Source organism: Erinaceus europaeus, chromosome 16 (assembly GCF_950295315.1).
Source record: "Erinaceus europaeus chromosome 16, mEriEur2.1, whole genome shotgun sequence".
NCBI classification, from domain to species: Eukaryota; Metazoa; Chordata; class Mammalia; order Eulipotyphla; family Erinaceidae; genus Erinaceus; species Erinaceus europaeus.
In genome coordinates, this window is record NC_080177.1 from 77,616,715 (window position 1) to 77,687,915 (window position 71,201).

Genomic DNA, 71,201 nt, shown 5'->3' on the forward strand with positions numbered 1-71,201 from the left:
CTTCTCTCTCTCAAATTTTAAAATCAGCTCAGGGAGGCTGCTCATGCATGTGTGAGACCCTGTGTTTACTGTGTGCTGCTGAGGGGGAAAGGTAGTCGTATATCTTGAGACTAGAGATTAGCTGTCATAATGGTGCCGGGTTCTGTGAAAATCAAAAGTATTTCCGGAGGTCCGGGAGGTGGCGCAGTGGATAAAGCATCGGACTCTCAAGCATGAGGTCCAGAGTTCAACCCCTGGCAGCACATGTACCAGTGATGTCTGGTTCTTTCTCTCTCTCCTATCTTTCTAATTAATAAATAAATGAAATCTTAAAAAATATATATTTCTGAGGCCACATATATAGACCATAAGACAGAGAAGATCCAACCTGAGGACGACTAAGGAGGTAGTTCACAGCTTCCTCAAAGTACTCCAGGTCGAGGGTCTCCATGCTCTTGGGGAGATCGTCATAGTTATAGTAAGCTAAAGCCATCACAGCAAAGCCCTTCCCAGCCAGCAGGCTAGCTCGGTACTCCGGAAGGCCACCTCCAGCTCCAAAAATGTCCACAATCCCAGGAAAGGGGCCAGGTCCTTTGGAAGAAACAAAGCAAAGACGTTAAGCCGTTCTTGATACTCTTCACAGTGCTTTGCACGGTCTGCGCTTAATCCGCTGTGCTACTGCCCGGCGCCCAAGAATGAGTGTTTTTGTTTTTATTTCTTTTTGAGTAAATATCTAGGAGGCTAACTTTATTTTTTAACTTAATGTCATTTTATTAATGATTGCATAATGGCTCACAAGTTTTATTTTTTGTTTTCCTACTAGAGCACCTCTGGCCTATAGTGGTACTGTGGGTTGAACCTGGGAGCTCAGAGCCTCAGGTGTGGTAGTCTCCCCAGATTTGTTTACAGAATTCTAAGACTGAGGGTCCTGGTGGCACACACTTTTTCTTTGAGACCAGAACATTGCTCAGCTCTGGTTTATGGTGGTGCTAGAGATTAAACCTGGGACTTTGGAGATTCAGGCAGGAGAGTCATTTGCATAACCATTATGCTATCTCCCCAGCCCAAGCACACACATTATCATGCCCAATGACCTTGATCCCCACCTGCTGTGGGAAAGCTTCAGGAGCAGTGAAAAAGCGTTACAGGTGTCTCTCATTCCCTCTCCCTCTCTACCGCCTTTTTCCCTCTTGATTTCTGTCCAATAAAATAAAATAAATAATTTTATTTACTTCAATTAAAAACTTTCTAAAAGATTATAAAATTACATCATTGGGTTTCTTTACAGTATTACCACTACTATATGTACTTAATATTTTTATGCTAATTTATTTTTTATTCATTATTGCATTTATTTTTGCCAGAGCTCTACTAAACTCTGACTTCTGGTGGTACTGGGGTCTGAACCTGGAACCGTTGGTGCCACAGGCATGCAGATCTTTCTGCATAACCACTATGCTATCTCGCCAGTCTTATCCTGTCAATTTTTTAAAATTTTATATAAATTGAATGTCAGACTTGTTTCACTCACCACGTTTTAGACAAGTGCATCCTTGTTACTCTTACAGTTTTAATCATTTTTGCATCTGTAAACATATATTGGCCTATCCATTAATTCTGTTGGTGGATATTTGGGCTTTTAACAGTGGTTTTTACTCATATAAAAATAGTGGTGCATAGGTACCAGGAGTAGAAGAATTACATAGTCAGGGGGTTGGCATAGCACAGCGGGCTAAGCGTAGGTGGTGCAAAGTGCAAGGACCGGTGTAAGGATCCCGGTTCCAGCCCTGGCTCCCCACCTGCAGGGGAGTCGCTTCACAGGTAGTGAAGCAGGTCTGCAGGTGTCTTTCTCTCTCCCTCTCTGTCTTCCCCTCCTCTCTCCATTTCTCTCTGTCCTATCCAACAACAACCGACATCAATAACTACAACAACAATAAAAACAAGGGCAACAAAAGGGGGGTAGCAATTTTTTTTAAAAGTTCCAGCTTAAAAAAAAAAGTAATAGCAAATTAGTTTCAGGAATAGATGAATAACTGTACTGCTTTTAGTCGCTTATGTGAGTCCCTTTTCTTCCACATGTTTATCAACAGCGGGCAACGATAGGCTTCTAATTTTGAGGGTGTGAAATGTGTGCTTTTACTCTGGATTGACCTGATTTCTGATGAGGACACACATTTAAAATACATGGACTTTGGCCAGTTTCTCCTTATGCAACAATGAAACCGTGGACAGGACAGGGTTCCCTGAGGTGGCACTAAATGGGTCTGGCGTGAACTCTTGCTTTGCAGTAGCAGTGTATGTGCTACAGAAGGAGTTTATGCGTAGCTGGTTTTGCGGAGAAAATATAAGGAGCAGAGATTCACACAGCTTTTTCTTACCTGATGACTCCATCCTATTTGCCTTGATATTCACCATCACCACTTTTTTTTATGCCCAAGAAATAGACAAGGTAGAACTTTCTAGTTCTTCCCGCTGCCTGTATAAATAGTCCCAGGAACAAAAGGATGGGAAGGCAGATTTTAGCAGCATTCCTGCATCCATCCCATTCAAGTTGTACTACAGTCTTTCCCTTTCTTTTCTTTTCCTTTTCTCTTTCTTTCTTTCTTTCTTTTTTTTTTTTTTTTTTGAGTCTTTCCCTTTCTGTAAATGCTGATGTGACAGTATGACAGTGTCTAGCTTGCTATGACACACAGAGGTACATGTTGGGTCTCAGTGGTAAAAGTCATTCAGTAATTTCAGATTTCTAGTTACTAGTAAGAGGACTTCCATTTACATTTTTTCAAAGAAACGTGTTTATTAATATATGGATATGTTCATGTGAGCTAGAGAAGCCAAAGGACTCCCATACACGTGACCCCTGCATGTAGCCGGTAACCTCAGACATGGAAGCCACCCAGAACTATGCCAATTTTCTTTTCTATTAAGGTTGATTTTATCTATTTCATGAGATAAAGTGAGAAAGAGGTTAAAGGAACATCTGACGTCTGACAGATTCAGAGGGGCCTCTTGTTTGCAAGTCTAATGTCCATCACTATGCCATTTCCCTGGTTCTGATGCTAATTTTCTTAAACCTTGACAATCAGGAAACGTTAGAAATTAAGAGACAACAAAAATACATATGCGACTCATTTCCTTCATGAAGTCTTTTAACTGACTACTCAAGTTGTGGAGCAAGAGTCACCTCCCCCAAGCAGCCTTAAAGTGCACTCAGGTCTCTTGACACTGGAAAAGGACAGTTAGGGACGCAGGCGGCTCACCTGGCGGCAGGAAGAGCGTGGCGCGCACCCGGCCGGCCCGCACCGGCTCCCGCCGCACCCCGGGCCCCAGGAAGTGGCGCTCGTGCACCGCGCGGCCCAGCAGCCGCCCGCGCTCGGGGTCGTGGCCGTCCAGCACCTCCAGCTCCAGGGCGAAGGGCGTCCGCACGTCCCGCTTGACCAGCCGCTGCAAGGGCTGGTCGGGCTGCAGCGCCCAGAGCAGCCCCATGGGCTCGAGCCCCGCGAAGCTGCCGCCCAGCGCGGGCGCGCGCTCCAGGTCCAGCCGGCCGGCGGGGTCGGCGAGGTAGCGCGCGTGGGCGCGGAAGAGCGCGCCCTTCTCGTCGCGCAGGGCCGCGCGCAGAGTGACCGGCTGCCGGGGGGCCAGGCCGCCCACCGAGATGCGCAGCGGCTCGTCCCACAGGCTGCGGCCCGCAGGCTCCAGCCTCAGCGTCGCCGCGGTCCGAGTAGGGAGCGAAGAGACTGCGCTTCTCGCCCTCAGCTTTGGAGACCTAAGCAGGGGCATCCAGTTCTTTGGGCCCCACTGGCCGCATCCGGACACTCGGAGGACAGCAGGAGACATTTTGTTTCTTAACTCCAACTCTACGAGGTTGGAGGCAAAGTTGGAAACTCAGTAGTTAGAGGTCCCCTAGCGTTCGCCGATCTATTTGCAGGCTACCCGCCCAAGTTTGATGGAACATCTTGGTGGATTGAGCTTGGTGGGCCAGCGCCCTGCAGATCACAGGTCTTTTTTTTTTTTTTTTCAGTTTTAAAATTATTTTTTAAATTTATTTGAAAAAGGAGACATTAACAAAACCATAGGATAAGAGGGTTACAGCTCCACACAATTCCCACCACCAGATCTCGGTATCCCCTCCCCCCCAGCTTTCCTATTCTTTTTTTTTTTTTTTTTTTCTTCTTTTTAAAGAGGAATGGGGCGGTAGTGCAGCGGGTTAAGCGCACAAGGCGCAAAGCTCAAGGACCGGCTTAAGGATCCCGGTTCGAACCCCCGGCTTCCCACTTGCTGGAGAGTCGCTTCACAGGCGGTGAAGCAGGTCTGCAGGTGTCTTTCTCCCTCTCTGTCTTCCCCTCCTCTCTCCATTTCTCTCTGTCCTATCCAACAACAACCGACATCAATAACAACAACAACAACAATAAAAACAAGGGCAACAAAAGGGGGGTAGCAAATTTTTTTAAAAGTTCCAGCTTAAAAAAAAAAAGAATTGCACACTCAGCTTCATAAGTAATAGCAAATTAGTTTCAGGAATAGATGAATAACTGTACTGCTTTTAGTCGCTTATGTGAGTCCCTTTTCTTCCACATGTTTATCAACAGCGGGCAACGATAGGCTTCTAATTTTGAGGGTGTGAAATGTGTGCTTTTACTCTGGATTGACCTGATTTCTGATGAGGACACACATTTAAAATACATGGACTTTGGCCAGTTTCTCCTTATGCAACAATGAAGCCGTGGACAGGACAGGGTTCCCTGAGGTGGCACTAAATGGGTCTGGCGTGAACTCTTGCTTTGCAGGAGCAGTGTATGTGCTACAGAAGGAGTTTATGCGTAGCTGGTTTTGCGGAGAAAATATAAGGAGCAGAGATTCACACAGCTTTTTCTTACCTGATGACTCCATCCTATTTGCCTTGATATTCACCATCACCACTTTTTTTTATGCCCAAGAAATAGACAAGGTAGAACTTTTCTAGTTCTTCCCGCTGCCTGTATAAATAGTCCCAGGAACAAAAGGATGGGAAGGCAGATTTTAGCAACATCCCTGCATCCATCCCATTCAAGTTGTACTACAGTCTTTCCCTTTCTTTTCTTTTCTTTTTCTTCTTTCTTTCTTTCTTTTTTTTTTTGAGTCTTCCCCTTTCTGTAAATGCTGATGTGACAGTATGACAGTGTCTAGCTTGCTATGACACACAGAGGTACATGTTGGGTCTCAGTGGTAAAAGTCATTCAGTAATTTCAGATTTCTAGTTAATAGTAAGAGGACTTCCATTTACATTTTTTTCAAAGAAACGTGTTTATTAATATATGGATATGTTCATGTGAGCTAGAGAAGCCAAAGGACTCCCATACACATGACCCCCAGCATGTAGCCGGTAACCTCAGACATGGAAGCCACCCAGAACTATGCCAATATCTACAACAATAAAACAACAAGGGCAACAAAAGGGAATAAATAAATAAATAAATATTTAAAAAATTTTAAAAAGGAGACATTAATAAAACCATAGGATAAGAGGGGTACAACTCCACACAATTCCCACCACCACATCTCCGTATCCCATCCCCTCCCCTGATAGCTTTCCTGTTCTTTATCCCTCTGGGAGGATGGACCCAAGGTTATTCTGGGATGCAGAAGGTGGAAGGTCTGGCTTCTGTAACTGCTTCCCCACTGAACATGGGTGTTGACTGGTCGATCCATACTCCCAGCCTGTCTCTCTCTTTCCCTAGTAGGGTGGGGCTCTGCTGAACAGATACTCATGAACTTGTGTTAAGTCTTCCGCATTGAAAAACCACCATATTATGTCCAGGGATGAATTTGCTTGAAACCTGGCACCTCACATAATTCCAGTTGCTAAATTATATATTTATGTGTGTATACATATACATAACATATGCATATACACATACATATACGTGACAGAGAGAGTGAAAGAGGCCACAGCACCAAAGCTTACAGTGCAGTGGGGGCCAAGCTGGAACCTAGGTGGCTCCACATGGCAAAGCAATATGTTCAAGTGAACTATTTCATCCGCCTTCCAGTTGCTAAACAGTTTTGTTGTTGTCTACTTGAGCAATCTTTATCAATAAGCATGAGAGTGTTTTTAGTTTTTTATTATAATGAATACTTTGTCCAAGATTTTAATAAGCTATTCTATTAGTGGGGCAGAAGATTCCTGATACAATACTCCTTACAGTACAAGACACGACCTTATAGAAATATTATGTATAGAGTTCACCATCCAAAGATTGATTTTTCCTTAAACATGTTCAAACTTTCTAATGACAAAACACACACATTTAGTAAATCATAAAAATAATAAGCATATGACATGATGACTTTCCACAAAGTGAAACCATCCAAATCAGGAAACTGAATATCTATGTCTCAAAGCCTCTGATACTCCCACTCTACATGACCTTCTCCACAAAGGTCACTTTTACCCTTGTTGTTCTGTCCTGATTCTGAACTTAGTAGGAATGTAATCATACTCTCTCTCTCCCCCGACTTATCTCACTCAACATAGTGTTTATACTATTGTGCAACTGCTAAACACTTAAAGGCAAAGAGGAGTACAAAAATTGGAATTCAGGGGAGTCAGGTGGTAGCACAGAGGGTTAAGCACACGTGGCACCAAGCACAAGGACTGGAGTAAGAATCCTGGTTCGAGCCCCTGACTCCCCACCTGCAGGGGAGTTGCTTCACAAGGCGGTGAAGCAGGTCTGCAGGTGTCTATCTTTCTCTCCCCCTCTGTCTTCCCCTCCTCTCTCCGTTTCTCTCTGTCCTATCCAACAATGACGACAACAACAATAATAACTACAACAATGAAACAACAAGGGCAACAAAAGGGAATAAATAAATAAAATAAAATATAAAAAAAAAAGAAATGCTTTAACAATTTAAGCCCAGTGTCCAAATTCATTCAGTGTACAAATTTGAAACATTGAATGCTTAAACTAAAAAAAAATATATACTCAGAACTGAAATCTATGCATTTAAAGAACTCGAGACATTCAATCTATTCCCCCGGACATATTGGATACTGATTTTTGTTGCTGAGGAGTTATTCTGATGCAGTCTCCGCCCCCAGGTTTTTCTATGCCCCGCTAAATCCTAGAGTGCCCCCTTACAACCAATCCTGGCTCCGCCCCCAGGTTTTTCTATGCCCCGCTAAATCCTAGAGTGCCCCCTTTCAACCAATCCTGGCCCTACACGGCACCCCTGGTTGTCGCCCAATAAAAAGCCCCCTCACCCCTCCCCTCTCTCTCTCTGGGCTCTCGGCTCTCCCTCTCTGAGGTCTCGCTCCCTGCTCTCCCCCGTGGTCGGCCATTGCCGGCTGGCTCCACGTGGTCCGAACCAAACCCCCCCTATCCTATAATAAAGATCTGTGTACCCCTTTGCTCTGGACGTCCGCTCTCTTCTCCACGGTGCAGCCCGACACCAGACCACCACAACAACAGATTTTTAAGACTATAAATTAATAGGAGTATAGGTTAACACCATTCCTTTTTTTTATTTATTTATTTATTTTTTATTAAAGAAAGGATTAATTAACAAAACCATAGGTTAGGAGGGGTACAACTCCACACAATTCCCACCGCCCAATCTCCATATCCCACCCCCTCCCCCGATAGTTTTCCCATTCTCTATCCCTCTGGGAGCATGGACCCAGGGTCATTGAGGGTTGCAGAAGGTAGAAGGTCTGGCTTCTGTAATTGCTTCCTCGCTGAACATGGGCGTTGACTGGTCGGTCCATACTCCCAGTCTGCCTCTCTCTTTCCCTAGTAGGATGGGTCTCTGGGGAAGCTGAGCTCCAGGACACATTGGTGGTGTCTTCAATCCAGGGAAGTCTGGCCGGCATCCTGATGACACCTGGAACCTGGGGTTAACACCATTCCTACCACCAAAGGTCTGTGTCCCTACCCCCAACCCCTACAAGGACCTGAAAATCTACCCTCCCCCCACACCCACCAAAGTCTTTTACTTTGGTGCAATACTCCAAACTCAGTCCAGATTCTGCTTTGTGTTTCCCTTTTGTTTTTCTTTCTCAATTTCTGTTTATGAGTGGGATCATTCCATACTCATCTCTCTCTCTCAGGTTTATCTCACTTAACATACTTCCTTCAAGCTCCATCCAAGGTGGATTGAAGAAGGTGGGCTCATTATTCTTAATAGCTGAGTAATATTCTATTGTGTATACAAACCACAACTTGCTCAACCACTTACCTGTTGTTGGACACTTGCGTTGTTTCCAAGTTATGGCTATTACAAATTGTGCTGCTATGAACATAGGTGTACAGAGATCTTTTTTGGATGGGTGTGTTTGACTCCTTAGGTTATATCCCTAGCAGAGGAATTACTGGGCCATAAGGAAGGTCCGTTTCTAGCCTTGTAAGGGTTTTCCAGACTGCTCTCCTTAGGGGTGGGACCAAGTTACATTCCCACCAGCAGTGCAGGAGGGTTCCTTTGTCCCCACAACCTCTCCAGCATTGTTGCTGTCTCTTCTTTTTCTTTTTCTTTTCTTTTTTTCTTGCCTCCAGGGTTATTGCTGGGGCTTGTTGCTATCACTACGAATCCACTGCTCCTGGAGGCCATTTTTTCCCTTTTTGTTTATCATTGTTGTTGTTGTTATTATTGTTGTCATTGCTGTTGGATAGGACAGAGAGAAATGGAGAGGGGAGGGAAAGACAGAGGGGGGAGAGAAAGACAGACACCTACAGACCTGCTTCACCGCCTGTGAAGCGACTCCCCTGCAGTTGGGGAGCCGAGGGGCTTGAACCGGGATCCTTGCATGAGTCCTTGTGTTTTGCACCATGTACACTTAACCCGCTGCACTACTGCCCCGCCCCCATTGCTATCTTTTCTGATGTCTGACATTCTTACAGGAGTGAAGTGGTATCTCATTGTTGTCTTTATTTGCATTTCTCTGACAATTGACTTGGAGCATTTGTTTTTTCTTCACAGAAATCAGTCCCGTTCATTACAGCAATAAGATCAATAAAATATCTAGGAATAAACCTAGTCAAAGAAGTGAAAGACTTGCACTGAAAACTATGAGTCACTATTCAAGGAAATAGAAAATAATACAGTGGTCCGGGAGGTGGCACAATGGATAAAGCACTGGACTCTCAGGCATTAGGTTCTGAGTTCAATCCCTGGCAGCACATGTACCAGAATGATGTCTGGTTCTTTCTCTCTTTCCTATATTTCACATAAATAAATAAAATATTTTTAAAAAAGAAAATAATACAAAGAAATGGAAAGATATTCCATGCTCAGGGATTGGAAAAATTAACATCATCAAAATGAATATTATACCCAGAAGCATATACAAATTTAAAACAATACCATCAAGGTCCCACCATTTTTTTAAGAAAATAGAAAAATTACAAATATTTATCTGAAATCAGAAAGCACCTAGAATTGCCAAAACAATCTTGAGAGAGAGAGAAAGAAAGAAAGAAAGAAAGAAAGAAAGAAAGAAAAAAACAGAACTGGAGGCATCACACTTCCAAATCTCAAACTATATTACAGGGCCATTGTAATCAAAGCTGCCTGGTACTGGAACAAAAAGAGACACACTGGCCAGTGGAACAGAATTTAGAGCCCAGAAATGACTCCCACACCAACGAACAGCTAATTTTTGACAAGGGAACCCAAACTATCAAATAGAGAAAGGAAAATCTCTTCAATAAACAGCGTTGTGTTGAAATGTGCAAAAGAGGGGGCCGGGCACACATGATGCAAAGCACAAGGACTAGCACAAAGATCCTAGTTTAAGACCCCAGCTCCTCACCTGCAGGGAGGGGTCACTTCACAGGTGATAGAGCAGGTCTCCAAGTATCTGTCTTTCTCTCCTCCTCTCTGTCTTCCCCTCCTCTCTCGATTTCTCTCTGTCCTATCCAACAACAATGACAACAGTAATGACAACAATAAAAATAACAAAGAGGGCAACAAAATGGAGAAAATGGCCTCCAGGGGCAGTGGATTCGTAGTGCAGGCACCAAGCCCCAGCGATAACACTGGACACCAAAAAAAAGTGACTAAAAAAAGAAAAAGAAATGTGCAAAAGAATGAAACTATTACATCTCACCAGGAGCAAAAGAAAACTCCAAGTGGAGAAAGGACCTGGGTGTCAGACCAGAAACTATCAAATACTTAGAGGAAAATACTGGTGGAACTCTTTTCCATCCAAATTTCATAGGCATCTTTAATGATACAGACCCAATTGCAAGGAAGACTAAAGCAAAAATAAACTAATGGGTGGTCTGGGAGGTGGCACAGTGGATAAGACTTTGGACTCTTAGGCATGAGGTCCTGAGTTCAGTCCCCAGCAGCACATGTACCAGGGTGATGTCTGGTTCTTTCTCTCTCTTCTATCATTTCTCATGGATAAATAAATAAAATCTTAAAATAAATAAATAAATAAATAAATAAATAAACAAACTAATGGGCTACATCAACTTGGAAAGCTTTTTCATAGCAAAAGAAACCATCACCCAAACAAAAGAGACTTCTCACAAAATGGAAGATATTTATATGCCATATATCAGACAAAAGGCTCTTTCAAGTGTTACTTTCTGCTCTATTTCCAGATTTCTGGCTCTATTCTCAACCCTGACACCACCCTCCCAGACAATATTTCTTTCATTTATTTATTTTTACCAATGCACTGCTAAACTCTGGCTTATGGTGGCATGGGGGATTGAACCTGGGACCTAGGAGCCTTAGGCGTGAGAGCCAGACAATATTTCTAGTCCCTAAAATAGAAAAAAAGATTATATATATATATAAAACTGTTCTGATCCAGGGCCCAGATATATTCATATTTATCACAGGAGCCTGTATAACCTCTGAGTCCCTGTCAGTCTGAGCTAGGAATCTGTTTTAGGTATGTTTCTAGGGGCCTGTAACTTTAGTAATTTTTGCTTGAGCTTAATAGTTACCATAAAAATGAACTAAAAATATTGTTTGGGAAAATGTAGTCAGATTTGAGAACAGAACTAGAAAGCTGGATTAGGCCAGAGAGGAGCTCCCAAACTTGAAGAAAATATATAAACACAATTAACTGTTTACCATATCAGTTTGACACATGGTCCATGTATATTCATACTTAGAGGTCTAGGCCCATGGTATCTGAAGGGGGATTCAAGAATTCCCTAACGAGGACCCCAAGTAATGTGGATATTGGCAGAAAAGATCATTAGTGAGCCAGTCTCTTGCCCTATTCCAGTTTTGGTAGTCCCTTCTTTATCTGACAAGCTTAGACTTTTTCCCAGTTGCTAAGGTCTTGAATGTCATTTGTTGTCTACAAGCTAGTATTAGGTTTGTGGGGTCAATTTCATTCTTTATAAATGTAAAAATAGCCAAATGAAGTAATAGGTATTATTTTGTTATACCAGATTTTCATGTTGCCCCTTTAGGTGAACATTATCTCCCTTTCACCCTGGATATCTCATCTTTTCTTTTGTACTAATTAAAAATACAGTGTAATTTCTAAAAATTATATATTCAGAGAAATAAAGTTATTATGAAATAGTTAAGTATATCCTTGATCAAAAACTGCAGGTTCTGTGAGTGTAGTCATAGAATTCTAAAGAGGTGGTTGCCTAGTAGCCAAAATAAACATACTTGAAAGCCAAGAAATCCAGGGAGGTCGATCACTGGAAAGGTAACTTTTAAACTTTAAAAACACTTCTGAAAGGCATTTATTGGACTCGGCTGAATGATGACAGATAGTCTGAAGTAACTGTGTAGAAAATTGGACTAAGTGTCTCTCTGGACCTCAGCTTTGAAATCTGTAAGATAAAAGTTGAAGCAGGAAGAGGGAGGGAGTTTGCCCAGTAGACTGAACTCTTCACCGCATGAGCAGACAAGTTGAGGACAACCCCCACACACCATATGCCACGTGGGGTCTCATGTATGGCACCAGGGGGAGTTTTATGAACAGATAGACTAGCGCTATGGTCTTTTCTCCCTCTCTGCCTCTCCTTATCTGTCACTATCTGAAATTTCCAACAACAAAATAGAACTAGAGTCTGCAGGAAGTGGGGGAATCAGACAAGCAGGAAGCCCTGAAAGTAGGGCCAGGAGGTGGTACACCAGATTGAGCAAACAGCACAAACCACAAGGACCTGCACAAGGATCCCAGTCCGAGCCCCCAGCTCTCCACCTGCAAGGGGGTCACTTCACAAGCAGTGAAGCAGGTCTGCAGGCAGCAACAATAATAACAGTAACAACAACAATGGGGGAAAATGGCCACCAGGAGCAGTGGATTCATAGTGCAGGCTCTGAGCCCCAGCGATAACCCTGGAGGCAAAAAATATATATAGTAACCCATTATTAATCACAAGAAAATTGGAAAAAATGTGTATCTATCAATTTGGGTTTAGTGACATCTATTGGGTTGTCGAAAAAGTCAGATTTTCCTGACAACTCTATAGATAAAAACTGGCTTTTAACAAAAAGAAACATACCAAGAAATTGGGTTTAATATGCAAAAAACAATGGAGTAAATCATGATATAAAGAGAGAAGAGGCTATGTTGCGTGTTATGGAGGAAAGAGAAACAAGTGAGATAATAAAAAATACAGGGATGGGAGTCAGGCGGTACACACACAGCGGTGAAGCAGGTCTGCAGGTGTCTGTCTTTCTCTCCCCCCTCTGTCTTCCCCTTCTCTCTCCATTTCTCTCTGTCCTATCCAACAGCAACAACATCAATAACAACAATAATAATAACTACGACAATAAAACAAGGGCAACAAAAGGAAATAAATAAGTATTTTAAAAATCTATAAAAAATTAGAATAAAAAACACAGGGGCAGGGTGGTGGTGTACCTGGTTAAGTGCACACATTGCTAAGTGCAAGGACCTAGGTTTGAGTCCCAGCTCCCCATCTGCAGGGGATACACTTCACAAGACGTGAAGCACATCTGCAGGTATCTATCTTTCTCTCTCCCTCTCTACCCACCCCCCAATTTCTCTTTGCCCTAATAAAATAGAAAGGGGGGAAAATGGTCACAGGAGCAGTGGATTCACAGCACTGGCATTGAGTCCCAGTGAAAACCCTGGTGAAAATAAAAAATATATTTGGGGGGGGGCTGGAGTAGATAGCATAATGGTTATTCAAACAGACTCTCATGCCTGAGGCTCCAAAGTCCCAGGTTCAATCCCCTGTACCACTAAAAGCCGGAGCTGAGCAGTGCTCTGGTAGAAATAATAAACAAACAAACAGACTTGTGCAGAGCAGGAAAAGCAGGCAGTTGGTAAGAATAATGGTGTCACCTTAACTATCTTGGGACTGGCAAGGTCAACACAGTGAATGGCAAGAAGTTGAGCTTAAGCCAAAGCCAGAATGGCACAGAGGTTAAATGTTCCAGTGCTGAAATCAGGCAGCTGAGTTGGAAGCTTGACTCCTCTGCTGTGGTTCACGTGTTCTGAAGCACTTTACTTATCTCTAAGGCTTTGGATCGACCTTCTCGTGGTGCATCCCGTGAGTACCCATTTATTGGGGAAACTGATGATCCTTCCTAGCCGACTGAATCCACATGGATTCACACACTCACACACACACACACACACACACACACACACATACACACTCACACACACACACACACACACTCACACACACACACACACTCTCACACACACACACTCACATACACACACACACACACACACACACACACACACACACGGGATGCTACACTGCTTCTTTTGTCTTTCTAATTCACATGCCCCACTACACTCAGAATCTGTCTTCTGTTTCTGTACTGCTGTAGGCCACCACTCTCTGCAGGGCTCTCACTACTTTCTCTTATCTTCTTAATAGATGCCTTCTCACTCCGGCAGTCCTGGTATCTGGACCAGGTAGCGTGAACAGAAGCACTTGCTGGGAAGCAATGATGAATCCTCAACAGAAGAAGACCTTTTCCTCTCTCCGATTCCGTCAGCACCTCCCCCCACGGCTAGGATGGGGCATGATTTTCCCCCGCTTAAAACCAGGAAGCCGGAAAGCCTGTGCCTCTGTCTCCAATGTACCTCCTGTCTTCCCCTTCAGCCCACAGCACTGTGTACAGCTCAAGAACCTATATTTTCAAAATGCCTCTACAAACTTGACCTTCTCTCAGGAGGTCGTGTGGCAGCGAGGGCTGCCCAGTATCCCTTACAGCCAGTACAATTTTGACTATCTGTACAACACAGACGACATCATCCAGCAACACCAGACCAGGAGGACCCGGCCTGAGAAGCCTGTCAAAGTCAAGTTTTTGGAGCCCTCGGTTGCCTCCCAGGAGGTCAAGAGAGAAACCTCTGTCAATTTGAAGCTGAAGAAATCCAAGCCGGAAAACACAGCCCAGAAGAAAATTTGCCATCCTATTCCGCATCCCAGTGAGAACTCAGACCTGCTGGACCTCTCTGTTTCTCCAGATATAAACCTGGAGAAGAGAGAGACCTGGCTCCCCCCCGCTGAGAAGGAGGCCAGAGCCTGGGAAGACATTGTTCTGGAGAAGCTGGACAAGCGCACTGCCCGATGGATTCAGAGCAAGCGTCCGCTGAGGCCTGGGTTTTCCCCCAACAAGTGGCAGAGCTTCTTACGCCAGCAGTACGACTGGAGCCACATCCGAGATGAACTCACGTCCTCCAGTGACCTGGACCTCTTGAATCGGCTGGAGGCAGAAGAATCAGCAGAATTTGAGGATCAACCTGTCACTCTACCCAGCCTGGAAAAAAAGTCAGAGATGCTGCTTCCTGTTTATTACAGGTAGATAACAGGGGGCTCCGGTACAACGTGAAGCATCCCTGGCTCCCCTTCAAGGCCACACTCCTTATTTCAGAACATACTTGACAACAAGCTCTAGTGTTCTCCACGCCAACGAGCTCTCTAAGAAATCTCATTAAACTGAGATTTCTCAGTCTGGGTGCTACACATTGTAGAATGCCCAGTAGTAACCCACTGGACAAAGAGGTCTCCAGACACTGACACAGGCTCCTTTGAAGGACAAATTCATTTATAGTTGGGAACCACTGCCTATAAATCGGTAAGTCCTTAGCTTTCTCCAACAGACTGAGCAAGTCTGCAGATCCAGTGACGAGCCAAGTTCTCCCAGAAATGTGCCCATGGTGAGAGTAAAGAAGGCAGAGGCCTAATTATTTTGAGATTTGATCTGCCTCAGTGTGTGTGTGTGTGTGTGTGTGTGTGTGTGTGTGTGTGTGTGTGTTTTTACCAGACCACTGCTCAGCTCTGGTGTATCGTGGTGCTGCTGGGGGTTGAACCTGGACCTTTAGTACCTCAAGCATGAAAGTCTTCTTTGCATAACCATTCTGCTATCTCTCCAGTTCCTTGCCTAACTTTGAATAAAAGAGTCAGTATGTCACTGATTCAAAAATTGACAGGCAGGGGTTTTGGTGGGGATGTGCTAGGTTGAATACACATATTGCTATGCGCAAGGACCCCGATTCAAGCCTCCAGCCCCCACCTGCAGGGAGGAAGTTTTGTGACCTATGAAACAGTGCTAAAGGTGTCTCTCTCTCTCTCTCCCTCCCTCTCTACCTCCTCCTTCCCTCTTGATTTCTGTCTCTCTTCAAAAAGTAAACAAATAAAATAAAACACAACAACCAACAGGCAGTAGGACAGAGAAAAAAACACCTTTGTGGGGGCCGAGCAGTAGTGCAGAGGGTTAAGCGCACATGGTGCAAAGCACAAGAACCAGTGTAAGGATCCTGGTTTGAGCCCCCAGCTCCCCACCTGCAAGGGGGGGTCACTTCACAAGTGGTGAAGCAGGTCTGCAGGTGTCTATCTTTCTCTCCCCCTTCTGTCTTCCCCTCCCCTCTCAATTTCTCTCTGTCCTATCCAACAACAATGACAGCAGTAACAAAAATAATAACAACTATAAGCAACAAGGGCAACAAAAGGGGAAAAATGGCCTCCAGGAGCAGTGGATTCGTAGTGCAGGCCCCAAGCCTCAGCGATAACCCTGGAGGCAAAAAAACAAAGACAAACAAAAAACGCCTTTGAGAAGATTACTGTACAGTTCTCAGTTTCCTCCCTTCTCATTTATTATCCCAAATTTCCAGACATACGTGAAAAATAAGTGGAAATTCATTTGTTCATTTACTGGACCAATAGAAATGTCCAATCCCATTACTTTCTAGACACTATGTAAAGTGATGAACATCAAATGTACATGGAAAAGCAATGGATCCATCCTTTATGGAACTTGCAGTCTGTCCACTGGGATGGGCTGACATTAAACAACCACACACAGGACAGGAAAAGTGAAGCCATGTAGGCAGTGGGCTCCCTCTCAAAGTCTGTGCAACCTCAAAAGACACCAATGTTTTTTTTAAAAAATGTGTGTATGTGTGTATGTGTGTGTGTGGTGGGGGTAACACAGGGCCAAGGATGTAGTTCAGTGGCAGAATGCATACCACCCATGAGGTTGTGGGTTCAATTTTCAGCAGCACAAAAAATGGGGAGAGGTGTGTGGTCCTGGGAGCATGATCGCCCCAGTGCAGCCCTCTGTGCTGCAGGAGTGGCTCCAGGGCAGGCAGCTGCAGATAGGCTCTTCTGGCAGGTCCATACTCACTGAACCAGGATGACAAGTGAACGTGTGTGTGCCCGTGTGTGCGCGTGCGCGTGTGCGTGTGCGTGTGTAAGCTGAGCTTAAAGAGGAATGGGAATGTATTGTGAATCTGATGGAGAAAAAGGAAGTCCATTCTCTGTCTTTCCTTCTCTCACCCCTGCCAAGGTTGCCCAATTACGTGCCCCAAGTGCACACAGTTGACACCATGACTGGCAGCAATAAGACCACTGAGGATATTAAGATAAAGAGGAGCAACACCAGGTCCTTAGAGCTGAGCTACTGCTCACAGGATGACCAGCACACTGGAAAGTTTGTGTACTACTTAGAAGACGCCTTTGAGAGGGAGATTTACTTCGGTAACAGAGACGGGGCACTGCGGTGGGGGCTAAGGTGGGTGTCGGGCAGGGAGGAGGAAGGTAGCCAGGGATGAAACAGTCATGAGTATGGAGGCCTAGATGACTGTGTTCAGGCAACGTCTCCTGATGACCAGTGCTGTAACTTTAGAGGGAGGACAAATATTCAGTATTTGGTGGGGAGGAAATTTTTCTCTTCTTCCCATTTCCCATCCCTCTGTCTTACTAAAGTAGTGGAGGACAGGGTTGTAAAAAAGGCAAGATTTGTCTTAGGAACAACTTACCTCTTCTCTATCCACCCTTCTACCTTCTCTCACTGAGATAGTCTCCCACTGAGATGCTCAACAGGAAAAAATAATCATGGATTTTGGAGTCAAGGAGATCTGGATTTTTTTTTTTTCCTTATTAACCTTCTGCAAATGATGTAATCCCTCTGACCCTCAAGTGCTTTTGTTTGTTTGTTTGTTTGTTTGTGGTTGGTTTTCCACTACAGCCCTGCTCAATTCTGGCTTATGTTGGTGCTGGGGATTGAACCTGGGCCCTTGGGTACCTTGGTCATGAAAGTTATTTGTAGGGGGGAGGTTGACATACCAGATAGAGTAGAAATGTTACTATTTGCAAGGACCTGGGTTCAAGTTCTGGTCTCCACATGAAGGGGGTAAACTTCACAAGCAGTGAAGCAGGGCTGCAGGTGTCTCTGTTTCTCTCTCCCTCTTCCCTACTAATTTCTCTATATATCCAATAAATGACAACAAAAAAATTTAAGTTGTTTTCATAACCATTTTGCTATCTCCCCAGCCTAACCCTTAAGTAACTTGTCTGTAATACAGTATTAACAAAAATGCACTTCAGGTAAAGAATGCATAGGAGAGCACCTATAATTCTCCTTACCCAAGAGTGGATATGTGTCCACTCCCTTTCTTCCGTCTTACTCTTCATGCCTAAACTTCACAGTATGTTGGTTCCAAGTTGTTTGTACTTTGATCCTATACCATTGTCAACTAAAGGTCTTCTTAAGATGTAGGTAGCATAATGGTTATGCAAAAAGACTTTCATGCCTGAGGCTCCAAAGTCCCAGGTTCAATCCCCCACACCACCATAAACCAGAGCTGAACAGTGTTCTGGTAAAAAAAAAAAAAAAAAAGTTTAACATGGGGAGTCGGGTGGTAGCGCAGCAGGTTAAGCAAAAGGACTGGCATAAGGATCCCATTTCGAGCCCCTGACTTCCCACCTTCAGGGGAGTCACTGCATAGGCGGTGAAGCAGGTTTGCAGTTGTCTATCTTTCTCTCCACCTCTCTGTCTTCCCCTTTTCTCTCCATTTTTCTCTGTCCCATTCAACAATGATGACAATAATAATAACTACAACAATAAAACAAGGGCAACAAAAGAGAATAAAATAAATATTTTTTTAAAAAGATGTTTAACATGGGGGCCAGGCAGTAGTGCGGTAGATTAAGCGCACATGGTACGAAGCGCATGGACTGGCAGTTCGAGCCCCCGGCTCCCCATCTGCAGTGAAGCAGGTCTGCAGGTGTCTGTCTTTCTCTCTCCCCTCTGCCTTCCCCTCCTCTCTCGATTTCTCTCTGTCCTATCCAACAACGGTAACAGCCGTAACAACAAGGGCAACAAGAGCAACAAAAATGGCCTCCCAGGAGCAGTGGATTCATAACACAGGCTCCAAGCTCCATTGATAACCCTGGAGGCAAAAATAATAATAATTTTTTTCAACAAATTTTTCAGACAGTAGTATTTATGACCAACATAAGGTGAATTAGCATCTTAGCATAGAGAAAAATGCCTCCAGACAGGTTATGCCTTGACTTCCAGGCTCTATGCAGCCCCCAACTCATAGTAGTCGTGAGTCCTAGAGGCTTCAAGTAGAGCAAAAATAATATTGGGGAGAAAGGGAGAAGGAAGGTTGTGGGAACTCATTCTTTTTATCTGCTCACAGATAAAGTCCAGATCACCCACCAAACTGGTGCAAAAAGAGGCCAAATATGCCTAGAAAATCTCACTTGCTACAACAAGCAACTATCTAAGGTCTTCCCTGAACCCCCAGAAAAGTGGACTTCCCAGCCAGGTCCTGAAAAATGTGAGTAAGACATAGATAACTTGGGGAATAGTAGTAATGTGGCTATTTCTGATTTTTAATTATGAGAACGATAGGAGGAGAGAGAAAGAACCAGACATCACTCTGGTACATGTGCTGCTGGATCTCAAACAGGACCTCATGTGCTGCAGGATAAACAGGACCTCTTGCTTGAGAGTCCAATGCTTTATCCACTGTGCCAACTCCCAGACCATGCAATGCGGCTGTTTATTTTTTTTATTTTTGAGAGTGATGCAGAGAGAGACACACACAGAGAGAAACAGTGGCTATTTCTTTAAGGTGTCTCTGTGTGTCTATTTGTCTGTTTGTTCTACCAGAGTACTGCTCAGCTCTGGTTTATGGTGGTGCCTGGGATTGAACCTGGGACTTTTGGTGCCTCAGGCATGAAAGTCTCCTCGCATAACCACTATGTTATCTCCCTCGCCCAAGGTGTCTGTTCTATGGCTGGGGCACCTAGAGCATCTAGGGGAGTCCCTTCTTAAAACGCCTTGTACAATTATAAAGCACGTTATAACTAGGAAGAGGCCTTGTGGAATACCCACTCTGCTGAAATTAGGCAAACCTTAGGCATGGGACTTGTGCATGACAGATTCCAAGTTCAATCCCTTGCACCACCAATAAGTAGAGTAAGTAATGCTCTGGTCAAACAAACAAAAACAGATAAAGCTTAGGCATAACCAGGTGCTTTAGGACCAATAATTGTCAGTAAGAGACTCCATTCTAATATATATACATATAATTATATATAACTGCATATACAATTATATACACAATATATCTCCCAGAAGGTGACTTAGCATGGAGTCTACATGAGAGACCCTTGGTGTAATTTCTGGCACTGCATAAAAAAAAAAAAAAAAGGAGGAGGGGCAGAGAAGATAACAACAGTTATGCAAAAAGACTTCCATGGCTAAGGCTCTCAAGTTCTCAGGCTCAGTCCCCAGTATCACCAGAAGTCAGAGCTGTACTGCTCTGGTTAAAAAGAAAAAAAAAAAAAAAGGGAGTCTGGTGGTAGTGCAGTGGGTTAAGTGCAGGTGGCACAAAGCACAAGGACCCGTGGAAGGATCCCAGTTAGAGTCCCCGGCTCCCCACCTGCAGGGGAGTTGAGTCACTTCACAAGCGGTGAAGCAGGTCTGCAGGTGTCTCTCTTTCTCTTCCCCCTCTCTGTCTTCCCCTCCTCTCTCCAACAACGATGACATCAAAAACTACAACAATAAAACAAGGGCAACAAAAGGGAATAAATAAATAAGAAAAAAAGAAAAATAAAGGAAAGAAAAGAAAGGAGGGGCTGGGTGATAGTGCACCTGGCTGAGGTTACAATGCACAAGGACCCAGGTTTGAGTCCATAGCCCCCCACCTGTGGGGGAAAGCTTCAGAAGTGGTGAAGCAGTGCTGTACGTGTCTCAGTATCTCTCTTTCTCTCTCAATTTCTGGCTGTCTCTATCAAATAAATAAAGATAATTTTAAAAATTAAAGTAGAGGGAGTTGGGCTGTAGCTCAGCGGGTTAAGCGCAGGTGGCGCAAAGCACAAGGTCAGCATAAGGATCCCGGTTCGAGCCCCCGGCTCCCCACCTGCAGGGGAGTCGCTTCACAAGCGGTGAAGTAGGTCTGCAGGTGTCTATCTTTCTCTCCCCCTCTCTGTCTTCCCCTCCTCTCCCCATTTCTCTCTGTCCTATCTAACAACGACAACATCAATAACAATAACTACAACAACAACAAAAAACAAGGACAACAAAAGAGAAAATAAATAAATAAAAATAAAAATAAATTAAAGTAGAGAGAGAGAAAGGAAAAGGGAAGGCCAGGCCAGGACATAGCCTAGAGATCAAATATGGGGCCCAGGCAGTAGTGCACCTGACTAAGCACATTTAGTAGTAAGTGCAAGGAGCAGATGCATATCTATTAAAGAGGCTGAGGTATCTGCTGTTCGATTTATTGATTTTGTCAGTGGTGCACCCAGTTAAGCACATGTAGTACTAAGCTCAAGGATCCGGGTTGAAGCCCATCAGCTCCCCACCTGCAAGGGGGATGCTTCACAAGTGGTGAAGCAGATCTGCAGGTGTCTCTCTCTCCCCTTCCCTTTTTAATTTCTCTCTGTCCTATTGAGTAAAATAGGGGGAAAATGGCCACTGGGAGCAGTAGATTCCCAACAATTACCTTGGAGGAGAAAAAAAAAAAGTGATAGGATTTGCAAGTTCAACCCCAGGCACTGCATGTGCCAGAGTGATGCTCTGTTTGCTTCTTTCTTACTGATAAATAAATCTTAAAATCAAGAAGAAAACAATTAAGAATGGCCAATTACATTCTTTTTTAAAAACATTTTTTGACATTTATTTTCTAGTATTTATTTATTCCCTTTTGTTGCCCTTGTTTTTGATTGTTGTAGTTATTATTGATGTTATTGTTGGATAGGACAGAGAGAAATAGAGAGAGGAGGGGAAGACGGAGAGGGAGAGAGAAAGGCAGACACCTGCAGACCTGCTTCACCGCCTGTGAAGCGACTCCCTTGCAGGTGGGGAGCCGGAGTCTCAAACTGGAATCCTTACTCTGGTCCTTGGCTTTGCGCCACGTGTGCTTAACCCGCTGCACTACACCCGACTCCCATTTTTTTTTAAAGAATTTGTTTGTTTATTTATTTATTTATGAGACAGATAGGAGGAAAGAGAGAAAGAACCAGACATCACTCTGGTACATGTGCTGCCGGGGGTTGAACTCAGGACCTCATGCTTGAGAGTCTAGTGCCTTAGCCACTGTGCCACCTCCCAGAACACATGGCCAATTACATTCTACTTTTAAAATTTTATTTATTTTAATGAGTGTGTGCACATTCTACTTTCAATCATAATATATCAAATATTTAATTATATAAATAAATATATATAATATATATTTATGTTGCATATAAACGTACTTGTATTCCTAAATATTTATTAAGCTTATAAAAGTATTTTTATATATTTCAACAGTGCCCCCCACCCACCCACACACACACAAAACGTCTCTCTTGCTACCATGGCTTTACCATATTCTCTGGGCTTTTTGTAATTCCCCCGGACTTACACAGTCCCCTGCATATTCACGAGTTTGCTCTGGAGAGTTTTGTTTGGTGCGGATGTTAGGAATAGGACACGATCCCAGCTGGGAAGGCAGTGTCTACAGCAGTGGGATGAGACCTCACCCTGTCATGCTGCATAGCTTATAGGCGTGTGAAAGGAGCCCTGCGCTGGACCGGTTTGCCTGTCCCAGCCAAGGACCTGCTTCTGCAGGTGGATGAGGGGGACAAACCCACGAAGACCAGGAGAATGAAGAAGCAGGTCCACTCACTGGAGGAGAATGTGTCCTGGGAGGTTGTAGTCCTACGGAAGATGCTGCAGGAATGGAAGACTGCCTGGGCTCTGAGTGAGTGAACTGGGGTGTCATTATTTTTGTGCTTGAGTGAGCTTTACTCTAAAAAATTTGTAGAAACTTACTACACTGAAAACTCTTCACACTCAGGGTCTCTTACTGACTGCGGAAACTATGAAACTCAGTAAATGATATACAAGGGACAGACAAAATATGATGCCCAAGCAATGGAAAAGAAAAACATTCCTTGCAGGCCGGGCTGTAGCACACCCAGTTAAACGCACAGAGTACTAAGCACAAGGACCCGTGCAAGGATCCAGGTTTGAGCCCCAGCTCCCCAGCTACAGGGGGGACATTTCACAAGCATTAAGGCAGATCTGCAGGTGTCTTTTTTTCTCCTTCTCTACTTCTCCCTCCTCTCTCAATTTCTCTCTATATTATCCAATAAAAATAGAAAAAGTGGCCACTAGGAGCAGTGGATTTGTAGTACTGACAACAAATTCCAACACAGCCTGGAGGCATTAAAAAATAAAAAGAAGGGAGTCGGGCGGTAGCGCAACAGGTGAAGCAGGGATGGCGCAAAGTGCAAGGATCCCAGTTCGAGCTCCCAACTCCCCACCTGCAGGGGAGTCGCTTCACAGGCAGTGAAGCAGGTCTGCCGGTGTCTCTCTTTCTCTCTCCCTCTCTGTCTCCCCCTCCTCTCTGTAATGCCCAGAGGTTCGAGTCCCAATCTCATGCAAAGAAGACCAAAATCACATGCAAAAGCAAGAGCCTTTATTAGCAAGCTTAAGCTTGGGCTGCCGACACCCTTCCACACAAGGGGAGAGTCTGCGACCCGATCATTTTTCATCCCACCTTTTTATAGTTAGCACGGGGTGGGTACAGGTGGAAATATTTATGCAGAACAAGGAGCAGTTGGTTTCGGGTTAACGGCTGTTCTTATTTACCTCTTCACTCTCTCCAATTATCTCTGTCCTGTCCAACAACAACGGCATCAATAACAACAACAGTAATAACTATAACAATAAAACAGTACGGACGACAAAAGGAAATAAATATTTTTTTAAATTAATTAATTAATTAATTAAAAGAAAAAGAAAAGTTGATCTGGTGTACCTAGGAAGAGTCACATTTGCTGTGATCACCATCAAGCTCTTTTGACCATCCAAAACAGCTTTTTGCTTTCTAAACCATCTTCTTCTAGCGTTTGCCCTTCTTCCGTAGCCAGTCAGCAGCGTCAGGTGGAGCCTGATGTCAAGTTTCGAGACCTCCTTTGAATCTGGAGAGGTGGCAGTCGTTGACTATGTGGGTCATAGTCTGTCTGGAGCCGCAGGGGCAGTTCGGGTCATCTCTGGCTCCCCAGCGATGGAACATAGCGGCGCACCGGCCATGGCCTGTTCGATAGCGATTGAGGAGGGCCCGATCATAACGTGCTAGGTCAGAGCCGGGTTGACGCTCGCAGGGGTCTGTGATGAGGTGTTTGTTCTTGACCTCAGCTGACTGCCAACTCTGTTTCCAAGAGTCTGGAACAGAGAAGTTCAGTGTAGGCGTAGGGGACCAGATTGGGTGACGAGACGTCAAGCGTTGGACAGGGTGGGCGAAGGTCTCCGCGTATATTGGCAGGTCCTGTCGAGCGTAGACGTGGGAAATGAACTTAGATGATGCCGCATCCCGACGAATATCTGGCGGGGCGATGTTGCTAAGAACTGGCAGCCATGGAACCGGGGTGGAACGGATGGTTCCAGAAATTATCCTCATGGAGGAATATAATTTGGAATCGACCAAGTGGACATGGGGGCTACGGAACCATCCTGGGCACAGTGTTCTGCAGTGGAATAGCATAATGCCAGAGATGATGATCGTAGTGTGGAAGCGCTCGCGCCCCATGAGGAGCTGGCCAGTCTTGCAATGATGTGATTCCTCGCGCCCACCTTTGCTGCAGTTTTTATGAGATGTTCGTGAAATGACAGAGTGTGATCGAGAGTAACGCCAAGCTAGACTGGCTGGGCTTCATGCCGGATTCTCCTATCGCCAAGCTGCACATTAAGCTCACGTGAGGCCAAGGCATGGTGTAGATGGAAAACAGATGATACCGTTTTTGCAGTGCTAGGGATTAGTCGCCATTTTTTACAGTAATCAGATATCAGAGACATGTCTTTCGTGAGTGCTTCCTCGAGGATGTCGAACTTGGATGCCTGAGTTGCACAGCAGATGTCATCGGCGTAGATGAACTTCCTTGAAGAGGTTTCTGGGAGGTCATTGATGTAAATATTAAATAGCGTAGGAGCCAGAACAGAGCCCTGGGGGAGGCCACTTGAGACAGGTCTCCATCTGCTAGACTTGTCAGTCACCCAGATGCACCCGGAATCTTCTGTTTTGGAGAAGAAACGATATAGTGTTGGCCACCCATGGAGGCAGGCATCTTGAGATCTTGACTAGGAGACCACGGTGCCAGACCGTGTCACAGGCTGCTGTGAGATCAACAAAGACAGCACCCGTCTTTAAATTCTTCTGGAATCCATTTTCAATGTAAGTTGAGAGGGCCAGGGCTTGTTCGCAGGTAGATCTTCCTGGGCGGAAACCAGCTTGGGCGGGTGATAGGAATTTCTCTGTAAGATGAGAAATACGTGACAGAAGCAGCCTCTCAAGGAGTTTGTCACACACGGAGAGGAGAGAAATTCGTCTATAGCTGGCGGCCAGTGTTGGGTCTTTCTTTGGTTTCAAAACATGCTATTTCTAAACCATGAACTTAAGCAACTCTGCAGGGATAGACAGCATAATGGTTATGCAGAGACTCTCATGCCTGAGGCTCCAAAGTCCCAGGTTCAATCCCCTGCACCACCATAAGCCAGAACTGAGCAGTGCTCTGGTAAAATAAATAATTAAAAAATAAAGAAACTGATATCTCACTACTTTATTTTTGGTTAGTGCATTAGTGATTTAATAATGCATTGCTTTTTTTTAAATTAACCAGAATCATGCTCAGCTCTTGTATGATGGTCCTGGGGATTAAGGCTGGGACTGGAGCCTCAGAGACTAAAGGTTTTTCGCATAACCATTATGTTATCTCCCCAGCCCCTCACTTAATTCTTTCTTTCTATCTTTCTTCCTTTCTCTCTTCCTTCTTTGCTTTCTTTTCTTTCTTTCTTTCTTTCTTTCTTTCTTTCTTTCTTTCTTTCTTTCTTTTTTTTGCCTCCAGGGTTATTGTTGGAGCTCGGTGCCTGCACTACCTACGGATCCACTGCTCCTGGAGGCCAACTTTTCCCTTCTGTTGCCCTTGTTTATCGTTGTTGTTGTTATTATTATGGTTGTTGTCATATAGGACAGAGAGAAATCGAGAGAGGAGGGGAAGACAGAGAGGGGGAGAGAGAGACACCTGCAGACCTGCTTCACTGCCTGTGAAGCAACCCCCCCTATAATTGGAGAGCTGGGGGCTCGAACCCAGATCCTTACGATGGTCCTTGCAATTCACACCATGCGCCTAACCCGCTGCGCTACCACCCAACTCCTGAGAAGGGGATTTCTTGTTACCTGCCTGTAGCACAGCTGTTACACAGATTCTCCTCTTGTGTTTTTTTCTCTTTGCAGTTATTGAGTGGCACCATGAGACGATAGAGGGCCTGCTGCGGAGTTTGGTGGGCATACATGATGACATTCGGATCCAAGCCATCGTCACATGTGCCACAGCTGCCTTAGAACGACCCCGAGTTACCATCAGCCAGGGAAGCTCAGGTGAGAGCGCCAGAACAGCACTGCTTGAAAATACAGGCGCCGCCTGGGGGCCGGGCGGTGGCGCGCCTGTTTAAGCGCACATAGTATGATGCTCAAGGACCCATGCGAGGACTCGGGTTCAGGCCCCCCCCCACCCTCAGTGGGAAGAAACCTCACAAGCAGTGAAGCAGACCTACAGGCTTCTCTCTTCCCCCTCCTCTCTCAATTTCTCTCTGTCCTACGCAATGAAATGGAAAAAATCACCCCCAGAAGCAGTGTAGTGCCAGCATGGAGCCCCAGAGATAACCCTGGAGGCAAAAGGGGAAGAAACGTGAGCAACTCATGGAGACACAGCATATCTGAACTGGTGGGAACTTTGAATCTTCTCTATGGTCATTTGCCAGGGCAGAAACCAGGATTGAGAGACTGGCCAGAATGTATACAGCTTATCAGCAACAGAGAAGTGATTAACTTTTTTTTTTTTTGGTGTTTTCTGTACTACATTTCATCACTTTTAGTGTTGCACCAGGAGAATGGAGCCAAGGATTCACACATGTGCAATACCAGTGAGCAACCTTCCTGGTCTCATTTCTCATTTTTCTTCTCTCTCTGTTTTTGATCATCAGTGGGTTTTCAGCAGCTGACTTTTTCAGATAGAAAAACAGCAGCAAAGACAGAGCACTTCCTTCAGTGTGTTGGAGGCCAGACTTCAATTTGGGTTGTACACATAACTCTTGGGCTTGTGGGGACACACACCAAAGTGCCACTGCACCATGCCAACTTCACCTGTCCTTAGCGCTCCCTTGTGGCTCCAGGGCTCCATATACAGAAGGCACGCATTCGGGAGTTGGGCGGTGGCGCAGTGGATTAAGCACACATAGTGCAAAGCGCAGGACTGGCTTAAGAATCCTGGTTCAAGCCCCCAGCTCCCCACCTGCAGGGGAGTCACTTCACAGGCAGTTAAACAGGTCTGCAGGTGTCTATCTTTCTCTCCCCCTCTCTGTATTCCCCTCCTCTCTCCATTTCTCTCTGTTCTATCAAACAACTCCCTCCCCCCTCTCTCTTTTAATATTTATTTACTAGAGACACAAATTAAGAGGAGAGGGGAAGACAGAGAGAAAAAGAGACAAAGACACCTGCAGCCTTGCTTCACCACTCATGAAGCTTTTCCTCTGAGGCAGGGACCAGGGGCTTGAACCTGAGTCCTTGTGCACTGTAACACTTGTACTCAACCAGGCACCACACTGCCTGTCGCTTTCTCTGCCTCTCTATACCCTTTTCCTCTCAATTTATCTCTGTTCTATAAAATTGAATTGAATTAAATTAATTATATTAAATTAAATTAAATATATATCAAATTTCTTTAAAAAATATAAATGTTTAGTTATACTTACAAATTTTTAGACTGAGTAGGAGAGAGGGAAGTGAGCTGTCAGTCCAGAGGCTATCTTCTGTGTAGGGAGAACAGGTCACCATTCCGGGCTCTCTTTTTTGTTTTTTTACCCCACTGTGGCAGGTAATAGTGTGGACCACTGGGCTGTAGCTCAGTGCTAGGCTCTTGTGGGCCTTGGAATAATACCTGCCATGCTTATTTCAATGCAAGTTGGGAGACTGAATGAGATAATCAATTAAAAGGCACCATATAGGGAGTCGGCTGGTAGCGCAGCGGGTTAAGCGCAGGTGGCACAGAGAGCAAGGACTGGTGTAAGGATCCCTGTTCGAGCCTCCGGCTCCCCACAGGCAGTGAAGCAGGTCTGCAGGTGTCTGTCTTTCTCTCCCCCTCTGTCTTCCCCTTCTCTCTCCATTTCTCTCTGTCCTATCCAACAACAACGACAACAATAATAACTACAACAATAAAACAACAAGGGCAACAAAAGAAAATAAATAATAAATATATTTTTTAAAAGACACCGTATAAGTGGCAAAACACTACTAAATTAATCATTAATAATTATTAATCATTAACAATACAAGAACATGCTGGCCTTTATCATGAAGGCTAACGGCAAAGGTCACAACAACCTGGCTGGAAACATTCTTTTTTGACATGAATGTCATCCTTTGGAGGCCAGATAGTGAGCGACTGGAGACTGGCACACCCAGAACAGGAGTGAGTGTAATGCCCAGTCGGTTGCAGCGGCTCATCTGGCCTCTAGACTGAGCAGTGAGCTCTGAGGCTGGGATGGCCACCTGGTGGCTGTGGAAGGAAGCTGTGTTTCAGAGGGAAACACAGGGTTGGGCTTGGTCGTCTTAACCTGGCTGTCTTGTGATTACAGACGAGGAGGATGCCATGATAACCCCATCGATTCAGGATTTACCAGAAGTTCTGCAGCCCGCTCTGGAGGCTGCTCTTTGTGACAAGAATAACAATGTGCGGATGGCCGCAGCTATATGCCAGTATGTTGTACAATCACACAACCCCCTCGCCCGGGAGATCTTGCACACTGCCCTTTTGAAGGGTGAGTGGCTCTCTTGCACTGTTGTTGTTTTTTTTTTTCTTCCAGGGTTATCACTGGGGCTCGGTGCCTACACTATGAATCCACTGCTTCTGGAGGCCATTTTTTTCTCTTTTGTTGCCCTTGTTGTTTATCATTGCTGTTGTTAGTATTGTTGTTGTTATTGCTGCTGCTGTTGTTGGATAGGACGGAGAGAAATGGAGAGAGGAGGGGAAGACAGAGGGTGAGAGAAAGACAGACACCTGCAGACCTGCTTCACCATTTGTAAAGCGACTCCCCTACATGTGGGGAGCCGGGGGCTCGAGCCGAGATCTTTATGCCTTATGCAGGTCCTTGTGCCTTGTGCCGTCTGTGCTTAACCCTGTGCACTATCACCCGCCCCCCCCACCTTTTTAAAAAATAATTTATTTGTTGGCCCAGGCAGTAGCACACTCGGTAGACCATTAAGGGTCACCGAGCACGAAGACTGAGCTCAATCCCGGCAGCATGTGCGCCAGAGTGATGTCTGGTTCTTTCTCTCCGCCTAGCCTTCTCATTAACAAATAAAATATTGGGGTCGGGCAGTAGCGCAGTGGGTTAAGCATACGTGGAGCAAAGCGCAAGGACTGGCGCAAGGATCCTGGTTCGAGCCCCCGGCTCCCCACCTGCAAGGGAGTCGCTTCACAGACGGTGAAACAGGTCTGCAGGTGTCTGTCTTTCTCTCCCCCTCTCTGTCTTCCCCTCCTCTCTACATTTCTCTCTGTCCTATCCAACAACAACGACATCAATGACAATGATAATAATAACCACAACAATGGTAAAAGAACCAGGGTAACAAAAGGGAAAAAATGGCCTCCAGGAGCAGTGGATTCATGGTGTAGGTATTGAGCCCTGGCAATAACCTTGGAGGCAATAAATAAATAAATAAAATATTAAAAAGAGAGAGGGGAGAAAGAGAGAGAGAGAGAGAGACCTGTGATACTGCTTCACCACTTGCAAAACTTTCACCCCTGCAAGTGGGGACTGGGGGCTTGAACCTGGGTCCTCAAACATTGTAACATGTGTGCTCAACTAGGTGCTCCACCACCCACCACCCACTCCCCCTTTATGTCTTTATCTGAAACAGTCATCCTGAAGCACTGAAGACCCAGTGATGGCAACAACAATAACATTAGTCTATATTTAAAACCTCGAGACAATCATTTAAATGTGGTCTAGATGTGAGACTGAACTTTTACACTGAGTAGGATACAGGGAAGAGGGATATCAGATGCTTGGGTATCATCTGTGTAGGGAGAACAGGTCACCGTTCTGGACTTGTGTTTTTTTCACCCCACTGTGACAGGTAATAGTGTGGACAGCTGGGCTGCCGCTCAGTGTTTGGCTCTGGAAGGTGCTACCACTTACCCAGTGATCAAGAGGATCCTCCGTCAGCTGTTTAGCAAGAGGAACGAGGACACTGAGAAGCAGTCTTGTATGCTCCTGCGCCACCTCAGCAGGAAGACAGTATGTGTTCATTATGACAGCGTCAAGGAAAAACAAGCTTGGAGTCTTTGAGATCAGTGCATATAAAAAAAAAAAATGAGGGCTGGGAGACAGCATAATGGTTATGCAAAAACTTTCATGCTTGAGGCTCTGAGGTGCCAGCTTCAATCCCCAGCACCATCATAAGCCAGAACTGAGCAGAGCCCTGGCCTGTCTTTAGCTCTGTCTCTTTCTGTCTCTCTTTCATTAAAAACAAAAACAAGCAAACAAACAAAAAACGCAGTCATTTGGGTAGGGTGATATCAAGCATAGGTAAATCTAGACTCAAAATGGGTGAGCTGGTTTGTAAAGTGGATTGTGGGGCCGGACAGCGGTGGGTGCACCTGGTTAAGTGCACTTTACCATGCACAAGGACCCAGGTTCAAGCCCCCAGTCCCTACCTGTAGGGAGAAAACTTCACAAGCAGTGAAGCAGGTCTGCAGGTATCTCTCTGCTTCTCTCTCTTTCCCCCTCCCCTCTCAATTCTTCTCCATCCTATTAAATTAGTTTTAAAAGGTCTTTACAAGTGGGTTGCATGTGAGTTTGTTTGTTTGTTTGTTTGTTTTGTTTTGTACCAAGGGTTAAACCCAGGGCTTCACACACATGAAGCACTTGCTTCATTATTAAGCTATATCCCTAGAGAGAGAGGCCTTCTTGTCTTTTTAGCTGAGTATGGAAAAAAGTTATAATGTGATGAAACTGCTTCTGCTAGAATTTTACCACTGAAAACTGCACAGGCCTACAGTGGTGTTTACCTTCAGTAGAAGTATGAAAGTTGAGGCATAGACAAATCATTTCTGGGATAGAGAAGGTTCTAGGCAGTGGCACACCTGGTTAAGTGCACACATATACAATGCTAAAGGAGGCAGGTTCAAGCCCCTGGTACCCACCTGCATGGGGAATGTTTCACGAATGGTAAAACAGTGCTATAGGTGTCTTTCTGTCTCTCTCACTCTCTATCTCCTCCCCCCCCCCAACTTCTCTGTCTATATCCAATAATATAAATAAATAAATGAATAAACAAGAGAGAGGAGGTTCCAGGAACTTTCTTTGCTTTGTTTGTTTGTTTGTTTTACAACATTTATCAGGAGATGGGGGGGTGGAGTAGAAGTGTGGAAGAGAGGGAACCAGAGCTTCATTCTGGCACATGGAATGTTAGAGATCAACTTGGGACCCCACATGCGAGTTCAGTACATCATTCACTGGGCCCCTTCCCCTTCCCCACATGCGAGTTCAGTACATCATTCACTGGGCCCCTTCCCCTTCCCCACATGCGAGTTCAGTACATCATTCACTGGGCCCCTTCCCCTTCCCCACATGCGAGTTCAGTACATCATTCACTGGGCCCCTTCCCCTTCCCCACATGCGAGTTCAGTACATCATTCACTGGGCCCCTTCCCCTTCCCCACATGTGAGTTCAGTACATCATTCACTGGGCCCCTTACTCACCTTTTGTTTGCTCAGTTACCTAAAGAAACATCCCAATTCTCCACTCTTATTATTATTAAGCTAGTATTTTGTTCCCTGATTTATGAGCCCATAAATCAGTTGGCTCTGATGGAATAGTGTCTAGGTCTGGCAACCCCGCTGTCTGCTAGACATAGGCATTTGTGCACTGTGAAACTAACCTGGATGTCATGTTAGGTGTAACCCCTTTGAGGTGCCTGTGTTACTAAAAACAATCATGAAATCATGAAGTTCCATACATCACATGGAAATCCCACTTACTCAGACCCTGATAAAGACCATGCTTGCTGTGGAGTTGAACAGCCGCCAGTGGAAGGACAGGATTATGGCTTGCCGGGCTCTCTCCTGGATTAATGCAAGTGTCAGTTTGGTAAGCTTTCTTGTTCTGTTTCCAAAACTAAATGTCTAAACAAAGCTGGGATTTTAAAATTTTTATTTATTTACTTATTTATTTGCTGCTATCTAAAACAACGGCATTCTTACCTAAAAGACCTCTGTCCCCACCCTGCTACCTCTTACTCCTGATAACAGAGCACTGAAGCTTCTTCCCCCATTGCAGTGGGGGCTGGGATGAGCACATAACAAAGCAGGCACCCTCCCAAGTGAGCTGTCTTTCTGGTCCCAAGTGGGATTTTTTTTTTCTTTTTTGCCTCCATGGTTATCACAGGGGCTCAGTGCTGGCACTATGAATCCACTGCTCCTGATGGCCATTTTTTCCTCTTCCCCCTCCTTCCATTTTATTCTATAGGACAGAGAGAAATTGAGGAGGGGGTATAGAGAGGAAGATAGATACCTGAAGACTTGATTCACCACTTGTGAAGAGTTCCTGCTGCAGGTGGGAAGCAGGGGCTTGAACCCAGATCCTTGCTCTGGTCCTTGTGCATAGTACTCTGTGCCTTTAATTGTGTGCACCATTGCCCAGCCTCCTCCCCCACCCCTGCTTTTTTTTTTTTTTTTTAACTTTTCAGAGACTAGAACACTGCCCAACTCTGACATATGACAGTGCTGTGGATTTAACCTAAGGACCAGCAGGGCATGCAAGTCCCCTGTGCTATCTCCCACACTCTCAATTCAGACTTTACCTTTCTCCCTAGGTGCCACTGTATTTTTTTTTCTTTACTGGGGGTGGGGGGGTTAGTGGTTTACAGCCAACAGTAAAATACAGTAGTTTGTTTTACATACATGATGTTTCGCAGTTTTCCACATAGCAATTCAACCCCCACTAGGTCCTCCTCTGCCATCATGTTTTAGGATCGGAAACCTCCCCCCACCTCAGAGTCTTTTACTTTGGTGCAATACACCAAACCCAGTCCAAGTTCTGCTCTTTTCTCTTATTTTTCAATTTTTTAATTAGTGATTTAATAATAGTCGGCAATGGGGGACAGAAGGGTACAATTCATACAGTTTCCACCACCAGAGTTCCGTATCCCATTCCCCCTCCATTGGGAACTTCCCTATTTCTCTATCCCTCTGGGAATATGGACCAAAGATCACTATGGGGTGCAGAAGTTCAGAGGTCTGGCTTCTATAGTCACTTCTCCGCTAGACATGGGTGTTAACAGGTCGATCCATACCCCCAACCTTTCCCTAGTGGGGTGTGCTACTGTAGCTTTTCCTTCTACACTGCACACCTCCAGAATGGCCCGTGAGAAGTAAGCACTGTTTATTCTTTGCATATGCTGGAGAGACACGCACTCTCCCTCTAATCATGTTTGTCTCTATCTGGGATTAAAAGGAAAAAAAAGTTACTGTGGTTCAACACAAAAATGCAGGTTCTGATTGAGTCGTCCTGGGGTGAGACTTTGCACATTCAGTAAGTGGTAGACAGTAAATCTACCTACTTATATAGGATATGAAGCATAAGCTGGTTGAGCTGATGTGGAGTGACTGGAATAAGGATGTGAGACAAGCAGCTGCTCAAACCCTGGGGAAAATGAACCTTGGGAAGGAGGTGCATGACATAATCAGGTAAGAACTAGGCAGCATGAAGAGAGGAACTTTTCCACTTGTGAAAGTGTTCAGGGAAACTAAAAACACATATGACGGTTAGGTGGGAAATTAAAAACACATATGACGGTGAGGTGGAAAACTAAAAACACATTACGGTGAGGTGGGAAACTAAAAACACATTACGGTGAGGTGGGAAACTAAAAACACATATGACTGTGAGCTACAAGTGTCCAGGGGACCTGGAATCTGGTCAGCCAGCATTTGTTAAACTGCTCTTATTTTTTTTTATTTTGTTTTATCTTTATTTATTTACTGGATAGACAACCAGAAATCAAGAGGGTGATAAAAGGAGAGAGACAGAGAGACACCTGCAACATTGCTTCACCACTTGCAAAGGTTTCCCCCTGCAGATGGGGACTAGGGGCTCAAACCTGGGTCCTTGCACATTGTAATGTGTCCTCAACCAGGTGCACCACCACCCAGGCCCTTTAAGCCGTTCACTATGTTTCTTACCAAAATCCCGCTGCAAAATATTTCAAAATAAAATGAAAAGTTTACACTTCCTACAAACACTAACAATGTGGCTAAGAATTATTAGTTGTGAAGTAGTTTTGGATATTGGAGGGATTTCAAAAGTCTGACGTGATTCTGACTATACAGGAAAGACAGACACACACACACACTATGGTCAAGTTTCATAAAGATAAATCAGAATATCTAGGGAAGATAGTCCAGGCTAGGGGTCACATATAGAAATGAGCATGGCCCACGAGGGAAGTGGAGATTCGTAACAAGAGGCGCACGAGTTTCCCTTCTTCATTCATCATAGTTTAGTGCCTCGCTCATATATGTGAGATAATTGGCATTCATGAGATCTCTACCCAGTGAAACTCTCCTCAGTGAGCACTACAGCTGACTAGCAAAGGGTGGAGGTAGATAATGGAGAGCAGAAGTTGGACTGTATTCTGGGAAACACGTCTGGCAGAGGGGATATGGGAGAAACCAAAAGTTTATGAAGGGAACGCAAAACACCTGTGGTTTACAGAATGAAGCTGGGCCAAGGAAATTCCCAGGAGCGTGTGGAAGCCCTCACCCTGATTGGTGAGCTGAAGCTCATGACTGCCAAGCTTCTCCCAAACTTCCTGAACTGCTTCTCTGATAACTTCACGGCAGTTCGGCAGGCAGCCTGCGTGGCAGCAGGTGCCCTGCAGATCTGTGACAAGATGGTGAGTTAAGGAAGACATTCCTGTCTTACCTGGTGAACCCAAGAGGGCAGTACCTTCAGTTTCACTTATTCATCATTCTTTGGAGACACATACTGAGAGATGAGAACCAGGGAGGTAAGAGGGCATACAAGTGTCATCAGTCAAGGCCGCCCACACTGCACTCGAGAGCACATTCCTGAATCCTGAACCTCACTTCAGTCAGCTAGTTTCTCACTGCATGAGTAAGATGGGGCTTTAGAATCCGCTCCAATGAGTCAAGTTATAACCCCCCACTTATAACTTGGGCTCCAGTAAGCTATAAGGCTGTGTTAGATTTATGGCTCTATAAACTGAGCAATCAGTCTACAAATGAGAAAATTCAGTCAACATGCTATGTCTGTAGGCTAATATTTTAGACTTCAGTTTATTCATCAACAAATTGATGGGTCACTTTCCATTTAAAGCACATTTTGGACACAAGAGCAGTCCCATCCTATCTTTGGTTCATTTTGGCGCTGGACATCTATCTCCCTTCAACACTGCCTTTTATCTATCCCAGGTCACTGAATGCCTTCTGAATCTGCTACAGAAAGATCCATCCTGGAAAATCAAGGCCTTTGCCATTCGAGGTATAATACTTTCCCTTTTACTAGTTTAACTGATCCCTAAAATCTCTCCAGGAATGGGGTGGAGTGTAGCGGGATGGCCGTAACTCCTTGTTCCTTGTCTGGGAAATTAAGTTATTTTCTCCTTCTCCTCCTCCTTTTACTCCTCCTCCTTATTCTAAGATTTATTTTTAGGGGCCGGGCAGTAATGCATCGGGTTAAGCGCACATGATGCAAAGCGCAAGGACTAGTGTCAGAATCTTGGTTCAAGCCCATGAATCCCCACCTGCATGGAGGTCACTTGACAGGCGGTGAAGCAGGTCTGCAGGTGCCTATCTTTCTCTCTCCCTCTCTATCTTCCCCTCATGATTTCTCTCTGTCCTATCCAACAACAACAAAAAAACCCCAGCAATAACATTAACAATAATAACAATAACAAGGGCAACAAAAATGAGAAAAAACAATGGATTCATAGTCCAGGCACCAAGCCCCAGCCATAACCCTGGAGGCAAATATATATATATATATATATATATATATATATATATATATATATATATATATGATATATGATATAAGGAGAGAAAAAGAGACCAGTGGGAGTGGGTGATGCACCCTATAAAGCATACATCACCGTGTGTGATGACTAGGGTTCAAGTCCCTGTCCCCCACATGGAGTGGGGAGCTTCATGAATGGTGAAGCAGTGCTGCAGGCCTGCCTCTTTCTCTCTCTCTCTCTCACCCTTTTACCCTCCCTCAACTTCTAAAGAAAAAAAAATGCCACTAGGAGCAGTGGCTTTGACATGTAGGCATTGTGCTCCAGCAACAATACTGGTGGCATGAAAATCCTGTTCTCTGGCAAGTTGAACCCAAGATTATCCTTTTTCTTAATTTTCTTTTTTTAAAGAGGTTTTAGTTATTTATTAATGAGAAAGACAGGAAGAGAGAGAGAAAGAACCAAACATCACTCTGGTACATGTGCTGCCGGGGATTGAACTCAGGACCTCATCTTTGAGAGTCCGATGCTTTATCCACTGTGCCACCTCCCAGACCACTTTTTTCTTAATTTTCAACTAAAGATCCTAAAATCTACATGTCTGCCAAACTTGTTAAGACCAAGTATTTAAAAAAAAAAAAAAAACAAGTGTTAAGACAATTTCTGGCAGTTGCCAACAGAAGTAGGTGTTGAGTTTCAGTTAAGTCTCCACTGTTGTATGTACTGGCTTTATCTAGAGATTGTTTTTTTTTAGATTAATTAATTAATTTTCCCTTTTGTTGCCCTTGTTTTTTTAAAATATTTATTTTATTTATTTATTCCCTTTTGTTGCCCTTGTTATTTTATTGTTGTAGTTATTATTGTTGTTGTCGTCATTGGATTTTTTTTTAATATTTATCTTATTTATTTATTCCCTTTTGTTGCCCTTGTTTTATTGTTGTAGTTATTGTTGTTGTCGTCGTTGTTGGTGCCCTTGTTTTTTATTGTTGTAGTTATTATTGTTGTTGTCATTGATGTCATTATTGTTGGATAGGACAGAGAGAAATGGAGAAAGGAGAAGACAGAGAGGAGAGAAAGATAGACACCTATAGACCTACTTCACCACTTGTGAAGCAACCTCCCTACAGGTGGGGAGCCAGGGGCTCAAACCGGGATCCTTACACCAGTCCTTGCGCTTCACCACGTGCACTTAACCCGCTGAGCTACTGCCCGACTGCCTCTCTGGAGATTTCTACCGTGACTCTAAGCCAGGTCAGGGCTGGCGAAACACCTCACAGGGAGACTGTGCTGCTTTGCCATGTACATGACCCAGATTCAAGTCCAGCCCCCACCACACTGAAGCTTTGTAGTCTCTTTCATTCTCTTTGCCTTCTTGTAGGAACAAACAAAAAAGAACAGCCAGATTCAGAGCTAACACTTATCTAGACTCTGACCTCAAATTCTCTTGGCTTGGGAGGCGGGTCTTTGCCGCTGCTTCTCTTTTCCTGTTCTTGGCAGGTCTCGAGCACAGAAGTACTTTTTTTGCCCATGATCTTGCCTTGGCTACACTGGTCTTCTGAATTAGCTGCTCTCCATCACACCCATCAACATATGTAAGCTAGTGTTTTCTCATATCATAGTGGCCAAGGATGGGATGGAACGCCTACCTCCTATTTCTTTGGAGATGCCCAATACTTAAGCCATCCCCTCAATTTTTCTTTCTTTCTTAGCCAGAGCACTACTCAGACCTAGCTTATGGTGGTACTGAGGCTTGAACCTGGGAGCCAAGAGCCTTGAACAACCTGAAATTGTTTGCATAACCATCATGCTATCTCTCCAATTCCCATCCCTAAAATTTTTTTTTAAATTTTTTAAATTTTATTTATTTATTCCCTTTTGTTGCCCTTGTTGTTTTATTGTTGTAGTTATTATTGTTGTTGTCGTTGTTGGACCATCCCTAAAATTCTAACGAGGATTGTCATCTGAAAAGGAAGGTTCAAAACAGACTAGCATGTGCAATACTTAATTGAGTAGGTGGTTCCCAAAACCTTATTTTTAAAGTATCATTTCTTTCATATTATTATAAGGCCAAATTTGGGGGCTATGATATATATAGCAAACTCAGTCTTAGAGTTTGGTGGTATGTGTTGTTGTCTTATCTCTACAGCTTTGGGACAGATTGGCCAAGTGAGTCCCCGGCTGACGGACCTCTTGCTCTGGGCTATCCACTATGAAGAGGCACCTGGTGTACGATTAGAAGCTTGCCGCACCATCGTGGCCCTTAAACTTCAAGGGGACAGGGTCAGGAAAACCTTCTTGGATGTGCTGCTTCTAGAGAGCCATGAAGCTGTTCTAAAGTAAACATTTAAGCTGTTTCCTGCCACTTCTTTTCATTAGTATCACTGTATTTGTTGGATATAGGCAGAGAAATTGAAAAGTGAGGAGATAGAAAGGGAGACTCCTGCAGACCTGCTTCACCACTCCTGAAGCTTCCCCCCTGCAGATGGGGAGTAGGGGCTCAAACCTGGATCCTCGCGCTAGTCCTTGTGCATATGTAGCACTGTGCGCACTTAACCGGGTGCACTACTGCCCAGCCCCCTTCAATCTCATTTAGACCTGTATTTGTCTCTCCCCCCTCTCAATTTCTCTCTGTACTACCCAGTAAAATGGAAAAAATGGCCACAAGGAGCAATGGATTTGTAATAATGGCACCAAGCCCCAGCAATAAACTTGATGGCAATATATATATATATATATATCGAAAGTCAAGTTGGTTATTTATCCCAGGTGATTTTTTTTCTTTATTTTTAAAAATTTTTTATTATTTATTTTCCCTTTTGTTGCCCTTGTTGATTTGTTGTTGTAGTTATTGTTGTTGTTGATATCACTGTTGTTGGATAGGACAGAGAGAAATGGGGAGAGAAGGGGAAAACAGAGAGGGGAGAGAAAGATAGACACCTGCAGACCTGCTTCACCGCCTGTGAAGTAACTCCCCTACAGGTGGGGAGCCGGGGACTGGAACCGGGATCCTTACACCAGTCCTTGCACTTTGCACCACGTGCACTTAACCCACTGCACTGTCGCCCAACTCCTATCCCAGGTGATTTTAATTTATTCAAGTAACATGTATCAGGTACCTATTAGTAATGAAAATATTTATAAAAGAATAGGGTTTGTAATGTAGCTCAGATATGCATAAACTTTGTTAACTTGTAAACCATGTACATTTAAAATGTACATAATTTTAAACAGATAAAATATGTAAATGTCTTAAATTCATTTTCAAATATTTTTAAATATATGCATTTATTTTGGATAGAGACAGAATCTGAGAGGGGAGATAGAAACACCTGCACTGTTTCTGTTTTACTGCTCGTGAAGCTTTCCCCCTCCAGGTGTGGACCAAGGGCTTGAACTCCAGTCTTTGCTTTTTTTTAATATTTGTTTATTCCCTTTTGTTGCCCTTGTTTTTTATTGGTGTAATTATTACTGTTATTGATGTCATCATTGTTGGACAGGACAGAGAAATGGAGAGAGGAGGGGAAGACGGGGGGGGGGGAGAGAAAGACAGACACCTGCAGACCTGCTTCACTGCCTATGAAGCGACGCTCCTGCAGGTGGGGAGCTGGGGGCTTGAATCCGGATCTTTATGCCAGTCACTGCACTTTGTGCTGAACTCAAGTCTCTGAACAATGTAATATGTGTGAACTCCACCAGCTGCGCCACTGTTTGGCTCAGTTTTATTTTATTTATTTTTGCCACCAGGGTTATTGCTGGGGCTCAGTGCCTGCCCTATGAATCTACAGCTCCATACCGTCATTTCTTTTCCTTGTGTGTATGTGTTCTATTTGATAGAGACAGAAATTGAGAAGGAAGAGGGAGATAGGGAGACACCTGCAGCACTGCTTTATTTCATGTGAAGTCCCCCCCCCTGCAGGTAGGGAGCAGAACCCCAGTCCTTGCGCATGGTAAGGTGTGCACTCAACTATGTGGGCCACTGCCTGGCCCCCTCTCTTATACTCTTAAAATGGGTCCTTTTTCTCTTGTATTAAATAGTAATATATGGGTTTATGAGATAGGCTTAGTACCTATTCTAGAGGTGTTCAATGCATCATCTCAAACTATGTAACATCCTTATAAGTAAGGCGTAATACTATTTTTGCAAATAAGGTTCTGCAAAACCAGTTTAGAATGGAATTTGAGGGCAGGGGTAGATAGCATAATGGTTATGTAAACAGACTTTCATGCCTGAGGCTCCAAAGTCTCAGGTTCAATCCCCTGTACCATCATAAGCCAGAGCTGAGCAGTGCTCTGGTGTAAAAAAAAAAAAAAAAATCAAAAAGATTGGAAGTTGATTCCAAGCCCTCTATTTTCCATCCCTCATGCAATCTCTTATCTTTCAGAGAAATTCACCAAGCAATGAAGATACTCAACTTAGAAAATAAGGGAAACCAAGAAATGCTTCAGGAGATCAATAACAGGGTAAATTTTCAAGAGGAAGTCAAGAGACTCTCAAGAGTATTTCAGACCTTTCTTTTTGTGGTCTGGGAGGTGGTGCAGTAGAAAGTGTGAACTCAAGTGTGAGTAGAAAGTGTGAACTCAAGTGCAAGGACCTGAGTTCAATCCTGGACAGCACATGTACCAGACCTTTCTTCTTAAATTTTGTTTCTTTTCTGACCAGAGCACTACTCAGCTCTGGCTTATGATGGTGCTTGGGATGGGATTTTGGAGCTTCAGGCATGAGTCCTTCTTTCTGTACATAACCATCATGCTAGCTCCCCAGCCCTTCAGCCCTTTCTTCCCTTCAGTATATACACACACTTTCCCCACTACAGGTATACTTTCTACAAGCCCAGACAGATACCATATCATTTGAAAATATGGGAGTTGGGTGGTAGCACAGCGGGTTAAGCGCACATGGCACAAAGCACAAGGACTGGCGTAAGGATCCTGGTTCAAGCCCCCGGCTCCCCACCTGCAGGGGAATCGCTTCACAGGTGGTGAAGCAGGTCTGCAAGTGTCTGTCTTTCTCTCCCCCTGTCTTCCCCTCCTCTCTCCATTTTTCTTTGTCCTATCCTACAATGACAACATCAATAACAACAATAATGAAAAACAACAAGGGCAACAAAAGGGAAGATAAATAAATATTTAAAAAAAGAAAGAAAGAAAATGTAAGACATGTGGTCCAGGAGGTGGCGCAGTGAATAAAAGCACTGGACTCTCAAGCATGAGGTCCCAAGTTCAATCCCAGTAGCACATGGACCAGAGTGATGTCTGGTTCTTTCTCTCTCCTCCTCCTCTTTCTCATTAATAAATAAAAGATTTAATTATATATAAAAACATTGTGGGGACCAGGCAGTGGCAAACTTAGTTAAGTGCACACATCACACTGCACAAGGACCCAGGTTCAAGCCCCTGGCCCGCCCACCTACAGGGGGAAAACTTCAGGAGTGGTAGAGCAGGGAGGGCTGCAGGTGCCTCCCCTTCCCCTCTCAATTTGTCTCCATCCAATAATAAATATATAAAAAAGAAGGGAGTCAGGCGGTAGTGCAGCTGGTTAAGCACAGGTGGCACCAAGTGCAAGGACCAGAGTAAGGATCCAGGTTCCAGCCCCCGGTTCCCCACCTGCAGGGGAGTTGCCTCACAGGTGGTGAAGCAGGTTTGCAGGTGTCTAACTTTCTCTCCCCCTCTGTCTTCCCCTCCTTTCTCCATTTCTCTCGGTCCTATCCAACAACAACGACATCAATAACCACAACAATAACTACAATAATAATAAACAACAAGGGCAACAAAAGGGAAAATATTTTTTAAAAATTATTTTAAAAAAGAAAATATACAACACCTCACAAAGCAGAATTTTAAGTTATACAGTAAATTATTATAATTATTATAGAACATTTCATAATAAATTATAAAAGGTTTATATTATATAAATTATTATAGTATTATTATATATATTATAAGCTATTAGTAAAAAGAAAAAAAATCCTTTTACTCTTATGAACCAGTCCTCAAAATCAGTTTGTTATTACTCCTTTCCCTCTGCCCCCAAAGATGTATTTACTACTCAAGCTGTACAAGTTGACGTTCTAGCAGGCTGAGCTATCTTTCCAGCCTGCTACTGTTTCTGAATTACTGTTTCTTTCTCTAGCCTAAGTACTGCTCAGCTCTGGCTTGTGGTGGTGTGGAGGTCCATTTTCTTTATTTATTGGATAAAGACAGCCAGAAATTGAGAGGGAAGGGGTTGACAGAGAGGGAGCAAGACAGAGACACCTGTCAATACTGCCTTCACCATTTACAAAGCTTTTCCCCTCCAAGTGGGGACTGGGAACTCTAACTCTAGTCCTTGCATATTGTAATGTTTTATTTGCAGCCCTGTAGCCTTAAAAAAAAAATCATTTGTTCTGATCTAGATTCAAACACTAAATCAAAAGGACTTGCTGTCTCAGAAAATATTCTTGCTTGAAATGATCATGGAAAAAGTAAAGGATGAAGCAAAATATGTGTACATACAACCAGAAGATGGACAAAAACCACTAAAATTCTCTACATTCCTTCAGAAAGCTTTTCAAGGTAGGCCTATCATCTAATGTTTTCATAAGGGTGAAGAGTCCACGCTCTCAATTCTTCTAATTTCTACTGCCTCCCAAGCTTTTATTTGCTATTTTGTCCTTTAAAAACTGAATAAGGTAGCTTTCTTAGGACAGGTTTTAAAAAAGGGGAGAACAAGGGCAACAAAAGGGAACAAATAAATATTTAAAAGGGGGGAACATACTAGAAAAACTATAAACACCCCACTTCAAAAGTCTGTACCATTTTTTTTTTTTGCCTCCAGGGTTATCGCTGGAGCTTGGTGCCTGCACTACGAATCCACTGCTCTTAGGGGCAGCTATTTTTTTCCCTTTTGTTGCCTTTGTTTATCGTCGTCATTGGACAGGACAGAGAGAAATGGAGAGAGGAAGACGGGGAAAGATAAACACCTGCAGACCTGTTTCACCGCTGGTGCAGCAACCCCCCTACAGGTGGGGAGCCCGGGGCCATCCTTGTGCTCCTAAGCCGCGTGCGCTTAACCCACTGAGCTACCGCCCGGCCCCCTTGTACCATCATTTTAATCTTATGAACGTCTATGCCATTGCAACTTTTTTTCCTCCAGAGTTATCCTTATGCCAGTCCCTGTGCTTGGCACCATGTGTGCTTAACCTGCTGCAGTAACAACCGGCCCCCATGCTTTTGCAACTTTTAAGTTCTCAAACAAGGCCTCAGAAAGACAGCTTACATGGGAAGGTGTCTGCTGTCATGCAAGGGTCCTTACAGCACTGGAAGCTTTGTGCTGTGGTGCCCTTCTCTCTCCATCTCAAGTGATTTCAGAGCAGTAAAGCCCTGGTGGATATAGACAGATAGATAATGGGTATATATATATATTTACTAGTGGAGAGGGATGGTAGCACAGCCAGCAGATCATGCATGTTACAATGTTCAAGGATCAGGACTCAAGTCCCCAATCCCCATCAGCCAGGGGAAAGTTTCACAAGCCATGAAGCAGAGCTGCAGGTGTCTCTCCACACCCTATCAATTCCTGTCTCTAGTCAATAAAGATTTTTTTTAAAGATTTCATATATTTACTGATATAGGAAGGGAGAGAAAGCACCAGACATCACTCTGGTATATGTGCTACCGGGGGTTGAACTCAGGACCTCATGCTTCAGAGTCCAGTGTTTATCCACTGCACCACCTCCTGGACCATTGCCATATTTTTAAAAAACTTGATTATGAATGAGAGACAAGAGGTGGACAAACTAGAGTATCACTCTGACACGTGTTGCCAGAAATAAAATTCAGAAGCCTCAATGCTGAAGGTCTAAGGCCTTATCCACTGTATCACCTCCCAACGCCACAGTAAGTAACAAAGGTCTTAAATATATGGAACTGAATTTACCAGTTACAGTGCGAGTCTTAAAAGTTCCAGATGCCACCTAAATAATGACATGACAAAGTCCTAACAGTACCCGCATGACCAGATAAATCCACAGCCTCTGGTCAATCAGCCAGCTGCCCACCCGCCACCACCCCAAACCCAAGTCTCCGGCTCCAAGCCCAGTGTTCTGGGACACCAGGTTCTTTTCCACCAGCTATGAGAATATTCACTTGCCGGACTTGGGGGAGTTTCTCGCAACTGCTAAAAAACAACAAAAGGGGAGGCCAGGTGCACCTGGTTATGTGCACAGGTTACAGTTCACAAGGACCCAAGTTCAAGCCCCCATCCCCACTTGCAGGGGGAAAGCTTCAAGAGTGGTGGAGTAGGGCTGCAGGTGTCTTCTCTTTTTCCCTCTCTACTGCCCCCAATTTCTGTCTCTATCCAATAATAAAGGGGAAAAATTTTATTAAAAAAAGAAAAAAAGAGGTAACTTCGACACTAGTCTTTCCTCATGGGCAGCTTTCAACAAGTTGTTTGACTGAGGCCTATGACACACAGCACAAACCCATGCCAACTTTTGGAAGCACTGCCACTTACTGGTGCAAGTTAGCACTGAGTAAAAACAAAACACATGCTCAAAGGCATAATACACTCATAACTTTCCTACCAGTTAAGAACTGTTTAGGATTTAATTAGCATGAATAAATTGCTCCCCGAAGTTATAACAACCCCAAGTTACTATTTACCTCAGTCACTGTAAATTTTTCCCATCTTCCTCCCCCCCATTTCTTCATACTGTGCCGCATAATATTGATAATCTAACTCTAGAAAGTATAAAGACTCTTTGATACTTTAATAACTTTTCTAACATTCGTACAAATTCACAGTAACAAACAGGACACTTGATGTCCCCCCCAACCCTCACCCCAAACCGATGAAAGGAAAGCCAAAAGATGCAAATTCGCAATAAAAACTTCCAACGCCTCAAGGAAAAGGTAGAGCGTTCACTGTGCCACACAGGGCACTGCCGCCCGAAGGTGACCATGGCTCTCCGCAACCATCAAGCAGGTCCTGCTGCCGAGACGTAGCTCCTTTTTCCCAACTCCTGTTTTTACTTTTTGTGCCTAGATAATAAAGTGGTTGCTCCAAGACCATCTGAGATATGTGACGTGGAGGCCATCATACAGGTAAGTGTGAGCGCACAGGTGGCTATCAAGGTAAGAACCCGAGTTCTGTAGTTTGCCGCCACCAAGAGGTGGTGTGGCAGGCGAGGTCACTGCGGGCTCCTCTCTGGGGAGCCGCCGCTCAGGTGAGCGGCGTCTTGGTGAGCAGCAGCCCCTTGTCATAGAGCATGGTCGCCAAGGACAGCTGGTCCTCCGCGCTGTCGCAGGGCAGGTCCCCCACTCGCACAAACTCCGGGTAGGAGCGGAGCAAGTGTTCCACGGCATCGGCCAGCTGGGGATCGATCTCCAAGAACTTGGGCTCTTCCAGATGATAGACGCGGGAGTTCTCCACCGTGTGGTAGAGAAACAAGTGGCCGCCCTCGCCCACCAGCCGGGCGACCCCACCCTGGAGCAGGTGCACCTCCGTTTCGGTCGTCAGCCGGGCGCCCACGTTGACGGGCTCTCCCGCCTCCCAGCGAATGGGCAGCCCCTGCACGCTGAGCGCTCGCTCCCGCTCGGTCAGCACCGGGGGCAGAGAATCGTGGATGAAGTCTTTGGCGCGCTGGTCAGCCACAGCATCCACGGGGGCGAAGTGTCCCAGGCGGGCGGCCAAGACGCGCACCTTCTCCATGAAGGCGGTTCTCCGTGGGTCCTTTGAGTCCGAGTGCTGGGCCCCCATGTAGTCCATGAAGTCTCGGGGCAGGCCCCGGCGGAACTCCACGTTCTCTTCCATGGCCGCCTGCACGGCCAGGGGCATCGCGGCCTCCAGGAAGTCGCCCCAGGAGTTGCGCTGGAAGGTGGACACGGTGAGGTGCAGGGAGTGCGCCCCGTCCCGGCACTCGGCTTGGTGGATGAAACCCCGCGGGAAGTAGAGCAGGTCGCCCGGCTCCAGCACCGTCTGCAGCACGGGCTCCCCGACGTCGTCCTGGCTGAAGTTGGGGCTGGAGGTCAGGGCCAGCTCCTCCGCCGGGCTCCGGGGCCGGTAGACGCGCCAGAGCTTCCGCCCCTCCAGCTGCAGCACGAAGGCCTCGACGTCGTCGTAGTGGGGGGCAAAGCCCTGCGAGTCGGGGGGCGTGAGGTACACGTTGGAGCCCGCCATGTTCCCGAACTGCTCCTGCAGCACGGCCAGCAGCTGCCACACGGAGGCGGAGAAGGCCTGCGGGCACAGGAGGCGCAGGGAGCAGCCGGCCCGGTACAGCGCCCAGGCGGCGGCGGGCAGCGCGCGGCCCGGCGGGTTCAGCGTCTCGCGCCGCCCGCGGACGTAGCGCGCGGCGTCCAGGTGCTGCCCGAACTGCACGTCCTCGCGGCGCAGCACGGCGTCCAGCTCGGCCGTGGAGAAGAGCCCCTGGTAGTAGCCGTGGTCCTGGCGCCGCACCAGCACCGCCTCCCGCTCCCACAGGCGCCGGTAGAAGTGGTCGGGCGGCAGCGGCGCGATGAGCCACTCGAAGAGGCGCGCGGCCCGCCGCCGGCTGTTGGGGATGCGGCCGAGCTCGGCCAGGACGCGCTGCAGCGGCGACTCCCGGGGCTCCCCGGCCGCGCCGTCCGCCGGGTCCGCCACGCGGGCCGGCGCCTCCACCGGCGCCTCCACCGGGCGCGCGGGCTGCGCGGAAGCCGGCCCCGGGGGCGGCGGGGCGCGGGCGGCGGGGGAGATGGAGGTCGTCCCGCCCGGGCGCGACTCCCCGGGGCCTTCGACCGCCGGCTCCTCTCTGGAGCCTTGCGAGTCCTCGCTCGGCAGCGTCTGGGCCCTCAGCGCGGCCATGCGGGAAGCCAAGCTTCTCCTCTGCTGCCTCCGGGTCTTCCGGGGCCTCAGGGGCAGCGTGAGCAGCGACCCGCCGTGCGACTGGGACGGACGGCGGCGCCTCAGCCGCCCGCGCCTGAGCAGCCCGGCGCCGGCCCGCGGCGCATCCATGACTCCGCACGGCCGGACCGAGCGGCGCGGCCAGAGAGCGCTCGCGGGAGCCGCGGCTGCGGGGCACTCTGGGAAGGGGCGGGGCCGGGGAGAGCCACGCCCCTCGGGGGAGAGCCACGCCCCCTGCCCTTTCCGCAGGCGCCGCCCGCCCCGAAGAGTGGTAAGCGCCGCCCTCTCATTCGAGATTCGGCCGGCAGGTTTCTGCCAGATTAGCCAGGTGTGGAAGTCAGTAGAAAAGTCAGACTGCGTGGTCCGGGAGGTGCGGGTAGTGGGTAAAACATTAGACTCTCGGGAGTTGGGCGGTGGCGCAGCGGGTTAAGCGCAGGTGGCACAAAGCGCAGGGACCGGCGTAAGGATCCCGGTTCGAGCCCCCGGCTCCCCACCTGCAGGGGAGTCGCTTCACAGGCGGTGAAGCAGGTCTGCAGGTGTCTGTCTTTCTCTCCCCCTCTCTGTCTTCCCCTCCTCTCTCCGTTTCTCTCTGTCCTATCCATTAACAACGACAACAATAAAAAACAAGGGCAACAAAAGGGAATAAATAAATATTTTTAAAAAAAAACATTAGACTCTCAAGCATGAGGTCCTGAGTTCGATCCCCGGCCGCACATGTAACTGGAGTTCTTTCTCCCCTCCTGATCCTCTCATTAATAAATAAGTAAATAATACATTTTTTTAAAGAAAAATCAAGTTGTGGGGGATTGAGATTTCAGGAGACAGAAAGTTGGCTAGTTTTGTCTCTAGTGTTTGCCTAGAGCTGTATTCCCCCCCCCCCGATATTATTGGACAGAATAATGCATGATTTTTTTCCCTTAAACCCGAATATTGCTCATCTCTGGTATATAGCGGTGCAGGGGATTGAACCTAGGATCTTTGGTGCCGCCGGCATGGAAGTCTTTTTGCATAACCATTATTTCTATCTCTCCAGCTAAAGAATACAGGATTTTATCAATTTAAAGGGGTTTACAGTACAGTTGTTGGTGCTTGGGTACAATTTTCCACCTCCCTGTGATAGGTGTCTGCAAAACACTCTCACCCTCAACTTAGCTCTTTCTCCACAGTCGCGCATCAGGACCCAACAGCATTCCTTCTCTCTCCCTCGCCAGAGTCCTTTGCTTTGTTGCAATACACCCATCCAGTTGAAACTTCACTTTGTTTTCCCTGTCTGCCCTTCTTCCCTAACCTGTAAGTGAGATCATCCAGTATTTGTCCTTCTCTTTTTGGTTTATCTCACTTAACATGATTCCTTCAAATTCCACCCAAGGTGAGGCAAAGGAGATGTGATGACTTATATTTTATTTTATTTTATTTTTCCATTTCCAAAGCACTCTCAGCTCTGGCTTCTGGTGGTGCTGGGGACTGAACCTGGACAGTGTTGCAGCCTAAAGCATGAAGGTCTTTTCCATAATCACTATGCTTTCTCCCCAGTCCAAAGACTTCTTTTTTTTCTTTTTTTTTTTCTTTATTTATTTCCTTTTGTTGCCCTTGTTGTCTTGTTGTCGTAGTTATTATTGTTGTTGTCGTTGTTGGATAGGACAGAGAGAAATGGTGAGAGGAGGGGAAGACAGAGAGGGGGAGAGAAAGACAGACACCTGCAGACCTGCTTCACCGCCTATGAAGTGACTCCCCTGCAGGTGGGGAGCCAGGGGGCTTGAACCGGACAAAGACTTCATTTTTAACTGCAGGGTTCTTCTTTCAAAGAACACTTGTTTTTTTTATTATCTTTATTTCTTATTGAATATAGACAGCCAAAAATTGAGAGGGGTAGGGGAATAGAGAGGAAGAGCTAGAAAAACACCTGCAGCCCTGCTTCACCATTGATGAAGTCCTCCCCCTGCGGGTGGGGAAAGAATACTTTCTAGCAAAGCTGGAGACCCAGTTCAGACCTCTTCTCCACCCAGTCCTCTTTACCCTGCTGGTAAGGGCAATGACTACTATGCAAATTCTTCTGCCTAGCTTAGTCTCCACCTTTTGCAGCTACAACTTTTCCTATAGTTATCCTCAGAAAAACAAGCCATAGATTATTTTACTTGCCTTTTTCATATAATTCCATCTGTTTCATGTTCTTTGATTAGCCATAACTTTTTCTTTTTTCTCTTTTCTTTTTTGGTCTGTGTATTACCAATACTCCTGTGAAGTCTTTTTTTTATTATTATCTTTATTTTTTTAACATTTATTTTTTTATATTTATTTATTTATTTCCTTTTTTGTTGCCCTTGTTGTTTTTATTGTTGTTGATGTCGTCGTTGTTGGATAAGACAGAAATGGAGAGAGGAAGGGAAGACAGAGAGGGGGAGAGAAAGACAGACACCTGCAGACCTGCTTCACCACCTGTGAAGCGACTTCCCTGCAGGTGGGGAGCCAGGGGCTCAAACGCAGATCCTTGGGCCTGTCCTTGTGCTTTGCGCCACATGCGCTTAACCTAACCCACTGTGCTACCGCCCGACTCCCTATCTTTATTTTTCAATTTTTTTTAAATTTTATCTTTATTTTTCAAAATTACATGTCAACAGGGGTTTAAATCCACACCATTCCCATCACCAGAATTCTGAACCTTCAGTCTCCCCACTGCAGTCCACCGCACTTCCCCTAAGGTTGTAGACATGGGCCAACCATCATCTCTACAACTATTTGTCCACATTTATACATAACTGCCCCTTTTTTTTCTGACTCAATCCTCTCTTCCCCTCCAAGCCACTCATGTCAACATAACTACCTCCATATGTCCCTCTCCTTGTCTCCTCTCTCTCTGGGTGCTGACGGAGCTGGAGTTCAGAGCCCTCTTATCGTCATCCTATCACTTCTCGTCCGCTGGGAGTAGGGATCAAAGTTGTTGCTGGGGTGCAGAAGGTGGGAGTTCTGGCTTCTGTAATTGCTTCTCTGCTGAGCATGGGCGTTGGCAGGTCGATCCACACCCCCAGCGCCACAACTTGTCTGTCCAAAATCTTCATTCTGGTTTGCTTCCAAAATTCACCTTGGTATGCTTCTATATGATGCTGAGAGTCCACCTGAGCCTTGCAGTGGGCCTCTTGAGATATCTCCCAGGCCCCGTGACTTACAGGTTTACCAGACTTTCTCCAAAAAAGTTGAATGTTGTAAACAATTATATGCATGATAGACTACATTGTCTTTAGGGTCTTTTCTGTGATTGTTTGATCTTCCAGTCCCCTCTCTCAGTCACACTTCTGTTTAGATTTTAACCTCTGACCAGATGTCACATCCCTTTTTTTTTTTTTCCAGAGCACTGCTCAACTCTTAAGTTCTTAGGGATGGACCTGGGACCTCTGGTGTCTCAGAGATGAAAGTCTGTTTGCATTGTGTCATGCTGTCTCCCCAGTCCCTGTGTGTCCCCCTTCTTACTTCTCAGTCTACTACAGTGATCCATATATATATTATCGGATAGGGACAAAGTGAAATTGAGAAGGGGGACAGGTGGTGGTGCATCAGGCTAAGTGCACATAGTACAAAGCATAAGAACCCACAAAAAGATCCTGGTGAGGACCGGCAGTAGCGTAGTGGGTTAAGCGCACAGACCGGCGTGAGGATGCCCGTTTGAGCCCCCGGCTCCCCATCAGCAGGCAGGTTGCTTCACAGGTGGTGAAGCAGGTCTGCAGGTGTTTATCTTTCTCTCCCCCTCTCTGTCTTCCCCTCCTCTCTCCATTTCTCTCTGTCCTATCCAACAACAACAGCTATAACAGTAATAACAACAACAAGGGCTACAACAAGGGCAACAAAATGGAGAAAATGGCCTCCAGGAGCAGTGGATATGTATGTAGTGCATGCACCGAGCCCCAGCAATAACCTTGGAGGCAAAAAGAAAAAAAAAATCCAGGTTCTAGCCCCTAGCTCCCAACCTGCAGAGGGGGTCATTTCAAAAGCAATGAAGCAGGTCTACAGGTGTCTATATTACCTTCTTCCTCACCGTCTCCTTTCCTCTCTCAATTTCTCTCTGTCCTATTCATAAAAGGGGGGGGGGAGTCGGGCAGTAGAGCAGCGAAGCGCAAGGAGTGGCCTAGGATCCGGGTTCGAGCCCCAGCTCCCCACCTGTAGGGGAGTTGCTTCACAAGCAGTGAAGCAGGTCTGCAGGTGTCTATCTTTCTCTCCTCCTCTCTGTCTTCCCCTCCTCTCTCCATTTCTCTCTGTCCTATCTAACGACATCAATAATAACTACAACAATAAAACAACAAAGGCAACAAAAAAGGGAATAAATAAATAAATAAAATTTTTTTAAAAAGAAAAAGATGTTTTAAAAAAATGGCCACCAGGAACAGCAGATTTGTAGTGCTGGCACTAAACCCCAGTTATAACCCTGGTGACAAAAAAAAAAAAGGGAGAGAGAGAAATTGAGAAGGGAGGAGGAGATAGAGAGAGACACCTGCAGCCCTACTTTACCACTCGTGAAGTTTCCCCCTGCAGATGGAGAGCAGGGACTTGAACCTTGGTCCCTGCACACTGTAGTGTGAGTGCTTAACTAGGTTGCCACCCCCCCACACACACTACAGTGGTTCTCAACTGAGGGCATTTTGCTTCCCCAGGGAATGCTTTGGTTGAAGAGAAACTATAATATCTAGCAAGCAGAGGACAGAGAAGCTGCTAAGCCCCAGAAGGCAAAGGACAGCCCTCCTATACTGCTTCCACAAATTAAACTTTTTTTATTTTAACATTTTTTATTTATTTTCCCTTTTGTTGCCCTTGTTTTTATTGTTGTGGTGGTTGTTAATGTCATCTGCAGAGAGAAATGGAGAGAGGAGGGGAAGACAGAGAGGGGAAGGGGAAGACAGACACCTGCAGACCTGCTTCACCGCCTGTGAAGCGTCTCCCCTGCAGGTGGGGAGCCGGGACTCGAACTGGGATCCTTGAGCCAGTCCTTGCACTTCGTGCCACATGCGCTTAACCCACTGTGCTACCACCCGGCTCCCCAAATTAAACTATTTAAATTTCCTTGCCTTTGTTCACTTCTGCACTTTGACCCACTCTGGTCCTTCTAAGTGCTATCTCCTGGTCATCTTTTGTCAAAACGCTAGTTAAAGCCCATTTCACATTCCATTTCCTCCTCAAAGGTGTTCTCAGTAGCCACACATTTCAGCTTTTCACAAGGCTTTATCCCATCATGCTTTGTATGGTGTGTTATGTGCTTGTTATATTCCTTCCCAAACTGTAAGCTCCCTCAAGGAAGAGACTTTCCTGAGCCTTTGTTCACGCTCTTAGTGCACTGCTTTTCACACAGGAGGCACAGAGGAAGTAATTGTGGGAAGCAGACCGAGCAGAATTGTGTCTCTCCTACCCATTTACCCAGTCTCTGTAATTTCGGTAAAATAGGGGTAATAAGTTATCAGACTTCTTCATACGGTCATTGTGGAGATAATAATGCATGTAAGGCACTTAGTGCAAGCTCTGGTAATTTTTAAGTGGCAACTATAATAATAGCAATGATAATAGTAACTTACCATGAAGCAAAACCCTGTATGATGACTTATGTGACACTGGCCTAGTTCAAAGGAACAGGGGAGGAGGTGGGGGGCATAGATAGTTTTTTTGGGAGGTGGGTGGGGTTGTTTGTTTTTTCCAACAGGGTTATTGCTGGAGCTTGGTGCCTGCACTACAAATCCTCCACTCAGCAGCCTCTTTGTTTTTTAATATTTTTATTATCTTTATTTATTTATTTATTGGATAAAGAGAGAGAGAAACTGAGGGGGAAATAGAGAGGAAAGGAAACACCTGCAGCCCTGCTTCACCACTCCCAAAGCTTCCCCTACAGGTGGGCTTGAACCTGGGTCCTTGTGCACTGTAACATGTGCTCTCAACCAGGTGCGCCACAACCTGACCCACTTCATTTTTTTAAGATAGGAAAGAGAAATTGAGAGGGGAGGGAGATAAAGAGATACCTACAGACCCACTTCATTGTTTGTGAAGTGTTCCCCCACAGGTGGGATGCAGGCGCTTGAATCCAGGTCCTCGCACATTAGGTAACATGCACTCAACCAGGTGCACCACTGTTAGGTCCCCATCATTATATTATTATTTTTTAATATTTATTTATTCCCATTTGTTGCTCTTGTTGCTTTATGTTATAGTTATTATTGTTGTTGTCATTGTTGGATAGGACAGAGAGATGGAGAGAGGAAGGGAAGACAGAGAGGGGGAGAGAAAGACAGACACCTGCTGACCTGCTTCACCACCTGTGAAGCGACTCCCCTGCAGGTGGGGAGCTGGGGGCTCAAACCGGGATCTTTACACTGGTCCTTGCACTTTGCGCCACCTGCGCTTAACCCATTGCGTTATCGCCTGACTCCCCATTATATTATTTTTACTAGCTGTTTAGAAGCATTTCTGATTCAATGCCTTTCTGAAGGGTTTCTGATCCAATGCCTTTCCAGCTTCATTTTCCCTCTATTACTGACATGCTCAGCATTGGGCACCACAGGGCCTGTTCTTACCAACATGAGATCCGGCACCACAGGTCTGGAGTTCCCTTGGGTAAATGTGTACGGTCTTCCCACTGAAGGGTGGGGTTGGGCGTGGAAAGAGATCATTGGCACACAGGCCAGTCTTCCTGCACTTTATGTTCTGCTAAGAAATGCCAGATAGTGGGTGGGGAGAATACAGGTCCATGAAGGATGATAAATGACATAGTGGGGGTTGTATTGTTAAATGGGAAACTGGGAAATGTTATGCATGTACAAACTATTGTATTTACTGTTGAATGTAAAACATTAATTCCCCAATAAAGAAATAATTAAAAAAAAAAAAAAGAAATGCCAGATAATCTGAAATTTCCAAATTCAAACCTGGTCTCCTTGTCAAGGTAGGTGATAAAATACATTTTATGTAATGGATTGTTAGCTTAATTCATAACATTTAAATATTCAGACATATGATATGTTGACTTCCATCTCTACTTTTGCCCTAAACTGAAAAATTCATTATGGGGATGAGCAGATTATCTTTTCTGTTTACTCCTGGAAGTCATACAGAGATCTGGATTGATATTACAGCCATTTAGGCTTCTTAAAGATGCTGTAACCCAGGTACAAGTTCAACCCTGGCCATCCATTGGCTTACGGGGCTAAAAAAAGAACAGAGCAGAGCAGAGCTGGGCCTCTGAGTAAACCCACGTCAGCACACCTCGGGAATAAGGCTCTTCGGCCATGGCGACAAGAGTGTCCCACAGCTGGTGCTACTCTGTCTGATGACAGAAAACACAGGCTCATCCCAGAGATCACCATTCAGATGCCCAAGCCTGGAGTGGGCAACTGAGGCACAACCGTCCTCACGTTAGATTCGTTTTGTTTTGTTTTGATAGGACAGAGAGAAGTTGATGGGGGAGGGAAGATAGAGAGAGGAGGAGAGAAAGATAGACACCTGCAGATTTGCTTCACCACTGGTGAAGCAACCCCTGCTGCATGAGGGGAGTGGAGGGGGGAGCCTTGAACCGGGATCCTTGTGTGGGTCCTTGGGCTTCCTACTCTGTCTGATGACAGAAAACACAGGCTCATCCCAGAGATCACCATTCAGATGCCCAAGCCTGGAGTGGGCAACTGAGGCACAACCGTCCTCACGTTAGATTCGTTTTGTTTTGTTTTGATAGGACAGAGAGAAGTTGATGGGGGAGGGAAGATAGAGAGAGGAGGAGAGAAAGATAGACACCTGCAGATTTGCTTCACCACTGGTGAAGCAACCCCTGCTGCATGAGGGGAGTGGAGGGGGGAGCCTTGAACCGGGATCCTTGTGTGGGTCCTTGGGCTTCCTACTATGTGAGCTTAACCTGGTGTGCTACTGCCCGGCCCCCTCACATTAGATTCTAACTGGAGTCAATCGAGGCAGGTCTTGAATGTAGGGCATCATTTTCTTATTTGCTGTAGCAGGTTAGACAGCAGTTGTGACAAGCCATGACTAAGAGAGGTTTTGTCTCAAGTCTGTCTTCCACAGGAGACCGAATGCTTGGCATACAAAGTCATCTGTTAATATTTCTTTGCAGCCTTTGAAGCCCCACGCACCAAATCCTTGGACACAGAGCCTACTCTTGGACCTAAACACAAGAAACAAAGGTCCCAGGTCGTTTGTCAAGGATCTGCGCACTGCCCGCGAAAAGAGGATTGCCATGGGACCATTTGGTGCTGACGATGCTGAGAATTCTAGCTAAGTTTTTCTTTCCAGGGCATGACCTCTCCACCTGGAAGCAAAGGTGAATGTTTCTAGGATGAGCTCTTCTTTTGCTCCAAGATACAGCTGTGGAGCCATTCATATTCTGTCTCTAATTTAACTGATGTTGTATACTCTCTTTGTCATTATGTTTATAAAGAGAAACTCATCAAACAGTAGACTTGGCTTCTTACTGTGCACCACCTACATAGACGGTTACAGAATGGGGTCGGGTAGTAGCACAGCGGGTTAAGCACACGTGGTGCAAAGCCAAAGGACTGGGTAAGGATCCCGGTTTGAGCCCTGGCTCCCCACCTGCAGGGGAGTCGCTTTACAGGTGGTGAAGCAGATCAGCAGGTGTCTATCTTTCTGTCCCCCTCTCTGTCTTCCCCTCCTCTCTCCATTTCTCTCTTTCCTATCCAACAACGATGACATCAGTAACTTCTTCTTCTAGCGTTTGCCCTTCTTCCGTAGCCAGTCAACAGCATCAGGTTGAGCCTGATGTCAAGTTTCGAGACCTCCTTTGAATCTGGAGAGGTGGCAGTCGTTGACTATGTGGGTCATAGTCTGTCTGGAGCCGCAGGGGCAGTTTGGGTCGTCTCTGGCTCCCCAGCGATGGAACATAGTGGCGCACCGGCCATGGCCTGTTCGATAGCGATTGAGGAGGGCCCAATCATAACATGCTAGGTCAAAGCCGGGTTGACGCTTGCAGGGGTCTGTGATGAGGTGTTTGTTCTGTACCTCAGCTGACTGCCAACTCTGTTTCCAAGAGTCTGGAACAGAGAAGTTCAGTGTAGGCGTAGGAGACCAGATTGGATGACGAGACGTCAAACGTTGGACAGGGTGGACTCGAAGAGCAGGACCAACAGCTTGAAAGCTGTCAGGAGCTTGTTGCTGGCTTTGAAAGTGACTGGGATCCATGTGGATTCAGTCGGCTAGGAAGGATCGTCAGTTTCCCCAATGAATGGGTACTCACGGGATGCACCACGGGAAGGTCGATCCAATGCATCCCACATCAGTAACTACAACAATAAAACAACAAGGGCAACAAAAGGAAAATAAATATATTTTTTTAAAAATTGACCTCACATAAGACTACATTTCTCCATACCCCAGAAAAGTTATATATATACTAAATGTAGGTCTGAACTTCAAATTTTACAAAATGCTTCTTGAAATCCAAATCCCATTTGTCTAGAAAATAAACAGCTTAGGGAGCGGGGTGGTGGTGCACCTGGTTGAGTACACATGTTACAATGCACAGGGACCCAGGTTCAAGCCCCCTAGTCCTCACCTGAACAGGGAAAGTCTCAGGAGTGAGGAAGCAGAGCTGCTCTGTCTCTCCCTCTCCCTTCCTCTCCATGTCAATTCAGTGGGATCAGGTTTACTCTTTTTTTAAACCCACAAGTCTAGTCTTGTGTCCTAGAGCAGCTTCCTCCCTTGCAGTTCACAGAGCAATGACGGAGCCACGCGCGGGACTGTTACAAGAAAACCCAGCTGGGGACTTGGCACGAAGTCCACAGGCGGCACAAAGCACAAGGACCGAAATAAGGATCCCGGTTCGAGCCCCCAGCTCCCCACCTGCAGGGGAGTCGCTTCACAGGCAGTGAAGCAGGCCTGCACGTGTCTTGTCTTTCTCTCCCCCTCTCTGTCTTCCCCTCCTCTCTCCATTTCTCTCTGTCCTATCTAACAACAATACCATCAATAACAACAACAACAATAATAACTACAACAATGAAAAAACAAGGGCAACAAAAGGGGAAAAAATAGCCTCCAGCAACACTGGATTCATAGTACAGGCACCAAGCCCCAGCAATAACCCTGGAGTCAAAAAAGCAAACCCGCCCGCACAGTCATACTGCCCTTACATCTCTGGGAAGCAGTACTGCAATTCTGTGAGAACTAGCAACAGTTCTCATGAGCCTCAGTGAACTTGATGTTAAAAAGACTTCAGTATCATAGCAGAATTTGACTGTATCTTCACCATAAGATGATTCGGTATGAACACACTGTACCCCAACATTTGCCACCCATAACTTAAAACAGTGTTAATTTAGCACCACTCAGTTCTGATTTACAATAATGCCAGGGATTGAATCTGGGACCCTGGAGGCTCAGACATGAAGTCTTTTGTATAATGCTATTGTCATGTTATCATATGCACTCTCTCCCTAGGCCTACTATTGTTTGTTTTCTTTCTTTTTTAATATATTGACAGTACCCTGAGGGGACAACATGGTGGATGTGACCACGTCTGCACAATTTCCCAACAATATATATATTTACTAATAAGAGAAACAGGAGGAAAGAGAGGAGAAAAAAGAGGCAGGGAGAGAGAAAGAACCAGACCTCACTCTGGTGCATGTGCTGCTGAGAATCAAACTTAGGACCTCAGGCTTGAGAGTCCAACACTGTATCCATTGCACCACCTCCTGGACCATTTGTTTGTTTTCTATTATCTCCCTCTCCCCAAAGCTTGGAGACACTCAGTGATTAAGATAAAGACAATGTTGACCTCTCATTCAATCTCCTTTTCTCCCTCCAGAACATCCTCTGCTCTGCTGACCCTGTTACCAGAAACTTCAAAAGGCAGTAATTTCTACTATGAATGCCTCACACAGGGTACAGTGGAGCAGGGTCAGAACTTCTGAGGATGTCAGTGGACTGGTAACAGAAATTCTTCCAAGTCTCAAGAGGTGACTCAGCTGGTAAAGCACACACCTTTCTATGTGTTAGGCCCTGGGTTGAATCTCAGACACCACATAGAAGGATGATGGACAGCACCAAAGGAACTCCATGGATGGTGGAGAGGTGCTTTGGTATCTCTCCTTTGCTCTCTGTATAAAATTTTACAGTAGGGAGTCGGGTGGTAGTGCAGTGGGTTAAGCACAGGTGGCACTAAGTGCATGGACCAACTAAGGATCCCCAGCTGCAGGGAAGTCGCTTCACAGGCAGTGAAGCAGGTCTGCAGGTGTCTGTCTTTCTCTCCCCCTCTCTGTCTTCCCCTCCTCTCTCCATTTCACTCTGTCCTATCCAACAACGACATCAATAACAACAACTACACAATAATAAAAAACAAGGGCAACAAAAAGGAAAATAAATAAATATTAAAAATTTTACAATAAAAATTGGGCCAGCAGAAGTTGAAAAACAAGATCAGAAGAGAAAACACAAGTAGAACCTGAACTGGAATTGGTGTATTGCACCAAAGTAAAAGACTCTGGGGTGGGTGGAGTGGGAGAATACAGGTCCTTCAGAGGACCTAGTGGGGGTTGTACTGTTATGTGGAAAACTGGGAAATGTTATGCATGTACAAACTATTGTATTTATTGTTGAATGTAAAACATTAATTCCCCAATAAAGAAATTAAAAAAAAAAAAAAAACTGGGCCAGCGAGGGAGCTCAGCAGCCTTACCCATGCATCAAGCCCTGGATTCTGTCCCCTGAGCCACATTAAAAAAAAAAAAAAATCAGGGAGTTCGGCGGTGGCGCAGCGGGTCAAGAGCACGTGGGGCAAAGCGCAAGGACCGGCATAAGGATCCCGGTTCGAGCCCCCGGCTCCCCACCTGCAGGGGAGTAGCTTCACAGGCAGTGAAGCAGGTCTGCAGGTGTCTATCTTTCTCTCTCCCTCTCTGTCTTCCCCTCCTCTCTCCATTTCTCTCTGTCCTATCCAACAACGACATCAATAACCACAACAATGTTAAACAACAAGGGCAACAAAAGAGAAAATAAATATTAAAAAAAACTTAAAAATCAAAAAAGCAAATGAGTGGGGTGGTGTGGACAGTGACACACGTTTTAATGCACAAAAATGGAAGCTTCATAAGTAGTGAAACAGTACTGTAGGCATCTCTTCTCAATTTCTGTCTCTATACAGTAAGTAAAATATATATATTTGAAAATATTTATTCCCTTTTTGTTGCCCTTGTTTTTTTATTGTTGTAGTTACTGTTGTTGTTATTGATGTCGTCATTGCTGGATAGGACAGAGAGAAATGGAGAAAGGAGGGGAAGACAGAGAGGGGGAGAGAAAGACAGACACCTGCAGACTTACTTCATCACCTGTGAAGCGACTCCCCTGCAGGTGGGGAGCTGGGGGCTGGAACCGGGATCCTTAACGTCGGTCCTTGTGCTTTGCGCCACCTGCACTTAACCTGCTGTGCTACTGCCCAACTCCCATAAAATACATTTTTAAAAAATATTTATTTATTCCCTTTTGTTGCCCTTGTTTTATTTTGTAGTTATTATTGTTGTTGTTATTGATGTCATTGTTGGATAGGACAGAGAGAAATGGAGAGAGGAGGGGAAGACAGAGAGGAGGAGAGAAAGACAGACACCTGCAGACCTGCTTCACCGCCTGTGAAGCGACTCCCCTGCAGGTGGGGATCCGGGGGCTCGAACCGGGATCCTTATGCCAGTCCTTGCGCTTCGCACCACCTGTGCTTAACCTGCTGCGCTACCGCCCAACTCCCATAAATAAAATATTTTTTAAAAGCAGCTGGGAGGGGCGAGCATTGGCACAGCAGGTTAAGTGCATATGGCACAAAGTGCAAGGACTAGCATAAGGATCCCCTGGCTCCCCACCTGCGGGTGGGGGGAGTCGCTTCACAGGTGGTGAAGCAGGTCTGCAGGTGTCTGTCTTTCTCTCCCCTCTCTGTCTTCCCCTCCTCTCTCCATGTCTCTCTGTCCTATCCAACAACAACAATAGCAACAACAATAATAACAAGGGCAACACAAATGGGAAGAAAAAAAAAAAAAGCAACTGAGAGGGGCCGGGTGGTGGCGCACCTGGTTGGTTGCACGCGTCACAATGCACAAGGATCTGAGTTTAAGCCCCTGGCCCCTACCTGTAGGGGGAAAACTTTGGAAGTAATGAAACAGATCTGCAGGTGTCTTTCTTGCTCCCTCTCTATCTCCTCCTTTTCTCTCAGTTTCTGTCTCTCTGTTCAATAAATAAAGATCATAGTAATAAAAAAAGCAACTGGGAATATTGCACAGTGGCTAGAGTACACAATTTTCATGTGTAAGAAACAGAGTTCAGTCCTCAGCACTGCATATGTCAGAACAGTGCTCTGTGCTCGCTCTCTCCTCCAGGAAATAATAAATCATGATTTTTCTTTTTTAAAGAAGCTGTTCTAGGCCACAAGATGGTTCACCTCGCAGAGTATGAGGCACAGGGTTCGAGCCTCCAGCACTAGGGGAAGCTCTGCTCTGTGGTAAGGCTGTGCCCTGATGTGTGTCTTCCTTTCTCTCCCTCTCTTTCTGTTTCACTTCGTTTCATTTCATTTCATTATCGCCTCCAGGGTTATCACAGGCTCCGTCCTGTCACTGTGAATCCACTGCTACTGGCGGCCATTTTTTCCAATTTATTGGATAGGATAGAGAGAAATTGAGAGAGGAGAGGGAGAGAGAGAGAGAGAGACACCTACAGATCTGCTTGATAGCTTGTGAAGCACCCTTCCTGCAGGTGAGGGGATGGGCTTGAACCTAGGTCCTTGCATATGGTGATATGTGCACTTAACTGGGTAGCCACCACCCAGCCCCTCCCTTCCCCTTTCCCTTCTCCTCCCTCTTCCCCTCTTCTCCCCTCCCCCTCCCTCTTCCTATCTCTTTCCCTCAAAAAGGCCCCCCTCCCCCCCTAAGGAGACAGCATCATGGTCATGCAAAAACACTTTCCTGCCTGAGGCTCCAAAGTCTAGGACTCAACCCCCCATACCACCATAAGCCACAGCTGAGCGGTGTTCTGGTCTCTGTTTATCTCTCTGTATATTGCTCTTATTTATTTATTTATTTTATGGTTGGGTTTTTTTTTTTGCCCCCAGGGTTATTGCTGGGACTCAGTGCCTACACTAAGAATCCACTGCTCCTGGAGGCCATTTTTTCACCTTTGTTGCCCTTGTTGTTTATCGTTGTTGTTATTATTGGTGTTATTGCTGTTGGATAGGACAGAGAGAAATGGAGAGAGGAGGGGGAGACAGAGGGGGAGAGAAAGACAGACACCTGCAGACCTGCTTCACCGCTTGTGAAGCAACCCCCCTGCAGGTGGGGAGCCAGGGGCTCCAACTGGGATCTTTATGCCGGTCCTTGTGATTTGTGCCATGTATGCTTAACCCGTTGCCTGGCCCCTATATTGTTCTTGTTAAAATAAAACAAAATATATGTATATATTTTTAAATATTTTTATTTACTTATTATTGGATAGAGACAGAGAAATTGAGAGGGAAGGGGAAGACAGAGAGGGAGAGAGACAGAGAGACACCTGCAGCCCTGCTTCACCACTCATGAAGCTTTCCCCCTGCAGGTGGGGACTGGGGGCTTGAACCCGGGGCCTTATGCATTATAACATGTGTGACCAGATGCACCACTGCCCGGCCATGTCTTTATTTTTTTATTATTTTAATTGCTTTAATCTTTTATTTTATTGATTCACTTATTATTTTTTGATAGGACAGAGAAAAGTCTAGAGGAGAAAGGGAAATAGAGAGGGAGAGAGAAAGCGAGACACCTGCAGACTTGCTTCACCACTCATGAAGCTTCCTGCCTGCAAGTGGGGACCAGGGGCTTGAACCTGGGTCCTTGCACATGCTAACAGGTCTGCCACCACCTAAACCCAGTCATGTTTTTTTAATTAATTAATTTGTTTATTAATTTATTTATTACCAGAGCACTGCTCAGCTCTGGCTTATGGTGGTGTGGGGAACTGAACCTGGGACTTTGAAACCTCAGATATGAGAGTCTCTTTGCGTAGCCACTATGCTATCTCCCCCACCCTCATGTTTTTATTTATTGGTTTACACAGCCGTCAGAAGGAAATACTAATGCAAAGAACAGCATGACATAGATCAGAGTTGTTTCTATATATATCAAACCGGGGGATTGTAGGTACCATCGGAGACAAATAGTTCTGTCACATAACAATAGTTCAGTATTTTCTCAGCCACTCTGTATTTCACATTGCCGCTTCACAGTGAAAGGCCCTTATTGTGCTCTCTGCATGGCTGGCAAGAACAAGCGAGCCCAGCTGAATCAGTCAGCCAAGCAGGCTGAGCAGAGGGTCTCAGACAGACAGAGCAAGAGAAGAAGCAGCCCCCTGTGCTCAAGCTGTTTACATGGGGCTCAGTAAGACACACATGTAAGAGCCTTTCAAAGACAGTAGGCCTCAGCTAGTGGGAACTGCGCAGCATACGGCCAGTGTGCATGTCTGGGGAGATGGGCAGCTGGTAGCTGGCAGAGCGCTGGACTTTGATTCTGGGGTCCCTGCTTTGATCCCTGGCATTGCATGTGCCAGAGTAATGTTCTGGTTTCTCTCTCTCTCTTCCCTCTTGTAAAATTCTCATATAATTAAAAAAAATCTTTCTTAAAATGTTTGGTCTAGGGAGTCGGGCGGTAGCGCAGTGGGTTAAGCTCAAGTGGTGCAAAGCGCAAGGACCGACATGAGGATACCGGTTCAAGGCCCCGGCTCCCCACCAGCAGGGGAGTCGCTTCACAGGTGGTGAAGCAGGTCTGCAGGTGTCTGTCTTTCTCTCCCCTCTCTGTCTTCCCCTCCTCTCTCCATTTCTCTCTGTCCTATCCAACAACGACATCAATAACAACAATAATAAAAAAACAAGGGCAACAACAGAGAAAATAAATAAATATATATATAAAAAGTTTGCTCTAAGAGTGGGGGAGATAGCATAATTATGCAAAAGATGTTCATACCTGAGCCATCAGAAGTCCTGGGGTACAACCCCCTAGCCCTCCCATATCACCATCAACCAGAGCTGAGCAGTGTGTGGGTTAAGATAATAATGATAGGGAGTCGGGCTGTAGCGCAGCGGGTTAAGCGCAGGTGGCGCAAAGCACAAGGACCGGCATAAGGATCCCGGTTCGAACCCCGGCTCCCCACCTGCAGGGGAGTCGCTTCACAGGTGGTGAAGCAGGTCTGCAGGTGACTGTCTTTCTCTCCTCCTCTCTGTCTTCCCCTCCTCTCTCCATTTCTCTCTGTCCTATCCAACAATGACAACAACAATAATAACTACAACAATAAAACAAGGGCAACAAAAGGGAATAAATAAATTAAATAAATATTTTTAAAAAATTTTTTTAATGATAATGGTAATGATAATGCTGTGCATGTATATTCTTCTCTAGGAGTTTGGGAGAGGGCTGCTGGAGACTGACAGTTGCCAAGACCACAGATCTTCCTCAAGATTGAGGATGAGGAGAGGAGGGAAAGCCATCCAGGTGAGGGAAAGGCAGGCCATGAGACTAGTGAACATTAAATTCTCTCATTGTTTTACTCACTGCAAAACAATGATGGTAATTCCTACATTATAGAACTGTTGTTTGAAAAACATTAATAAAAATCTATTTATTTGTTTATTTATTTGTTTGTTTATTCACTTTCTATCAGAGCTCTGCTCATCTCTGGCTTATGATATCATCAAGGATTGAACCTGGGACTTTGGAGCCTCCGGGATGAAAGTTTCTTTGCATAACCATTATGCTATCTCCCTCAAAAGAAGAAAGAAAGAAAGAAAGAAAGAAAGAAAGAAAGAAAGAAAGAAAGAAAGAAAGAAAAAGCTTGATTAAAGAGGTGAAAGACTGGGGGTCAGGCGGTGGCACAGTGCAAGGATCCAGGTATAAGACCCTGGTCCCTATCAAGCTTCACCAGCAGTGGTGTAATGCTGCAGGTATCTCTTCATTTATTCTTTCTCTCTCTCTCTCTCTCTCTCTAAGTCTTTTATTTATCTTAATGACACATATATAAAGAGAAAGACCAGAGTACTGCTGCTTAGCTCTGGCTTAGGTCTGAACCTGAGGCCTTTGGGGCTTCAGGCATGAAAGTCATTTTGTAGAACCATCACGTTGTCTCCCTAGCCACCACCTTTTTTTTTTTTTTTTTTTTGCCTCTAGGGTTATCATTGGGCTAGGTGCCTGCACTACCAATCTCAGTGGCCATGTTTTCTTTCTTTCTTTAATTATTTTTACTTATTGGATAGGACAGAGAGAAGTCGATAGAGGAGGGGAGGTAAAGATGGAGAGGGGGGGCCAGGTGGTGGCGCACCTGGTTGAGTGCACATGTTACAAGGACCCAGGTTCGATCCCCTGGTTCCCACCTGCAGAGGGAAAAGCCTCATGAGTGGTGAAGCAGGACTGCAGGTGTCTGTCTGTCTCTCTCCCTCCCTATCACCTCCTTCCCTCTCTATTTCTACCTGTTTCTATCCAATAAATAAATAAAGATAATTTAAAAAGACATTTAAAAAAAGATGGAGAGAGAAAGATAGACACCTGTAGACCTGTTTCCATACTTGTGAAGTGACTCCACTACAGGGGAGGGGCGAGGAGTGGGTCTTTGCATTTAGTGCCATGCGCACTTAACCAGGTACACCACCGCCCATCCCTGTTCCTCCCTCTCTGTCCCTCCTCCCCACTAAATTTCCTTCTTTCCTATCAAATAAAAACAAATAAATCAATTAAAATGTAAAAAGGGCTGGGGAGAAAGCCGACTGGTTATGCAAAAAGACTTTTGTGCTTGAAGCACCAAAGGTCCTAGGTTCAATCCCCAGCAACACCGCAAGCCAGAGCTCAGCAGTGCTCTGGAGAAACAAAAACAAAAGCTTCACAGGTAATTCTAATCAAAAGTATTGATAATCATTATTGCCCCATTTGCTTCGAAACTGCTCCGTTCACTTGTGATGTGCGCTGTAAAGTCACACCACTAGATGTCAGGATAACCACACGAACTGGTATCTAGAAGCTCAGCGTCTATTGTGTGTCAAGATCCTGTACCATGTTCACTGCTGCTGAGCACGGTCTTTTGGAAGATGCGATCTTTCCGTTTGATAATAAATAGGCAAGACAGCTATTGTCATGGGGTGAGAAATATTCTGTAACTTGTACAGGTACACACCAAGTAGCGGAGCCGCTGCCTTCATTCGCTCACTGAACACTTGGTTCTGGGAATCCAGTGGTCAATAAGGTGTAATCCTCATCCTCCAGAGGTTGTCGTTGTTGTTTTTTTCTCAGAAGTTCATTTTGGGAGTCAGGCGGTGGCACAGCCGGTTAAGTGCACGTGGCGCAAAGCTCAAGGACTAAAGCTAAGGATCCCAGTTCCAGCCCCAGCTCCCCACCTGCAGGGGAGTCGCTTCACAAGCGGTGAAGCAGGTCTGCAGGTGTCTGTCTTTCTCTCCCCCTCTCTGTCTTCCCTCCTCTCACCACTTCTCTCTGGCCTATCCAACAACAATGATATCAATAACCACAACAATAAAACAACAAGGGCAACAAAGGGGAAAATAAATAAAATAAATATAAAAATTTAATAACAAAAAAAGAAGTTCATTTTGACCCTTCGCTTGTAGGTACATATAAGAAGAAAAGATGAGGACCAGGCGGTGGAGCACCTATCAGAAGGAAAGGCGAACATTTCCTTTCCAGTGGTTCTCGGTCTCAAGTTAGCTACGTCTTCTGAAGAACTCAAACCCTGGGGAGTTGGGCGGTAGCGCAGCGGATGAAGCGCAAGGACCGGTGCAAGGACCCCGGTTCGAGTCCCCGCTCCCCACCTGCAGGGGAGTCTCTTCACAAGCCGTGAAGCAGGTCTGCAGGTGTCTGTCTTTCTCTCCCCCTCTCTGTCTTCTCCTCCACTCTCCATTTCTCTCTCTCCTATCCAACAACAACATCAATAACTACAACAATGAAACAAGGGCAATAAAAAGGGGATAAATAAATAAAAAGAATAGCTCTTAGGTAGTTTTCTGGCACAGCCCTGCCACTATCCATTATTATACAGTTAAGAGAAAATTGAGTCTCTTAGGTAACTAATTGGTGCCTAAATAGAAGGGACCACATCTGATATATTTAACAACTGTATTTAAAAAAAAAAAGATGTGTTTATTTTGTTATTCAAAATAGAGGAAATGAGAGAAAGAGACCAGAAAACTGCTGGACTCTGTCATATGATGGTACTGGGACTTGAACCTGGAACTTCTAGGGTTTCAAGTGTGCTGGCTGGTGTTCTAATAGACAGAGTATCTTCCCACCCCTGTCTTGTTTACTGATTAATATGCCCACCAGAAATTTATTAGCATAGAATAGGTACCTAATTCTTTCTTTCTTTCTTTCTTTTTTTCTTTCTTTCTTTCTTTCTTTCTTCCTTCCTTTCTTTCTTTCTTTCTTTCTTTCTTTCTTTCTTTCTTTCAGGCCACCAGGGTTACCACTGGACTTAGCTGCCATTTTTTTCTTTCTTTATTTGTTTTTCTTTTCTATTTTTATTTGGCAGGACAGAGAGAAATTAAGAGAGGCGGGGAAATAGAGGGAGAGAGAGACACCTGCAGACCTGCTTCACCACTCATGAAGCTTCCCCCCTGCAGGTGGGGAGTGGGACTTGAGCCCAGGCCCTTGTGCATAATGATATGTACGTTTAAGCAGGTACACCACTGCCCTGGTATCTAATTCTTAATCAGTGAATATTTACTGATTGAATCCCCAGTACTCTAGCAAACCATATTAAATAGTCACAAGTAATATTTTATTTGCCTCCAAGGTTATCTCCAGGGCTCAGTGCTGGCACTACAAATCCACTGCTCCTGGCTGTCATTTTTTCCATTTTATTGGATAAGTCAGAGAGAAATTGAGAGAGGAGGGAGATAGAGAGGGAGAGAGAAAGACAAACACCTACAGACCTGCTTCACTGCTTGTGAAGTGACCCCCCAACAGGTGGGGAGTGGGACGGGGGCTCAGACTCAGTTCCTGGTGTGGGACCTCGCACTTTGCACTATGTGCACTTAACCCAGTGCATCACCAGCTGGCCTCCCACACGGGAGATATATAAAGAAGTTGAGGGCTGGAGAACTAGATTTCAGGGGAGGGCATGTGCCTTGCCACGCGTGTGGCCCAGGTTTGAGTCCCAGCGTCCAGCGTCATATGGGGGGTGGTGCCAGAAGGAGCTCAGTACTATGATAATGCTCCTCCTCTCACTGCTCCTCTCTCTGAATGAAAAAGTGACCTGGAGACGGTGATGTACAATATCTCATCTCAAAAATGATAATGATGGTGTTTGTACCTCATGCTTGTAAGCAAAATGGAGTTTTCCTTCCCAAGGTAGTAGCTTAGTCTAAAAACAATCAACTGGTTTACTTTATAAAGTGGGAAAGCATCAGAGTTCTTGGTGGTGGTCTTTCATAGAGAAGGATCATGGAGTTATAGCACTATACTTGAGCAGTAGTTCGGAGTCTGATGCTGCTCTGTCCCATGTGACAAGAGTACCACCAGTGTCCTTCTCTGAGATGTCACTCACTAGCCTACCTGTCTGACAATTAGAATCACAGGGGTTGGGAGTCAGGCGGTAGCGCAGCGGGTTAAGCGCAGGTGGCGCAAAGCACAAGGACCGGCAGAAGGATCCCGGTTCCAGCCCCCAGCTCCCCACCTGCAGGGGAGTCCCTTCACAGGTGGTGAAGCAGGTCTGCAGGTGTCTATCTTTCTCTCCCCCTCTCTGTCTTCCTCTCCTATCTCCATTTCTCTCTGTCCTATCCAACAATGACAACATCAATAACAATAACAATAAAACAAGGGCAACAAAAGGGAATAAATAAATATTTTTTAAAAAGGAATCACAGGGATTACCACAATGGTCTTTTATCTTGGAGGGATGGATTTATTGAAATGGAACTTCTTCTCTCTGATTCTGGATCAGAATCATGTGGTAGGAACTTTGAATATATATATATATATATATATATATATATATATATGTCCCTGAAATTGACTCCAACCTTGTGAAAAAAGAATCCTTAGAACTAGGAGAGGCACCTGAGATCCTGATGTAGGACCAGGATTGAAATATGTTCACTCATGGGTGACACTGCAATTAATAAATTTGCTCTGATCATTTTTGAATATTTTATTTATTTATTTTGGGTAGAGACAGAGATAAATCAAGAGAGAAATAGGGAGATAGAGAGGGAGTGAGAAAGGGAGCCATCTGCAGCACTGCTTCACCACTTGTGAAGCCTCCCTCTCCTCAGGTGGGAGTCAGGGCCTTGAACCTGGGTCTTTGTATACTGTAGCATGTGCACTCAACCAAGTGTACCACCCCTGACCCGGCTGTGATAATTTTTGTATTCAGATTCTCTTCCTTCTCTGAATGAGTTCCTTTCATTTAATGCCTAAAGTCTGAAATAGTGTCCCTTTTAATTAGCCTTAGCCTTAGCCTTAACTCTGCTAGAAGTTTGTAGGGATGGCATTGAAATGCTAGGATTTGGGCATTTGAGGGTTGAATTCCTGTTGATCCTGCCCATTGCTAGTTATGAGAACATAGAGTTAGCTCTGTCTTCCCTCGTAAGCACGCCTAGCAGTCATGTGGTCATTCTTAGCATTCTTCTTAGTTTACAAGCTGCCCTGGCTTTATCAAGTGCTGTCTTCTGAATCCACTAGAGAACCTTTGTCCATTTTGTACAAACAACTGTGAAGCAGCATCTGTTCATGGCTGAATATAACCTGGGATGGCTCCTGCTTGGCTTCATCAGGGCAAGTTTGCACTTGTCAGCTTGAGTTAAAGTCCCCTTGTGAGTCTGGTCAGGCAAGTTGGGCCTGGACAGAATCTGCACAGAAAACTTTCTGGAGTTCAGCCGAAAATGCCTGACACACCAGCAATGAGATGTCCAGTTGTATCCCATGTGGACCTCAACAACGATCCTCTTCTCAACTGAGATGAGCAGAAGTCAGATCTCCAGGAATGGATCCACCCGAGTTGAAAATAATATGAACTCGGATTCTAACACAAGAGACCCAGCATGCTGCTCTAACAAGTATATGCTCTGCAGTTGAAAACAATGATAGTCTTTCCTGGCGTTTCTTTTCAGATACACATTTCCAAGCATCTCACAAACATATGCTTGTCCCAGGGGAAGCTGACTGAGTAGCCTCTCTGACACTCATCTTCTGCTTGGCTATAAGCTGACGGCTGAGCTGGAAAGAGACTGTCAGCCTCGGGACTCAAGGTCTCACATGCAACGCCCACTCCTGCAGCAGTCTGCGGTGCTCCCACAGAGGATGGTTCTCTGTAGGGGCCTGTGTGTCAGATCTGCCTGCTTCTTTGCTGTCATCACCTCCTACTAACTGCATTTCTGCCTCCCTGGTGTCCTGGCAACTGGGCTCTGCCTCCGTAGTCTGGGATGTGAGAATTGTCTGAAGAAGCTCCCGGGATTCTTCATGTTTCGTCACACTTCAACCCACTTTACACCTCTCCACCACCATTCCAGGACCTTCCAAGTGCTATGTCCCTTGACTTCCTCTCCTTCTTTTTCTAGGTCCCTTCTCATCCTCCCCTCAGTGAAGAAGAGGAAAGTGTAGGCCAAGATTGTGGGTGATGGGGAGGGGTAGAAAGGAAAAGTCTATTCTCTCAGCTGACTCTTGTTCCCAAGGAGAAGGCTCAGGCCACAAACCCTGGCCCCAAAGGAGAAGGAGATTAGCAGGATGAGTCTTTGCTTTCATCACTCATCCTGAGGGAGTTGACTTTCTTTTCTTTGAAACATTCAGTGGCAATGGAGAAAGAACCAGAGTTACCGCTCTGACAGATGGGATGCTTGGGACCAAACTCAGAAGCTCATGCTTATCAGTCTGTCTCACTAGCCACTGCATGAGCAGTCAGGCCCATGAGTTACCCTTCATTTCTCTCTCTCTCTTTCTTTTTTTTTTTTCCTCCAGGGTTATTGCTGGGCTCGGTGCCTGCACCATGAATCCACCGCTCCTGGAGGCCATTTTTCCCCCTTTTTGTTGCCCTAGTTGTTGCAGCCTCGTTGCGGTTATTATTGCCATTGTTGACGTTGCTTTGTTGTTGGATAGGACAGAGAGAAATGGAGAGAGGAGGGGAAGACAGAGCTCTCTCTCTCTCTTTTTTTAAGCTTTTTCCCCTCCTTTCGTTGCCCTTGTTGTTTAACATTGTTGTGGTTATTGATGTCATTGTTGGATAGGACAGAGAGAAATGAAAAGAGGAGGGGAAGACAGAGAGGAGGAGAGAAAGATAGACACCTGCAGACCTGCTTCACCGCCTGTGAAGCGACTCCCCTGCAGGTGGGGAGCTGGGGGCTCGAACCGGGATACTTACACCGGTCCTTGCACTTTGCGCCACGTGTGCTTAACCTGCTGTGCCACCGCCCGACTCCCCATTTTTCTCTTATTTTATTTTATTTTATTTTATTTTATTTTATTGTTGTTGATGTTGTCATTGTTGGATAGGACAGAGATAAATGAGAAAGAAGGGGAAGACAGAGAGGTGGAGAGAAAAACAGACACCTGCAGACCTGCTTCACTGCCTCCGAAGCAACTCTCCTGCAGGTGGGGAGCCGGGGCTGGAACCGGGATCCTTATGCGGGTCCTTGTGCTTTGCACCACGTGGTGCGCTTAACCTGCTGCGCTCCTGCCCGACCCCCTCATTTCTCTTCTTGCTTTCTCTCTTTTCTTTCTTTCTTTTAAACCAGGGGAAGCTCTGACTCAGTACAGATCCTTAATGAGGAAATCTATCTCAGAGCATGGGGGGGAGAGAAAAGGATCAACACTGGATCTGGTGTTTTTTTGTTTGTTTGTTTGTTTGTTTTTAATTCTATTTCTTTGTTGGGGATTAATGTTTTACAGTTGACAGTAAATACAATAGTTTGTACATGCATAATGTTTCCCTGTTTTACACATAATATAACCCCCACTAGGTCCTCTGCCAGAACCCTCCCCCAGACCTACCCCGTAGTCTTTTACTTTGGTGCAATACACCAACTCCAGTCCATGTTCTACTTGGGGTTTTCTCTGGTGTTTTTATTTATCTAATTTTTATTTTTATAATTATTTTTTTTAATTCTTATCAAGCATTGCTGAGCTCTGGTTATGGTGGTGCTGAGAAGTGAGCCTAGAACCTCTGCGCCTCAGGCAGGAAAGCTGTTTGCATAGCCACTATGCAAAACCCCTCCTATTTTAATTTAATTTTCATACCAGAACAGTTTCACTGAGTCAGAGGGGAAATTGAGCTCATCTTATCACAGCCCAGTGGGGGTAACTCTGAACAGGATTTCCCTGAAGGTAGGACCCTGTCTACAGAATCCAACAGGATTCTCAATTCGGTGATCATCATGAGGGAGGTTGAGGGAGGGATTCACTTAGTCATTCTTCGCCACTGCGCTTTTACCTACTAATTACTATAGTCATTATGTGATAATTAGCAGATGCCATTTTTTTTAATAACTCCCAGGGCACCACCCCAAAATAAATGGTGTAGGATGGCAAGCCTTCTCCTAGAGACAGTTCATGACTCATTCACTCACCAGATATTTAATGGATTATTTAGGCCAGGCCCCGTGCTAGTTGTGAGCAGGGTGAACG

General features: G+C 45.5%; 3 protein-coding genes across 3 annotated transcripts in view; 1 reads left to right on the plus strand and 2 right to left on the minus strand.

Annotated features, from left to right (window-relative positions):
* Positions 1–3,850, minus strand: part of LOC103112334 (acyl-coenzyme A thioesterase 1) — a 10,528-nt gene extending 6,678 nt beyond the window's left edge. Inside the window, exons 1-2 of the mRNA XM_007521737.3 lie at positions 3,237–3,850; positions 368–570 (exon numbers count right to left, since the gene is read on the minus strand). Coding sequence (XP_007521799.2) covers positions 368–570; positions 3,237–3,813 — 780 coding nt within the window. The 5' untranslated portion in view covers positions 3,814–3,850. The remainder of the gene's footprint in view (positions 1–367; positions 571–3,236) is intronic.
* Positions 3,851–13,803: 9,953 nt separating this feature from the next.
* On the plus strand, positions 13,804–55,034 carry HEATR4 (HEAT repeat containing 4). Its single transcript, XM_060175528.1, has 17 exons — positions 13,804–14,729; positions 16,717–16,907; positions 18,857–18,997; positions 22,211–22,414; positions 25,949–26,092; positions 28,348–28,530; positions 29,852–30,012; positions 31,763–31,867; positions 33,347–33,465; positions 34,493–34,673; positions 35,212–35,281; positions 37,900–38,089; positions 40,136–40,214; positions 42,146–42,305; positions 43,763–43,768; positions 44,776–44,834; positions 54,692–55,034. The coding sequence occupies exons 1-17, from the start codon at positions 13,870–13,872 to the stop codon at positions 54,854–54,856; spliced, it is 3,018 nt and encodes a 1,005-aa protein (XP_060031511.1). The 5' UTR covers positions 13,804–13,869; the 3' UTR covers positions 54,857–55,034.
* Positions 44,484–46,785, minus strand: RIOX1 (ribosomal oxygenase 1). Its single transcript, XM_007521754.3, has one exon. It carries the CDS (start codon positions 46,717–46,719, stop codon positions 44,953–44,955), a length of 1,767 nt encoding a protein of 588 aa, XP_007521816.2. The 5' UTR covers positions 46,720–46,785; the 3' UTR covers positions 44,484–44,952.
* Positions 55,035–71,201: the final 16,167 nt, after the last annotated feature.

What these genes read in the sequence shown, in the direction of transcription:
- HEATR4 (XM_060175528.1), top strand. Translation starts at nt 13,870, where the DNA reads ATGATGAATCCTCAACAGAAGAAGACCTTTTCCTCTCTCCGATTCCGT. An exon ending in CATCAGCCAGGGAAGCTCAG is followed by an intron (nt 26,093 to 28,347) that starts GTGAGAGCGCCA and finishes TTGTGATTACAG; the next exon opens with ACGAGGAGGATGCCATGATA. An exon ending in ACGTGGAGGCCATCATACAG is followed by an intron (nt 44,835 to 54,691) that starts GTAAGTGTGAGC and finishes ATTTCTTTGCAG; the next exon opens with CCTTTGAAGCCCCACGCACC.
- RIOX1 (XM_007521754.3), bottom strand. Translation starts at nt 46,719, where the DNA reads ATGGATGCGCCGCGGGCCGGCGCCGGGCTGCTCAGGCGCGGGCGGCTG.